The sequence below is a fragment of the Miscanthus floridulus genome, chromosome 7 (assembly GCF_019320115.1).
Source record: "Miscanthus floridulus cultivar M001 chromosome 7, ASM1932011v1, whole genome shotgun sequence".
Classification (NCBI taxonomy): domain Eukaryota; kingdom Viridiplantae; phylum Streptophyta; class Magnoliopsida; order Poales; family Poaceae; genus Miscanthus; species Miscanthus floridulus.
This window is the reverse complement of record NC_089586.1, coordinates 81,524,625-81,585,572: the sequence shown is the minus strand read 5'-3', so window position 1 is coordinate 81,585,572 and position 60,948 is coordinate 81,524,625. Positions and strand designations below refer to the sequence as shown.

At 45.0% G+C, this 60,948-nt stretch overlaps 2 protein-coding genes across 2 annotated transcripts; both read left to right on the top strand.

The window, feature by feature from the left end:
- The first annotated feature begins 9,071 nt into the window (after positions 1-9,071).
- LOC136463577 (uncharacterized) lies at positions 9,072-13,639 on the top strand. Its single transcript, XM_066462567.1, has 6 exons — positions 9,072-9,468; positions 9,653-9,706; positions 10,250-10,323; positions 11,877-11,994; positions 12,090-12,148; positions 13,253-13,639. Exons 1-6 carry the CDS (start codon positions 9,328-9,330, stop codon positions 13,329-13,331), a joined length of 525 nt encoding a protein of 174 aa, XP_066318664.1. The 5' UTR covers positions 9,072-9,327; the 3' UTR covers positions 13,332-13,639.
- Positions 13,640-33,752: 20,113 nt separating this feature from the next.
- Positions 33,753-36,094, top strand: LOC136463576 (uncharacterized). The gene is made up of 2 exons (XM_066462566.1): positions 33,753-33,906; positions 34,615-36,094. The coding sequence occupies exons 1-2, from the start codon at positions 33,818-33,820 to the stop codon at positions 35,846-35,848; spliced, it is 1,323 nt and encodes a 440-aa protein (XP_066318663.1). The 5' UTR covers positions 33,753-33,817; the 3' UTR covers positions 35,849-36,094.
- The last annotated feature ends 24,854 nt before the right edge of the window (positions 36,095-60,948 follow it).

The window sequence follows — 60,948 nt, the reverse complement described above, 5'->3', positions numbered from 1 at the left end:
TTGGGAAAATAATCCTCACTTCACATGGTTTCACCCCAACCTATCTAAACTTTGAGCTCACCTTTTTGTGCTAATTGTTGACAAAGGGGGAGAGAAATTCACAAATATAATAAGATAGGAGGAACAAACAAATGAAATGACATTGTAAGAGGATCAATCAAAATTGTACACAAGTAGGGGGGCAAGCTCATAAACTTGTATGTTGCATTTGAATGTGTATTTCATATATTTGCTTGCATAGCACAAGTTTTAAATTTCAATATCCATGCTTGTGTGGTGTATGCTAGTTATAGGCTTGAATGATGAAATGAAAAACTAGCATGCATATGTTAAGTAACTAGACTTATGTTCATTTTATGGAAACTAGACCCTTGCTTCTAATATTGATCTCATGAGGTATTCTAGTTTTTGTGTATGTCTAGTTACTAATGGTGCTAAGGATGGTATATTGGTGCACTCTGATTGGTATCACGCTTCAAAGGTCCATCTCTTATACCTTAGCATCATTTGGTAGACATTGTCTCATATATTTCCTATCTAAGCATATGTGCAAGCTACAATCCAAACTCTTAGCACATATGTAGGGGGAGCAATTGCTACCATTTAGGGTTTATGAAACTTGTCCATATTCTTTTACACATGGTAAATATGCTTGGGCAAGCAACATTGATTCAATTAAATTTCAATTCATATCTTTGTGAAAGGGTTGTAATCAATTACCAAAAAGGGGATATTAAAAGCTCTAATTTGGTTTTGGTAAATTGATGAAACCCTAAGTACTAACCTAGTTTATCAAAGTGATTATGAGATAGGTAGCACTACTCCAAGTGTTTAAGCAAATGAAGATCATGACATGATGATGATGGTGATGGCATGGTGATGATCAAATGCTTAGACTTGGAAAAGAAGAAAGAAAAACAAAAAGCTCAAAGCAAAGGTGAAATTGATAGGAGCTTTTTATTTTAGTGATCAAGACACTTAGTGAGTGTGATCACATTTAGGATCGATAGCTGTACTATTAAGAGGGGTAAAACTCGTATCGAAATGCGGTTATCAAAGTGTCACTAGATGCTCTAACTCATTGCATATGCATTTTTGATCTAGTGGAGTACTAACACCCTTGAAAACATTTGTGAAAATATGCTAAGACATGTGCACAAGGTGATACACTTGGTGGTTGGCATATTTGAGCAAGGATAAAGAAGATAGAGTTGAAAAGGAGTTGAATGCGCTTGTCATGGGGTGATCGGACGCGTCCAACATGAGGACCGGATGCGTCCGGTATCTTCAAGACGTGACCGGATGCGTCCAATATCCATACCGGACGTGTCCGGTATTCTGGCCAAGCGCGACAGAGTTGATGAGGTGACCGGACTCTGGGTCATAGCAGTGATCGGATGCTGAGCAATCACTATTTAGCATCCGATCAAGGTGACGTGAGACGCAGGTGTTGGTTAAGAGAGGACCAGACGTAGGGGTGCGTCCAGTCGCCACACCGGATGGTGTGAACCTGCAAGACTCGGGTTGTCAGCGCTATAATTGATCGGACGCTGGGAGTGTCCGGTCCGGTGTGACCGGACGCGTTCGGTTGGCCCAGAGCGGCTCTAGGAGCTCTCTGGACTTGACCGGACGCTGCGTCTCCCACGTCCGGTCATTTTTTAATAGCGCATCCGATCACGTGGTATCACTATACGTAGAGATAGCCATTGGGCGCCAATGGCTGAACATTTGAAAAGGGACACGTGGCGGTCTGGCTATGACCGAACGCGTCCGATGCACACGACCTACGCGTCCGATCGTCCTGCAGTCAGCCTAACAATTGAGCCAACAACTCTATTGTTTGGGGTGTCTATAAATATCGTTTGGCCGACTCTAGCTCACTCTCTTGGCTATTTGCATTGACATAGCAACCTTGTGAGCTTAGCCAAAGCCCTCCCACTCATCTCCATCATTGATTCAACATCTTTGTGAGATTGGGAGAGAATCCAAGTGCATTGCTTGAGTGATTGCATTTAGAGACACTTGGTGTTCGTGTTTCGCTGCGGGATTCACTTGTTACTCTTGGTGGTTGCCGCCACCTAGACGGCTTGGAGCAATGAGGATCGTCGAGCGAAGGTCGGTGATTGTGAGGGGTCTTGTGCCTTCCCCAGTAGAGCGCTGAAAGGTAACTCTAGTGGAGTGCTCGTGTCATTGAGTTACCTCACTTATGGGTAGGTTCTTGCGGTGTCCAATTGTGTGGACGAGGTTCGTGCAACACCTCTTAGCCGCCGAACCACCAAGTATTGGTCGACACAACGGGGACTAGCGTGCCGGCAAGCACGTGAACATCAGGAGAAAAATTGGTTGTCTCTTGCCCAGTGGTATTCTCCCGGTGATTGATTTAGTATTCATCTTTTGATTGGTTCACTCCTCTACACAGCGGTATAATCACCTTACTTACTCATTTACATACCCGCAAACTAGTTGTAGTAAGCTCTTTAGTGTAGCTAGCTTAAGTTCATCTAGTGGAGCTCTTTAGTGTAGAAAGTGTGATAGCTCTTAGTGAGTAGTGACTTAGTAAATTGTGTGTCGTAGTGATTATAGTAACTATAATTGTTGGATAGGTGGCTTGCAACCCTTGTAGAGCTAGAACAAGTTTGCATTTCGCTATTTGTCATACTAATCAAATTGCTCTAGTTGGTTTGTAAATTTTTAAATAGGCTATTCACCCCCTCTAGCCATATTAGGACCTTTCACCGTTGGATCCAACAGTGATCTTTAGGCTGCGATAGTTGTTATTGTCACCGGCCCTTAACGACCTATGGTGGATCAACGATCAACAATCTTCGTAACTATTTGGTGTCCCAACTACCAACATCCTTTCATCAGCATTAATTCTATCCGGAGAAGCTGAAGAGGCCTACCCAATGCTCTATATATTCTTCACACCATATGCACTCTGAAACCACCCATGTTCTTTTTTCACCCCCTTCTTCTAACTTCAACCATATCAGACGGTACTTCAAGCTACCTATCAACAACTCCTCCACCGATGAGGACAAAGTCCAGCAATGGTGGCCCTCTAGCAACGAGGCTCCAACGCCGACAGTTCGCCTAATCGGAGTCTGTAACACCGCGGGTGTTAGCCTTGCATAACTTGACTTGCATAACATGAGCATGAGCATCAAGCATTCATAAATCATCATTTACCATTGAAACATTTGATTGAAACATGCAACAATTCTTATTATTTCATGTTTCCATGTGTATATGCATATGATCATGTGCAAATAAATACTAGTGTGTAATGTTGGTCACTATAACACCTTAGCTACACTTAGGTTAACAAAAGGAACCTTGTTCATGAAGACCACATTTCTTGATCAAGCATTTAAGTGTTATTTCATGTGTTGACCTGAATGGCTATATGTGTGACTACTTCATGAAATGCTTGAATGGCCTTGCAAATTACTCAAACATACTTAGGATATCATCATGAACAACTTTGGTATGTAATGCTAGGGCTAGTTTAGTCATTTAGCCATGGTTTGAGTTTGGATCATGTTTTCAAAGTGACATGTTTGACTAAAGTTGAACTAGGTGTTAGGGACCTTGCATGGAGGAGTTCACTAAAGCAAAGTTGTAGTGTATGACATAAGGAACAACTTTTATTTTTATGTCTTGGACTGATTCAGCTCCTAACCTGTTTGAAATTGGATCACAAGAATCATCAAAATCCTGATTTCAACACTTAACAAATTTTCTAAGTGTTTGCTCGACTGACAGCCTGACGAGCCGACTTTGATCATGATTTTACTCGGTGTACGATGAGAATTGGAACACGATCATTGAACAACATTTGTAGCTGGTACCTTGGGCTACAAAACTCATGTTGGGCATTTGCACGAAGGAGCCACGGATCAGCGGATATATCGACTTGGAAACGCGCTGTCAGGCCTCTCCGATCGCGTCTGAACCGACTGAATCGATCGGCACAGTGGCCGACCAGCTTCAGAGCAGAGCCGCCGCGTGGAGGTTCCGTCGGCCGCGCGTCGCCGTTGCCCTGACCGCGCAGGCCACGCCGCGCCCGAGCGCGCCTTCTTCACACCAGCACCCGCCCGCAACGCCCAGCGCCTGCATTTTTGTTTTCCCGGCTCCTTCGCCGTTCGCAGCGCCCGCAAGCACAGCAGCAGCGCCGCCGTCGCCGTTGACGACACAAGCCTCGCCTAGCCGCTTCTCCATCACCGCAACCGCATAGCCGTCTTCCCCGCGACTTCCTGCGCCAGCCAGTGCCCGCCGTTTCAAGCTCGGTGAGCTCTAGCCCCGCACACTGCCACGCCAGAGTTCCGCCGCAAGCCCCGTCGTCGTGGCCATGCCGCCACAGTCCCCTTCTCCAAGCGTTAGCTAGTGCGCTAGGTCCGCCGTAGTACCCTAGTGCTCGTCCGAGCCTTAGGTCGGGCCACCGAGGACGTCGCCGGCGTTTTGCCGTGGTCCAGCCTCGCCGTTCCGCCATGGCCGCCGCCGCTAGCTCTAGGGTCAGCAATAGGGCCGGCCAAGTGGCTCAATAGGTTCGCCAGGTCATGTAGGTCCTACCCTGATGACCTCACCGCCGGCGAAGCTCGCCGTCGTCGAGCCACAGCCGCGCAGTGCCCATCAGCGCCGCTGCTCTGCTCTGTGTCACTGACGCGTGGGGTCCCCTGACCAGCGGGTCCCACCTGTCAGCGACAGCAGTAGTGTAGGCTAAACCATTTTGAATCCAGTTTTTGATTGGTTTTGTTATTTTTGTATCTGCAGATTGGTAGCTCCAAAAATGTTGAAATAAATATGGTTGTGTTCCTTAGGAAGTGTAGTATTTAGGAAAAATATGTTCTTGGCTTCAACAGTAGAAATTTTTGGAGATTTAAATAGGGATTTCAAATGTGCTTTTGACTGCATTTAAATTTGTTTATTTTATATCTAGAGTTCCTGTGCTCCAAAAAATTATGAAATTTTTGTGGTAGGCTATTCTTGTTATACATGAGCTTGGATAAAAATTTGAGGACCAGTGCATGTGTAGATCTATAGTTGTAGATTTTTCTTTTATAAATAGTTAATCCTTGCATGAATTTTTATAAATTAATTATAAGTCCAAAATTCATGAAATTAATTTGAGGTGATACTAGTACCATATGGATGTTAAGAAAAATAAGAAATCTGTTGCTTGACACTTTTCAATAGGATTTTCCATTTATGCTATTTCAAGCCTTGCTTCCTTATCATTTTTGTATAGAATGTTTTACTTAGTAAAATGACCTGAAATTTTTATAGTAGTCATTTGATAGCATTATTAAGGCTCTGTAAATTTCTGAGAATTTATTAAGCACATCTGATATATATTTATTATTTAACCTAGATATCTAAATAAAATAATAAAGGCAATTTGATAAATAGTTTGGGCTTTGCCATTATATTATCCTAACTATGTTTGGTATGCTTAAACTGTTGGTAGGTTCTAGGTTGTCAATTTGTGAATAATTACATGAAGTAGAGGTGTTATTACTTTATATTGCATGTTAAGTCATTTCCGGACTGATTCTAGAAAACGACGAGTTGCATGTTGAAATTGATGTAGACTGTAAAAATGGTTAATAACAAAGTTGTAGAAAATTTGATAAGCTTTCCAGAAAGTCTAGGATCACTAGATTTGGAATTGTAGAACTCCAGTTATGAGTGAAACAAGTAGATACTGTTTATGGCATAGTCGATGCATTGTAGGAGTGGTTAAGTAGTAAGCGAGAAGAGATATGCACCTACTCCAACAACGCGATGCACTTGTTAACATCATGCATTCGTAATACTCATACCATACTCATGCATCTAGGATCGGAGGAAGAGATCACGTTGCTGGAATTCAAAGAAGCAGAGGAAGGGAACCCGCAAGAGGATCCGCAAGCCGCAGCTCCCGAAGGCGTGGAGCAGAACCCTGAAGAGCTTCCGGAGTGCCCTGACCATCGTCCTACTTCCTTTCTGCGAGGCAAGCCCCGGAGCATTATAAGTCTCCCAGTAATTTACAAATGTTTAATTACGTACTTATGATTGATGCATTAGGTTATAAGAGTTGAATGAAACCACTTGATGCATGTACATTCCTTGTCCAGAAATTACACCTTTAACCGGTATAGGTCCAGGATCGAATATATGCTTAGCCATGCTTAGACCGGTAGAAGTCGGGTGATTTCCTGTCACCTGCGAGATATAGGTGGATACCGGAGCACGATTGGTCATAATTGTCATTGTGGAACAGAACCATGGTTAATGTAAATGGAGACCGGGCGGGATATCGATAGAAAAGCAACAAGGCATGGAGGTCTTGGGTGTGGATCTATCCCCGTCTATGTCGATCAAGGACCGTACCATTGTTGGAACTTCTGACAAGATTGAACGCATGTCTCTCACTTAGCTGGCCGGATAACTCGTTCCGACCGCGAAGCCGAGTAATTCAACTCAGGCCGGGAATCGTTCTGTTGTGTGCTCCTTCCGGGGAACGATCAGACTGAGCCCAAGGGCAGGCTTGGCCTGAGCATCCTGGCATCTGGTGTTCCAGATTGTGCGGCGCAGTACGAACCCGCGAAATGTGTACCGGAGTTGTACCAAAGGTGACCTAAGACTATCGTGGCTGGTAGATCTGGGTTTGTGTTAGGAATAAATTCCCAGCTGGTGAAAATCGATTCGAATCGCCGTCTCTCCCGGATAGTGAGAAACTTGGCTAGCTCCAACATCGTAGTAACTGTGTTATGAAACATGATGGTTCAGATGAATATGGAATTACAATACTTGCTATGGTTACTATTGTATGATTCTAAATAATATACCACATGTTTGGCACAGGATAGTTGCTAATCTAGAAATGGATAGTTATAATTAACTTGATAAAGAAATCACAAGTGTACAAAGATTAATTGCCTTTTTCACAAAAATGTTGTCAAGTTACGTCCACTTATACAGCCTTGCATAATCCTTGGAGTCATTTTATTTCTGGTTCATGACGGGTAAGTCTAGCTGAGTACCTTCTTGTACTCAGGGTTTATTTTCCCATTGTTGCAGATGGCACTGTGTATCATGGTTATTGCAAGAGTTGCTTCTATCCCGCTGTGGATGAGGAGTAAGCCTTGGGCAGGCTTCCTTAGTAATTCCTATCTTTGCTTTTGTGGATCATGATCTAGCATGGCACTGTATCAAACTATGTTGGAAAACTTTATCTCAAACTCATTTGCTTCCGCTTTGTTTATCAAACTTGTTTTGTAATAACTTTTATTCGTACTCTGATGATGAAACTTATCTGTGAACTTTATGTAATATGTGGCATATATGTTGAATCCTGTACGATCTTGGTTGTTGTAAATCGTTTATCGAGACCCGTCGTGGTACTCGACGGACTACCGGATTTATATGGATTCAAGTATGACAGTGCGACCGCTTGCGGATTGCCATTATACTTGTATTCTTATAAATTGGTCGGTTCTGCAACAGAGTCCTCCCTGTGACTCTGAGGAGGAGCAATTTTTCGATAGCGACTATGATGCCGGAGAGGACGACGATGGCGACTACGATGAGGAGGAGGAGGAGGGGGAGGAGGAGGACAATGACAAGATGAGGAGGAAGACGACGGGGAGGAGGACGAGAGCCTCCATCCAAGTGGCGGAGGAAGGATGATCCTATCTCTGACAGCGAGGATCATCCTTAGATTTAGTTTAGTTTAATTAGTTAGAATCATATTTATCATAGTTTTTCAACTACAAAGGATGAAACCACTTTAAAACTCACTTGAAATTGGAAAATAAGAATTTAAACGGTTTTGATAATTGAGAAGATCTGATTCGAAAGTTAGAGAAGGAAAATCTTGAGAGAGGTATCATAGTTTTTTTTATTAGGCCAGTCTCAATGTAGGGTTTCACGGTACAATTACTAAGATTGTCACGTCAGTCTTTTGTTGGTAACCGTGACAACGGGATTTATATAAATGAAACTCTACGAAACTCTCTTTATAATTAATTTATCAAATGAACTAATTTGATGATATTTTATAGCAATAAATGAGAGTGAAATTAATTTGAAACTACTCCTTCGGTTCTAAATTATTAGACCTTTTGACATTTCTACATACATAAGTTTTGGTATGTATTTAGATATATACTCTCTTCGTCCAAAAAAGAATGCAATTCTCATGTTTCGAGGAGTCAAACAGTTTGAACTTTGACTAAATTTATATAAAAAAGTACAAATATTTATGATACAAAATAAGTATAATTAGATTAGTTATATAATATATTTTCATAATAAATTTACTTAGAGACATAAATACTAGTATTACTCCATCCGTTTCAGGATAGAAGGCGCAACTCCCTTTGGCACCAAGACCGATAAGTAAATTAACTCCTACATATTAAAGACGTTTTGGTTCTCCATCCAATTTAGTGTGATATCGCATGCGTGCATGCAGAAACGGTCTAGCCAATTAGCTTCCAGCATTCATACATGCATGCTGCACAAATGCATTCCCTAGGGAGCCCAGGAGTCAGATTTGGTCCTGCATTAGTTGTTGCATGCGGGAGCTAAAGTGCAGGCGCCTTGTATCATGGGACTAAGAAAAAAAACAGTTACGCCTTATATCTTAGGACTGAGGGAGTATTTGCTATAAACTTGGTCAAACTTGAACTAGTTTAACCGACACGGATCCTATAATCACATTCTTTCATGAACGGAGGGAGTATAAAATGGTGAAAGCAGTGTATATGTAGTCCCAAAAAAGATAAAATGTGTCGTAATTCGGAGGGCCATTGAAACTGACATTAGCGGTTAAGCCATAGTGCCATGAGAGAAAAGCTCATAAAGCCTAAGGCTATCTTCAACAACAATACTCAAAATATAGACTTATTCGTCCTTTGGGTAGCGTTACAGGCAAAAGGTTCAATACATATTCGATATCTTCTTCGATAACTAGACCTAAAAGAGAATTCTTTCTGCAAATAGATTTTTAGAAAAGAGGATATCTATATTTAGATTATGCCTCTTACACAACCCAAAACATGTATTGTATTGTGTTTTTGGGTCTCTTCCTTCCGTTTTGGGTTTGGGTGGTTCTTGGAGACAGTCTAACAAAAGAAAATAGCGCCCGGCACTAGTAATGTTCGAGCGAGGTGTTCGTGCAGTCGTGCTGCTCCTGCTGCTGCTGGAAGGGATTTTTTTTTTTTATCTTTCCTCTCCTATCGCCGGGATCCCTCGACTATTCATCGCCGGCGCAGGCGCGCAGCGCGGTCTCTTCCCTTCGCTGCAGCAGGGGTAAAGGGGACACGAACGGAGCATAACGCCATGGACACGATGCGGGGCGCGCTGGAGCGGGCCAAGATGCTGGTGGGCATGGAGGTCGACGAGGAGTCGGCGCTGCCGCCGCCCGAGGAGCAGTCCTTCTTCGACGACATCAATCGCCACTGCACCCTCAACACCACCCAGGCAAGCACGGATCCCTCAGCCCACCCTTTGTCTCCGCGCAGATCTGGCGGCGGATCTCGCTTTGCGGCTCTTTTCCTGCTCCGGTATCGGCACCGGAACTTCGGAGCAAGTCGCGGTAGAATCGCTCGGCTCGAGCAATGCGGTCCCGCTGTCTAACCATGTCTTGCTGACCTCTTGTGTGCAGAGGCTCTATGGTTTCGCGATATGCTTAGCTGCCGGACTGACGTGCACCTTCTTGGTGAGTTCACCTGCCCCGCTGCTAGTCTTTGTCGGGATAACAACATTATCTGTGATTAGTCCTAACTGACAACACAAGAAGCATTCTGAGGATTGTTAATAGGTTAGGCAACTAATTCAAGCTGTAACATTGTCCACCCCTTAGATGTTTTTTTGGAAGAGTAGATCATTAATATAATCTGTGCATATGCTAAATCCATAATTGAAGCAGTATTGCTGTCCCTAAGTTCCTTTTATTTAGAAAAACAACTTTTAAAGTCTTCTCATATGACAATGTTTTAAGTTGATTGTTGAAGTAGTTTAATAGTTTAATTTTGAGGCAGCATTCTGCCACTAGCAGCCCTCATTCTTTATCACAGGATATATTCATTGTAATAATCCAGCATAGTATGAAGAACACAGGGAAAACAAAATGCAATTTCTGTTCTTCCTGTGGTTGCACTTGTGCCCATTATTTATACCTACAGTCTTTTGCAATTCCCTTTTATTTTTCCAATTTCAAACACTTATGGATTATTTGATATTTTCATGTTTATTATTGCAGTCAATGCTTGTCTTCTTCAATCCAGTGAAATTTGGGGTAACATTCACCCTTGGCAATTTGATGGCCCTTGGAAGGTCTGTTTTACTAGCTGCCAAAGATCTGTTTAATTTATATATCTTCACCCTTTGTTAGAATCTATTTTTTCTGCTTTAGATTTTGGTTTTGCAGTAAAATTGAATAGATGCACGAACTGTTAGGACTAAAATCATAAAATGAATGAGTAGTATGTTCTTCACTAACCTCATGAATGCAGCACTTATTTATTTTTCTTTTGGGTAGCAGCTGACCATGATTGGTAATTGTGTGAATTTATCCATAGAGCCCCCCCACCCCACCCCACCCACCCACACACACAAATAGAGCTAACTGACCTGGGGCCTGACCATTTTTGCATTTAGCTCCCCCAATCAAAATTAATTCTTAGTGACAATTGTGACTTTGATTGGGAGGTTAAACACATAATGGTTAGGTTTCAGGTAAGTTTGCAACGCATTATGAAGGGGGCAGCCCATCTTTATAATCACTGTCATTAAGGATCGTGGTGATAACTGTTTCACAACCACCTCCAAACCAATCTGGAGAGTGCCCTGTTGGTCTGAAGGATGATTCATGCCACCAGGGACTTGCACAGACTGTGATCAAGCCTCTATAGTTTACACCGACTAGAAGGGGATGATATCGCCGAAGTTTAGGTAATCTAGATTTCGCACTGATCAGTCACTACTTTCATGATACAACTAAGAATCCTTAGTTTAGTTTAATTTCTAAAATTTGAAACTAAACTACTCTTAAGAAATGTGGAATTATCAGTGACCCAATTTTATATCAAAGAACCTGCTCACGTATCATTAGGTCTTCCTCTACGGCTCTACTAAATCATTTGTTGTATTGGGCACTGGAAATATCAGCATGTTAGTTTAATAACTAATGCTGAACTGTTCACTATTACACCTGGATGGATGCTAAATTAGTACATCCCCTCACCCTTAGTATCTGTATCAAGAAGGTCCCAATCTGTTTTTCTGATGGACTGGAAATTTCTTGAACTATCTTGTAACAAAAAGTTGCCATGCTAGATGCTTGTGTAACTTCAGCACAGTACAGCAGTGTATATTGTCTTATAAGCTGTGATGTGGGGGCGCCAATATGAACGGCGCCCCAGGGCTAGGGATGTGGCTAGAAGGGCCAGAGCGGCATCCAAGGAGACCCCAGCTGAAATCAGTAGCAATTAAGTATTATGGGGAAGGGATTAGAGTAATGAGAGAATGATTAATGGGGAGAGAAATGAGGAGACCAGAGCTGGGCGCCTGTGGCTGGGCTGCTCTATATATAGACTGTGTAATCAGCTTATGAGGATGAATCAAGAAACAAGTTATCTCCTAATCTATCTTTGCTGCTCTTAATCTCATCCCCTTCAACATAGGGCGTCCAGGGGATAAACCCCACGCCATTACCAACCCAAGCTACCAGCTTCCTAGTCGAGGGCCTGCTACCTTGAGCACTGACGCCCTTGACATAAGCACTTGTATATCCTGTGTGGTGGGGGCAGGCTAACTTTCTCTATTATTTATTTATCTCTCAAATGCTTTTGTCCTGTCAACTAATACCGGGATCATTTGTTTGGCAGTACAGCATTTCTCATAGGCCCCAAAAGACAGTTTGATATGATGCTTGATTCTGTGCGAATATATGCCACTGCGATATACATTGCAAGCATCATAATTGCTCTATTCTGTGCTCTCTATGTAAGTAAATAATCTAAGCTCTAGCGTAAAAGGTGTATTTTATAAATTATATGTCAATGCAAATTGTACAATCAATGTTTTTCTGCACCAAATAGGTTCACAGCAAGCTGTTGACTCTACTGGCCATCATTTTGGAATTTGGTGCCCTTGTTTGGTAAGTTTAATTATCTGAGTAATTGAATTTAAGCATATTCCCTGGCAGCTATATTTCTTCTCGTTGATTCTATTTGTCTTTTTTTTTTTTTGCGGGGTAATTCTATTTGTCTTGCCACCTTAAGAATAATTGACCAACATTCGTAGCCAGATACCATCCCATGAGATATCACTGTGTATTTATATCCATGATATACTGAGCAAGAAGGGCGGGCCTGGTGCAAGCGGTAGAGTCTTACCGCCTGTGACCAGAAGGTCCCGGGTTCGAGTCGCGGTCTCCTCGTATTGCACAGGCGAGGGTAAGGCTTGCCACTGACACCCTTCCCCAGACCCCGCACAGAGCGGGAGCTCTCTGCACTGGGTACGCCCGATATACTGAGCAAATGAAATTTGAAAGAATTGTTTGACATGTCTCTAGGGAGTAGGAATAAAAGTGAAAAAAATGGAAAATCCCATTTACCAGGGTTGATTTTTTGTAAGGTTCTGCATCTTAGGGTAATATGGAAATGGTAACAGAAAATATGAAAACAAAAATATGGAAAAGAAAACAACTTTAGGTCTTTTCAATCGTTTCCGAGTTTCCCATATTCCTCCAATAATTACTAATGTAAATTCCCTTTTTTCCCCCACCCTTACCCACAAGCCTAAGAGGGTAAAAGGCCTAGCCCAGCCAAACCCAACAAGTCCTCGACTGAAAGCTCCTTCACTTCCTCAAGTACTCCCTTGCGTTGCTGTAATATGTATATCTGATGACTTGTGAATATCAACCATCCATTCATTCCTTAGTCGTTCTTATGTATGGTGTTGTGCGGTTTTGTGTTTTGGCTAAGAATTATCAATTCTCCACCAATATTGATTTGTTTTCAATCATATAATTCCATTTTCGATTTTCCTGCAACACCAATGTCATATCATTTTCTGACAATACATTTTTTTGAGGAAAATATGAAACTGAAAATGATTTACTCCTATTTCGATCATTTGCAACCATTTCCATAATTCCATCCCTTCATGTCACAGAGGGTACTAACATGTCGAAGTGTCGGTTCACAATGCCTGGGGACTGATTTACAAATCTGAAATTTCAATTTGTTGGTTCCTGCAGGTACAGTCTTAGCTACATACCTTTCGCAAGGTCAATTGTATCAAAGGTGATGACATCGTGCTTCGACACTGATTTCTAGATCAACCATCATTGCCTATGTCTTTTCATTGCGGGGCGAGTAGATATTGGTAATCTAGTGACAGATGAAGAGGAAGTGACCTTACCCCTCCAACAGGCTCTTGTAATCATTGTGAATCGAGCTGTGCATTTTATGCTAGACCAGAAGATTGTGCTGATATGTCCTGTTCTCTTGATGCATGTAAACGTGCAATCCACGCTTCAATTTGTGAGGAGTGCCCAGCGCATGCATAGAACAACATTGTTCTGTCTTTTGCTGAATATTGCTGTAAATTCCATGGTACTACATCGGTAGTATGATATGCTTGATCTGCAGAATACCGTTGATATTGTCTCTTTCGCCCCATGATTCAGTCTTTGGTTCCCTTTTCAGTTACACAACTTTACAAGGTGGCGCATAGCTACGTAGACCACGCTCGACACATTAACACATTCCTGCGCGTTATTTTCACATGGTTTAAAGGAATATTAGTAACACAACCGAATTAATTCATAACTGATAAGTGGCAGACTGAGTCAGTCACTGCCGAATTTTTTTTATTTTTTTAGCCTTTTTTTTGAAATTTTTTTCACAAATATGTTCCTGAAGTAAAGATTTCAGAATCTGGCGTCATCGACGCCGAGCTTACACTGCTTGCCGTTAGATTCCCTTACGCCGAGCTCTTGGGCTCGAAGCCAACATTGATGGCAGAGAGCTCGACGTCAGTCGTTCTAGCGCCAAACTCGACGCAGTAGCTCATGGCGCTGAGCTCGGCGCCGTAGCTCATGGCACGGCTGCGGCAACACATTTGGCGGCGCGCATGCAGAAGAGGACATGGGGGTGTGTGGCCAAGCTTTGTCCAGTTAGCAGCCTGTTCGTTTGGCTGTGGCTTGTCGTAAACGATCGTAAATTTCCAGCCGAAACAGTATTTTTCTCTCACATAAACCAGTCAGCAGTACTTTTTCACGAACCAGCAACGATACGAATCAGCCAACCGAACAGGCTGTAGAGTAATAGGCCATGAATGCTGCCTGCCAGACGCTAGGTCAGAGGCTTAAGGCCCAGTTTAGATTCCAAAAATTTTCACCCCAAAGTGTCACATCGAATCTTGCGGCACATGCATGGAGTACTAAATGTAGACAAAAAAACAAAACTAATTGTACAGTTGGGTGAGAAATCGCGAGACGAAACTTTCGAACCTAATTAGTCCATAATTAGACACTAATTGCCAAATACAAACGAAAGTGCTACAGTAGCCAAAACCAAAAATTTTTGCCAACTAAACACGCCCTAAATGAAGTAGTCGTGACGACGCTCGCGCGCGCCTGCCTTGCAGTTGAACGCAGCCCCAAAATTTCAAGATCAAAACGCAGAGATCAGAGAGTGAGATTAGTCAAGATCATCACCTTCATTTGCGTGCGCTTGTTCTGGAACCAGAACTTGACCAGGAGGGGCTCCAGCCCCAGCTCCCGGCTCAGCTCCTTGCGCTGCTTGTCGTCCGGGTGCGGGCATTCCTTGAAGAAACTGGTCATCCACGAATCAATCAATTTCAGAGGAAATGATGAGTATTTTGTGAGTGACGACGAATTAATTAATGCTTCTTGAAAATATGGAATAAACAAGCAAGAGCAAGGAAGTTCAGTGTGAACGCAAAAGTCCTACTTCTCGAATGCTTTTAACTCCATCTCTAAATGTTAGTCGTCATGATTTTCATATTTTCTAGAAGCATTAATTAATTCGTCGTCACTCACAAAATACTCATCTTTTCCTTTGAAATTGATTGATTCGTGGGTGACCAGTTTCTTCAAGGAATGCCCGCACCCGGACGACAAGCAGCGCAAGGAGCTGAGCCGGGAGCTGGGGCAGCTGGAGCCCCTCCAGGTAAGTTCTGCTTCCAGAACAAGCGCACGCAAATGAAGGTGATGATCTTGACTAATCTCACTCTCTGATCTCTGCGTTTTGATCTTGAAATTTTGGGGCTGCGTTCAACTGCAAGGCAGGCGCGCGCGAGCGTCGTCATAACTACTTTCAGCCTGTTCGTTTGGCTGTGGCTTATCGTAAATGATCATAAATTTCTAATCAGAATAGTATTTTTCTCTCACATAAACCAGCCAACAATATTTCTTTACGAACCAGCAACGATATGAATCAGCCAATCGAACAGACTGAACCATTTAAGCCTCTGACCTAGCGTCTGCCGAGCATCATTCATGGCCTATTACTATAACTGGACAAAGCTTGGCCACACACCACCACCATGTCCTCTTCTGCATGCGCGCTGCCAAATGTGCTGCCGCAGCACTGCCATGAGCTACGGCTTCGGCTTGCCACCAGGGTCACTGGCGTCGAGCTCCTTGATATGTCACCGTCACGTTGGCTTCGAGCTTAAGAGCTCGACGCCAGGGAAGTGTAAGCTCGCGCCAGCAACGATGACGCCGAGATAAAGATCCAGATTGTAAAATTTTTCCTCTAAAGGTATATTTATGAAAATTTAAAAAAAAGGCTAAAAAATAAAAAATTCTGCTGTCACTGCCAGGCAGGGGCGGACACATCGGTGGGGCGGGGGGCTCAAGCCCCCCCTACGCGTATCACAGCAGTGGAACCCTCTGTGGAGTCCTTATGAATTTTTAGACAAAGTTCTATAGTGTAGGAGGGGCTAAAATTTAAGATCGAATAGCAGTGTTGTTCAGCCCCCTCTGAAATATTTTCTGGGTCCGCTGCTGCTGTCAGGCATGTGCATGCGTGATGCATTGCAAGTTTGTAACACTGCGTATGCATTCCTAAGCAACCAAGACCAGGTTTGTAACACTGCGTATGCATTCCTAAGCAACCAAGACCACGTAGCTCACCACCAGCATCCAAGAGAAAACCTCCTCAAATATTCTCTCATTATTCTAAATTATAAGAAATTTTGACTTTTCTAGATACATTACTTTCACTATATATCTATGCGTATCTAGATATAGTGTATATCTAAGGCCCTGTTTGGTTGAGCTATGGCTGTGGGAAAAAGCTGCTGTGGGCTGTGAGCTGTGGAAAAGCTGCTGTGGGCTGTGAGCTGTAGAAAAGCTGAAAGCTGTTTGGTTAAACAAGTATAAAATATACCTTTTATCTTTATCTCTCTTGAAACAACTATGGAAGAGCTTTTTATTCCACCAATTTCGAAAAACAGAAAGTCAAAAGCCAATGAACTACGGAAAAGCAGCTGCTTCTGAAAAAGCACCCTCCAAAAGCAGCCCCTTTGGTTGGGCTTTTGGCTTTTAGGGCCAAAAGCCAAAGCCAAAAGCCCAACCAAACAGGGCCTAAGTATATATCAAAAGGTTATGTATCTAACAAGTCAAGATGTCTTATAGTTTGAAATGGAGGGAGGACATTAGTACATTACTAATACTCACTGTCATGGCATCATCAAATGTTTCTATAGTTGAACAAATATTCACATCATATATATCTCCCTCTTTTGTAATGATACAGAACTAGGAGCTGTCCTGCCAGCTTCCCGTTGAAAAATGAAGACAGCATTCACCCTATATTTGTATCAGGTTCGATCAATCAACATATCAAAGGCTTATAGTGCTCATAGCTCCAACCTCTTGGCGTCATCGTCAGACATCCCTCCACCATGTGTGCTTCACGCTTCTTTAATTTGACTAGGGTAGCGAATTTTGAGCAGCCTAGCGAGTTTTCCTATTGTCGGAGTCATAACTCTGGGTGTCTTAAAACATCGATTAGTTAGCAGATCACGCGGCCCGCAATACACCAGCTAGCGAAAGCCCAAACGACTGAGGCCTAGCTAAGCCAAGCGAACCAGGCCGGACACTAAGGCCAGAGTCAGCCACGACCCCTCCTTCATGCCTTAGCCACACGGCGCTGGAAAGGCGCACGACCTCTCCCCCATCACGACCGCTGGAAGGAATAGGGAGAGGTCGAGCCTAGCCAAACGTGCTGTAATAGAACCGACCAATTATACGAAATTAAGTAAGAAAATCATCCGCCAGAGCAGACGATTTAGCAAACTTAAGCCCGTATAACCCGGTAGTCCGTGAAATCACGAAGGATTTCAAACCAACTTCCATTCCAGCCAAGATCGTAATAAGTTTAGCGGTCACCATCACATATTACATAAAAGTTCGCAATCTCAGATACATCAGAGTTTCAACATAGTTATTACAAAACCAGTTCGAATAAAAGTAGCGGAAGCCATTTGTTCAAACCACACACACACTCACGCGGAGTTCAAATATAGTGCCAGCGAATGATCATCTCCAACAAAAGCATCAGACGAGACGTAAGGAATGACCATGCCCATGGTCCTAAGCATCACCCATCGCAGGATACAGGCAGTTGATACAGTAGCCGTAATACATCTGCCCATCTACAACAAGTGGGAATAAAACCCTGAGTACGAGAAGGTACTCAGCTAGACTTACCCGACATAACCAAAAATAAATGACACCAAGGATTATAAAGGGCTTTATAGTAGGGTAGCTGACTCATTTGCAAAAAGAAGCATTTTTAGCATTTCAAGAACCTTTCTAAAAGCATTATTGTCAAGTTAATTATTATTAACCTGTCGACTAGATTTGCACCTATACTAGAGCAAACATATGATTAAGTAGATAATGATAACCAATGATCATTAAACAACTTTCATACTGTCATATTCACTATAACTGTCCAAGTGTTCCATAAATATTTACTACGATGAAGTAACTCAAGTCAAGTGCTCACTATCCAGGAGCGATGGCGATTCGAATCGATTCCTAACCAGCTGGTGATTTATTCCTTACACAAACCTCACTCACCCGCTAAAGTGAGATATTGATCACCGAGTCAACTTTCCAGGTATCTCGAGTTTGCCAGGAACCACATGTACCCGGGGGCCGACCGACTGCACTTTGGTCTTATCATCTCGCCCCCGTGTCCTACCACACCTGCTCCGGCACAGTACGCTGCGGGCAATCTACTCAGCCCGAAAAATCTCCCAGCTTCGCGGTCGGAAGGTACTTTATCCGGCTAGCTAAATGTAAGGCATGCGTTCAACATGACTCGAGGCCCAACAACGGTCGGTCCTTAATCGACACAGACGGAAACACTATAGTCCAAAACTCTATAAGTCTCCGCCCGGTCTCAACTTCATTTAACACTTAGTTATACCATGACTTCATAGTCATCCAAGCATATCCAGGTAACCACCTATAGCTCGCAGGTGACAGGAAATCACCCGACTTCTACCGGTCTAAGCCAGCTAAGCATTGACTCGACTGCGGATACCAGGGTAACAAGGATATAGTATAACAAAGGTAGACAAGGTATAATGCAGCAACGGTTGCAAACAACTCCTGAACATAATGCATCAATTAAAGTAAAGCATTTAATTAAATAATTGCAAACCGGGAGAAAAATGCTCCGGGGCTTGCCTCTTTTGAAGGAGCTCGGACGGTGATCGGGGCACTCCGGAAGTTCCTCAACGTCCTCCTCGTCGGCTTCGGGCACTTCCTGCGGCTGCACCTCGAACTGCTCCTCGAACTCCTCAGGTATGACAACTGGGTTCTCGGTTTGCGATCCTGTATGATGCAATGTGCGTAAGTGCTTATGCAATCGGTGTATCGGATGAGATGAATACACTGGATAATTTTGAATGCAAGGTAGTCAACATCATTCAAGAAAATATACTACAAGCACATGTCATCTACTACATTCTCTTCTACTACTAATATGTTGAGTCAACACATCTTATTAAATGCTTCAAAGATACACCAAAGCTTTACTAATTTCTTAAACACACTTAAAGCAACCCTTAATTAAACCCTAATTAATAATAGGTTTGAATAGCAACCTCTATTTTTATTGCTTAGAAAAATCTTAGAAAATTACCATAGCACATTACTACCCTAAGTAGTCTACTACCAGATTTTCATGGTATTTGAATGAGTGGATTAGCCTACACAAAAATAACAAGCTATGGCATGATTATGAACATGAAAATACTTTGTACTGTGAAAAGTGTCAAACAACAGAGTTAGTATTTTTCCTATGTTCTTCATAGCATACAACTACTGTACAAAAATTATCACATGCATGTTTTATACAAAGTTTGCTCTCTAACTAAAATAACAAAAATCAGCCATTAAAGGTACTTGAACTACACCTCAAAAGTTTCCCACAACACATGCATGAAACATATTTTTCCTAGGAAGTACATTACATAAGAAGATTAACAAACTTAGAAATCATATTTTTCTGAAGCCTATAGATTTTTCTACATATTTTTCAAGTTATCAGCAATATACATGATTAAATAAAATTCTATAGCAAAGTATCTCAAAATGACATGCAATAATTTTCCCAAGTAGATCTGATGATAAGTAACCTAGACAAATTTATTTCAACAGATTTGGAGCAACTTTGAGTATCCAAACATTTTTCAAACAATTTCTATTTTCAAATAATAAAGAATAAATTGAAAACCATTTATCTACGGCTACTGGGCCAGCCCGCTGGAGTCAGCTGGCCCACGGCCACATTTGGCCTGCGCGGCCCGAGCGCAAGGAAGGGGGAGACGGCCCGGCAGGGCGTCGGCCCACGGCCTGGCTCGGCCGAGGCAGAGGCCACGCCGGCCGAGACAGGGCGAGATAGCGGGCGCATGCGATGCGCGAGAAGCTGGCGAATGCGGTAGGGTAGCTAGGCGGGGTTGGAGAAGAGGAGGAAGGGGCCTTCCATGGTGGCCGAGCACGGCGGCGCCATGGCCGACGGTGGCGAGGCTTGAGACGGCTCTACCTGAGCTCAGCAGTCGGCGCAAACACGAGCATGACTTGAAGGAGAGCGAGGCAGAGCTGCGGGCGCGTGATTACTGGCTGAGGTGGAGGAGCCGCGGTGGATTTCACCGGCGGGTGCGGTGGCGCGGCGAGTGGCAGAGCGAGTGCGCGCGGTGCTTGCGGAGGGGAGAAGCAGCGCGGGAGTGAGCGAGCGAGCGCATCGGCTTCGGCAGATGAAGGCGGGCGCGTGGGAGCAGGGTCAGGCCGTGGCTGCCGCACGGCGGGCAACGCCGGCGCATGGTCGCCACGCGGCGAGAGCGCCCTGACGCGGTCGGCGCGTGCGCGAGCGGCGAGCGGGAGCAGGGGAACGGTGCGGGGCTGGGCCGAGGCGAGACACGCGCGCGATGGCGTGACGCGTGGGCCAGCGCGTGAGGTGGGTTGGCGCGCGCAGGCGGGTTTGCTGGCGCGCTGGGCCGGCTTCGGCCGTGGGCCAGAAGCGAGGCGGCGGCCCGCGAAGGAGAAAAACCCGTTTTCATTTGTATTTTCAAGGAATTTTTAAATGCCAACTTTCAAACATTATTTTGAGCAAGAAAATGACATCTTTTGGAAATGTACCAAAAATGAAAGTTGATTAGAATTTAATTCTCTACAACTTTGCTTTTATGACCAAAGCCAAATTCTTTCTAGATTTTGAATTGTAAAATCAAAGTCCATTTTTAACTCAAAACCCTAATTTTTGGGAAATTACTTTGGAAGCAAAATTTTGAATTAATTTGAATACCAACCTTGCTCCAAAAATTGAACTACATAATCCTAGATGATTTATAATAGTAGCCAAACATGTTTTACTAACCTAGCAAGCAAAATCAGGGCAAAACAATTCTAACAAAGGTATGCAACATTCAGGTTCCACAACATGTTTCAAATGTTTCGAAGCAGTGTTTCAATTGTTATTTACATGGTTAGGCATGTATGATTAGGATGTTTGATGATGCATGAGATGTATGATTTGCAGTGCCTAAATGCAGGCATAGCACCGGGGTGTTACAGCCTTCCCCCCTTATAAAAATCTCGTCCCGCGATTTGGGTTACGAACCATTTGTTATAAAAATCTTCATAAGCTTTTTGTAGATACTCTCCTGTTTCCCAAGTTGCATCTCCCTTATCATGATGATCCCACTATATCTTGTATGTTTTCACCACACTATTCTGAGTAGCACGTTCCTTAGTATCTAACACCCGGACTGGTTGCTCACGATACACCAAATCTGATTTGAGTTGGATACCTCGAGGTTCTATTCTTTCCTCCGGAACACGCAAACATTTCTTGAGATGTGATACATGGAAAACTGGGAAAACAGTACTCATTGTCTCAGGTAACTCTAACTTGTAGGCTACCAGACCTCTTTGTTCTAGGATCTTGTATGGTCCTACGAATCTCGCGGTAAGCTTTCTTTGAACTCCGAACCTTTTTCTTCTTCATTGGCGTGACTTTCAGATAAACATAGTCACCAACTTCAAACACAAGGGGTCTCCTTCTTCTGTCTGCATAACTTTTCTGACGTGATTGGGCCGCTTTCATATTCTGCTGAATAATATGAACTTTCTTCTCGGCTTCTTCTACAAAGTCAATGCCATAATACCTTCTATCTCCAGGCTCGACCCAATTCAATGGTGTTCTACATTTTCTGCCATATAAAGCTTCGAAGGGAGCCATCTTGATGCTTTCTTGATAACTATTATTATAAGAAAACTCAGCTAACGGTAACCATGACTCCTATGATCCCTTAGAAGACAATACACAGGCTCTTAACATATCCTCCAAAACAGCATTCACTCGTTCAGTCTAACCATCTGTCTGAGGATGATAAGCGGTACTGCGAATCAAACTAGTTCCTAAGCCTTTGTGTAAATGTTCCCAAAAGTGAGCCGTGAACTGTGAGCCTCTATCAGATACTATGGTCTTTGGTATACCATGCAACCTCACAATTTCTGCGATATACTTCTCGACATATTGAGGTGGTCGATAATCTATTTTGACAGGCAAGAAATGAGCGGTCTTGGTAAGACGGTCTACAATTACCCAAATTGAATTATGTCCTTTTTGAGTAGTGGGAAAACCCGTGATAAAATCCATACTTATATCGTCCCACTTCCAACTAGGGACGGACAAGGGTTGCAACATACCGGTAGGTTTCATGTGGATGGCTTTCACTCGACAACATGTGTCACATCTGACAACATATGCTGTAATTTCTTTCTTCATTTTGGTCCACCAATAACGAGATCTTAGTTCTTGATACATCTTACTACTTTCGGGATGGATAGATAGCTTAGAAAGGTGAGCTTTATCCATGAGTTTATTCCTAAGCTCTCGATCCTTGGGAACCACAAGACGGTCGTCAAACCACAACACGCCCTGTTCATCCACTTTAAAGTGTTGAGATGACTTTTCTTTTATTTTCTCTTTGATGTGGAATATCCCCTTGTTGGTTTTCTAGCCTTCTATTATCTTACTCTCCAAAGAGCAACTAATCTGAATACTATGTAACACAGCAGGATGCATTAGATCGAACCCATCTTCAAGTAATGGCTGCACATTCAAGTAATGTGACTTTCTGCTCAAAGCATCTGCCACTACATTGGCTTTTCCAGGATGATATTGCACATTCAAGTTGTAATCCTTGATCAACTCCAACCATCTGCTCTGTCTCATGTTTAGCTCTGGTTGGGTAAAGATGTACTTAAGACTCTTGTGATCTGTGAAAATGTTGCACACATTACCAAGTAGGTAATGTCTCCAAATTTTTAGGGCGTGCACAACTACAGCAAGTTCAAGATCATGTGTTGGATAGTTGACCTCGTGCTTTCTCAATTGACGTGATGCATAAGCAATGACTCTCCTTTCTTGCATAAGAACACAGCCTAATCCAGTTTTCGATGCGTCGCAAAACATATCAAATGGTTTCTCGATATCTGGTTGTGCTAGAACAGGAGCAGTGGTCAACAGTTTCTGCAAAGTATGGAAAGCTGCTTCACACCCTTCTGTCCACACAAACTTGTGATCCTTCTGTAGGAGACTCGTCATTGGTTTGGCAATTTTCAAAAAGTTTGGTATAAAGCGACGGTAATAACCGGCTAGTCCTAAGAAACTCCTAATCTCAGGAACTGTGGTCGATGCTTTCCAATTCATCACTTCTTGCACCTTACTTGGATCGACTGAAACTCCATTCTCTGACAGAATGTGACCAAGGAAAGGAACTTCCTTCAACCAGAATTCACATTTGCTAAACTTAGCATACAGTTGATGATCCCTAAGTCTGGTCAAGACAGTTCTCAGATGCTCTTTATGATCTTTCTTGTTCTCGGAGTACACCAGAATGTCATCGATGAATACTACCACAAACTTATCCAATTCTGGCATGAAAACTGTATTCATCAAAAACATAAAGTATGCAGGAGCATTTGTCAAGCCAAAGGACATGACAAGATACTCATACAACCCGTATCTGGTGGAAAATACAGTTTTTGGTATATCCTGTGGCCTAATCTTGATCTGATGATAACCGGATCTCAAATCTATTTTTGAGAACACCTTGGCCTTGGATAATTGGTCAAACAGAACATCAATATGAGGTAAGGGATACTTATTCTTGATGGTCACGGCGTTGAGTGGCCTGTAATCTACGCACATTCTCAACGTGCCCTCTTTCTTCTTCTTCACAAACAAGGTGGGACATCCCCATTCAGACTTGCTTGGCCGTATAAACCCCTTTTTTGATAAATCCTCTAACTGCTTCTTCAGCTCAGCTAGTTCATCTGGAGGCATCCGGTAGGGTCTCCTTGAAATCGGAGCTGTTCCGGGGACTAACTCAATTCCAAACTCAATCTCCCTATCCGGAGGAAGACCAGGTAGCTCATCCGGGAATACATCCGGAAATTCACACACTATCGGAATCTGATGAAGAGGAATGACTGCCGTAGCACATGTAACACTTATAAGGTCTGTTCTTCGAGGCAATGGTACTTGGAAAGTACCCTCACCTAGGGGATCCTTAAGGGTAAGTACTCGACTTCTAGTATCTATGACTGCTCCCCAATTCTTCATCCAATTCATCCCTATAATGACATCCAAAACTAATCCAGGCATAACTATTAAGTTCATTCGAAACTTCCTGCTACCTAATTCAAGGGTTGCCCCTCGAACCATCCGGTTGGTCAAAACATCAGCCCCTGCTGAACTTATACGGTACCCATAACCCAATTCTGTGCATAGTTGTCCATGTTTCTGTGCAAATGCTTGACTCATAAAAGAATGCGATGATCCAGAATCAAATAGAACAACTGTAGGGTTTTCGTTGACAGGGAACTTACCAGCAGTGATGGGCTCTCCCTCAGGAATTTCATCCACTGTCGTACTATGCACCCTAGCATTATAAGTCTGCTGCTTCTTCTTGGGCGGATACGGACAAAACCTCAAAAAATGGCCGGGTTGATCACAGTTATAGCAGGGTCCCCTCACTATTTCGGTAGATCCCACAGCTCCCTTGGACCTGCCTTGTACCGCAGTTGCGGCTGCTTTATTGGGCTATACTGCCATCTTGTAAGGCTTCTGGGGTCCACAGAAATTCTGACTTCTTTGCTAAGGTGGCCTGAACCTAGCGCCAGGTGCCGATGGGCGATATGGAGGACGACCTCCCATAGGTGCTCTAGCTTGCGACGGACCACCTTCAAGGGCTCTCTTGCGTGTCTTAGCTATGGTGCTGGCGTTGTTATTCTTCTCCTACTTCAGACAGTCACTGATGAAGTCATTGAATCTGACGCGGTTGTTGGTACCAACATGCTTCATCATTTTTGGATTGAGTCCCCTCTTGAAACTGGCTATTCTTTTAGCATCTGTGTCAACCATGTCGGGAGCATAGCGACACAAGTTGTTGAAGGCATGCAGATATTGCGTCGCGGTCTTGGTGCCCTGGTTCAATGCTAGAAACTCTCCCAACTTCATCTCGATCAGCTCGGGTGGAATATAGACTCCACGGAAGGCCTCAGCAAACTCTCTCCAAGAAATCTGAGCATTTGGAGGGAAGGTGGTGCGATGGTGCTTCCACCACATTCCTGCCGGTCCTTGCAATTGAAGTGCAGCATACTCCGTTTTCAGCACCTCAGTCATCCTCAACACACGGAATTTATCTTTCATCGTGTTGATCAATTCCTCAGCATCGAGTGGCTCTGTTGCTTCCTTGAATACTGGCGGCCTGGTGTCCATGAAATCTTTGAAGCTGCTATATTGGTTCACTCCCATGCCACCACCTTGATTGTTACCACGTTGAACGTTGTTGGCGATGGTGCGCAGAAAATCCTCCTTGTTCTTCTAGGATTGTTCCGCGTTGCGCTGACTCCCGAGCAGCTGTGCGAGGAACATCTCGGGGGTAAATGGGGGAGGAGGTGGCAAATGCGGTTCATGGGGAGGTTCATTGTTGTTGCCGTGGTTTCCACCACCACCACCACCGGTCCCCGCACCGTTAGCACCGGTCTCAGCGGCCTCATACGTGGTTCGGCGAGTGTTTGTCATCTGCATATTTCAGCAACAAGTAATGATTGAGTGAAGCTGTAATAATTGCGAGTGAAGGAAAAATTATGCCGTACTGAATTTACTGGAGAGAATAAATTCATACAATAAAATAGAGGCACAACAATCGCATCCCAATTAAAACAACAGCACTTAATCAAATTACTTCAACGGCAAACATCGCGTCCATACAATCAAATTGCCAGCATACATACACTAGACTTTTTATGCGTTCAGATATCGCATTCGAAATCAAGTTCCATCCACATGCCAAGTCTCATACGTTCGAAGCAACATACAATAGGTTACATGCCAACAAAAGAAAGGTCATCGCAACAGGACCTAGATACTAGCGCAAGGCAACTAGCCTACTCCTCGGGGCCATCGTCGGGATTGGAGACGTCACCATCGCCCCCAGGTGAAACTACATGCTCGTCCTCGTTGTCGTCGTCGATATCCATGCCAGCGGCGTCTGGTGGAGCATATGGGCCAACCCCATTGTAGAGCACGCGAAACTCCTCGTGCAGGTTGCCGTTGTATTCCTCTAGTTCATCGACCCTCTGCAGCAGAAGGTCCCTCTCGTCCCAGGCTTCATTCCTTTCCTGAACCAACTGTCCAATCATGCGGTCTGCATTGTTGTTGGCTTGAGTCAACGTATGCACCCGCTGCATAGCTCTATCACCTCTCTCAACCACCTGGTCTCGCTGTAAGTTCATATCAGCCAACTGCTCCTACAAACTAGCTATAGCACGTGCCTGTCTCTTCTTCTGCTTTCTCCTCTTGAGCTTATCCTGACCACGCAAGCCAGTCAAAGTCCAGTAGGTACTCTCGAGACCCTCATACGCTCTGATGGCGGCGAACATAGCACTCATTGCCTGGTTGTTGCTAGCCTGTCCTTCAGCTGGACCTCTAACCAATGCGCTTCCCTGAGGCTGAACCCAAATGGCATCACGAGGATCATCCCTAGGAAAAGTGCCAGCTAGAGCTGCTGCAAGCTCACTAGGAAATCTGCTCATAATGTCCCTGATGACACGGAAGGCTGCTCCCTCTGCACCCTCAGCTGGAGTGCGACCCTCAAACTCCAAATGCCAACCATCCCAATCTGGAGCATCACCGAGAGCAGGAACCATGATCTCCACCACTGCGAGTCCATCCTCTGCTAACTGGCTCTCATTCCAGGAGTACACCGGCTCTTGACCCTCTGGGTACCCCACATCATGGAGCACTCTCCAAAGCAAAGTTGGCATGCCAAACTCGCTCAAGAAGGTGTCCGTGGTGCGGTGCTCCCTCAGGGCCAACGGACATCGAGGTGCTCTTCCTCCGGTGGACTTACGGGCAGTCTGCTTCGTGCGGGCCATCTGTAGCAAAAGTTCTTTTATTACCTCGGGGAAACATATTTTAGGTGATACAACTTTTATCAAAATGAGATAATCAATTTATAAGGGGAGGAATGCATGACATGAATGAAATGCACAAGTAACATGATGTATGTACGTGTCGTACGTTCTCACAAACTTTAGAAAATAAATAATTTCTAACGACGAATTCGGTGGCATACAAACGATTTCTCAAATACGTAGCTAATACGTTCTACACGATAGCGTTGTTATGTACCTGCAGAAGATTCATTTCAGCCCAATTCCCAATGAACGCATAAAAGCAGTAAATTTTTATCTACACGCTCTACACGAATCCTCAGATACGTGTACAACGGTAGTAACTACCCGAACCATCGTCCTATTGACGGCATCGCCTCCACAGACGAAAGACCCATACATGAGATGCCTTTGTAAAACATGCGTAGAACATGTAATTACTCCAGCATCATATAAGCATTCACCCTAGATCGACGGTGTATCCGATCATGCTCTCACAACTCACACTTACCGAGGCATAGAGGCAATTGATCCATACATTACCACTCAAACAAGTGGCACTCATACAATAGCACGCCGTATGAGCGATGAAAGAGAAATATGATGCAAGAACCCCAGTCAGTACTTAATTAAGCCACCTAAAGTCCTTAACTGGGCATAAAGGATATGATCACTGGCACACTTTATAGTTTGGAAATCACGTTTTTCAAATGCCTTTTTGTTTTAAATACACTTGTGAATAGTAACACGCTAAACCATGCTCTGATACCAGCTGTAACAGAACCGACCAATTATACGAAATTAAGTAAGAAAATCATCCGCCAGAGCAGACGATTTAGCAAACTTAAGCCCGTATAACCCGGTAGTCCGTGAAATCACGAAGGATTTCAAACCAACTTCCATTCCAGCCAAGATCGTAATAAGTTTAGCGGTCACCATCACATATTACATAAAAGTTCGCAATCTCAGATACATCAGAGTTTCAACATAGTTATTACAAAACCAGTTCGAATAAAAGTAGCGGAAGCCATTTGTTCAAACCACACACACACACTCACGCGGAGTTCAAATATAGTGCCAGCGAATGATCATCTCCAACAAAAGCATCAGACGAGACGTAAGGAATGACCATGCCCATGGTCCTAAGCATCACCCATCGCAGGATACAGGCAGTTGATACAGTAGCCGTAATACATCTGCCCATCTGCAACAAGTGGGAATAAAACCCTGAGTACGAGAAGGTACTCAGCTAGACTTACCCAACATAACCAAAAATAAATGACACCAAGGATTATGAAGGGCTTTATAGTAGGGTAGCTGACTCATTTGCAAAAAGAAGTATTTTTAGCATTTCAAGAACCTTTCTAAAAGCATTATTGTCAAGTTAATTATTATTAACCTATCGACTAGATTTGCACCTATACTAGAGCAAACATATGATTAAGTAGATAATGATAACCAATGATCATTAAACAACTTCCATACTGTCATATTCACTATAACTGTCCAAGTGTTCCATAAATATTTACTACGATGAAGTAACTCAAGTCAAGTGCTCACTATCCAGGAGCGATGGCGATTCGAATCGATTCCTAACCAGCTGGTGATTTATTCCTTACACAAACCTCACTCACCCGCTAAAGTGAGATATTGATCACCGAGTCAACTTTCCAGGTATCTCGAGTTTGCCAGGAACCACATGTACCCGGGGGCCGACCGACTGCACTTTGGTCTTATCATCTCGCCCCCGTGTCCTACCACACCTGCTCCGGCACAGTGCGCCGCGGGCAATCTACTCGGCCCGAAAAATCTCCCAGCTTCGCGGTCGGAAGGTACTTTATCCGGCCAGCTAAATGTAAGGCATGCGTTCAACATGACTCGAGGCCCAACAACGGTCGGTCCTTAATCGACACAGACGGAAACACTACAGTCCAAAACTCTACAAGTCTCCGTCCGGTCTCAACTTCATTTAACACTTAGTTATACCATGACTTCATAGTCATCCAAGCAGATCCAGGTAACCACCTATAGCTCATAGGTGATAGGAAATCACCCGACTTCTACCGGTCTAAGCCAACTAAGCATTGACTCGACTGCGGATACCAGGGTAACAAGGATATAGTATAACAAAGGTAGACAAGGTATAATGCAGCAACGGTTGCAAACAACTCCTGAACGTAATGCATCAATTAAAGTAAAGCATTTAATTAAATAATTGCAAACTAGGAGAAAAATGCTCCGGGGCTTGCCTCTTTCGAAGGAGCTCGGACGGTGATCGGGGCACTCCGGAAGTTCCTCAACGTCCTCCTCGTCGGCTTTGGGCACTTCCTGCGGCTGCACCTCGAACTGCTCCTCGGGCTCCTCGGGTATGACAACTGGGTTCTCGGTTTGCGATCCTGTATGATGCAATGTGCGTAAGTGCTTATGCAATCGGTGCATCGGATGAGATGAATACACTGGATAATTTTGAATGCAAGGTAGTCAACATCATTCAAGAAAATATACTACAAGCACATGTCATCTACTACATTCTCTTCTACTACTAATATGTTAAGTCAACACATCTTATTAAATGCTTCAAAGATACACCAAAGCTTTACTAATTTCTTAAACACACTTAAAGCAACCCTTAATTAAACCCTAATTAATAATAGGTTTGAATAGCAACCTCTATTTTTATTGCTTAGAAAAATCTTAGAAAATTACCATAGCACATTACTACCCTAAGTAGTCTACTACCAGATTTTCATGGTGTTTGAATGAGTGGATTAGCCTACACAAAAATAACAAGCTATGGCATGATTATGAACATGAAAATACTTTGTACTGTGAAAAGTGTCAAACAACAGAGTTAGTATTTTTCCTATGTTCTTCATAGCATACAACTACTGTACAAAAATTATCACATGCATGTTTTATACAAAGTTTGCTCTCTAACTAAAATAACAAAAATCAGCCATTAAAGGTACTTGAACTACACCTCAAAATTTTCCCACAACACATGCATGAAACATATTTTTCCTAGGAAGTACATTACATAAGAAGATTAACAAACTTAGAAATCATATTTTTCTGAAGCCTATAGATTTTTCTACATATTTTTCAAGTTATCAGCAATATACATGATTAAATAAAATTCTACAGCAAAGTATCTCAAAAATGACATGCAATAATTTTCCCAAGTAGATCTGATGATAAGTAACCTAGACAAATTTATTTCAATAGATTTGGAGCAACTTTGAGTATCCAATCATTTTTCAAACCATTTCTATTTTCAAATAATAAAGAATAAATTGAAAATCATTTATCTACGGCTACTGGGCCAGCCCGCTGGAGTCAGCTGGCCCACGGCCACATTTGGCCTGCGCGGCCCGAGCGCAAGGAAGGGGGAGACGGCCCGGCAGGGCGTCGGCCCACGGCCTGGCTCGGCCGAGGCAGAGGCCACGCCGGCGCTTGCAACGTCGCGGCGGCGCGGCTTGGCCACGAGGCCGGCGGCCATCTCCGGCCGAGACAGGGCGAGATAGCGGGCGCATGCGATGCGCGAGAAGCTAGCGAATGCGGTAGGGTAGCTAGGCGGGGTTGGAGAAGAGGAGGAAGGGGCCTTCCTTGGCGGCCGAGCACGGCGGCGCCATGGCCGACGGTGGCGGGGCTTGAGACGGCTCTACCTGAGCTCAGCAGTCGGCGCAAACACGAGCACGACTTGAAGGAGGGCGAGGCGGAGCTGCGGGCGCGTGATTACTGGCTGAGGTGGAGGAGCCGCGGCGGATTTTGCCGGCGGGTGCGGTGGCGCGGCGAGTGGCAGAGCGAGTGCGCGCGGTGCTTGCGGAGGGGAGAAGCAGCGCGGGAGTGAGCGAGCGAGCGCACCGGCTTCGGCAGATGAAGGCGGGCGCGTGGGAGCGGGGTCAGGCCATGGCTGCCGCGCGGCGGGCGACGCCGGCGCATGGTCGCCACGCGGCGAGAGCGCCCTGACGCGGTCGGCGCGTGCGCGAGCGGCGAGCGGGAGCAGGGGAACGGTGCGGGGCTGGGCCGAGGCAAGACGCGCGTGCGATGGCATGACGCGTGGGCCGGCGCGCGAGGTGGGCTGGCGCGCGCGGGCGGGTTTGCTGGCGCGCTGGGCCGGCTTCGGCCGTGGGCCAGAAGCGAGGCGGCGGCCCGCGAAGGAGAAAAACCTGTTTTCATTTGTATTTTCAAGGAATTTTTAAATGCCAACTTTCAAACATTATTTTGAGCAAGAAAATGACATCTTTTGGAAATGTACCAAAAAATGAAAGTTGATTAGAATTTAATTCTCTACAACTTTGCTTTTATGACCAAAGCCAAATTCTTTCTAGATTTTGAATTGTAAAATCAAAGTCCATTTTTAACTCAAAACCCTAATTTTTGGGAAATTACTTTGGAAGCAAAATTTTGAATTAATTTGAATACCAACCTTGCTCTAAAAATTGAACTACATAATCCTAGATGATTTACAATAGTAGCTAAACATGTTTTACTAACCTAGTAAGCAAAATCAGGGCAAAACAATTCTAACAAAGGTATGCAACATTCAGGTTCCACAACATGTTTCAAATGTTTCGAAGCAGTGTTTCAATTGTTATTTACATGGTTAGGCATGTATGATTAGAATGCTTGATGATGCATGAGATGTATGATTTGCAGTGCCTAAATGCAGGCATAACACCGGGGTGTTACACGTGCCTACTCTGACAAGAACAGACACGCCGCACTGACTCCGCAAGGACGGAGGGGACAGTAGTCACCTCGGTCCGGTCAGAAGGCATCCCTGTGCCACGCCGCACAGACAAGACAATACGGCGCAAAGCAGTGACGACAGGTACGATGACCACCGGCCAGATACAGTCCGACGAGACGAGAGTACAATCCTGCCCGCGACGGATGGGATCCACGACTAGGGCCTTGACTTAGAGGCCATCCATGCTGGCGGGAACCACGACCCCAACGATAGGGATTGTGGTCCCCCGATCCTTAAGACAACGAGGCGATCGGCGACCTAGGGGCGGCCACCAACTCCCGTACAATGCCCCAGAAAACTAGAAGACGATGACAAAGACCACGGTGGGAACCACGTCGCACAGGACGGCTGGCGAACTACCATCATGCCTACAGTGCCGCCGGGCGATTTGCAAAAATGAGACTCGAAACATCGGTCGTTTGCAGATTTGACACTAGACCCACATTCATAGACACAGATGAACCCACTTGTTATCCACCCGAGTGTCATCATAATCAAGGAGTTAATATTTCGAGTGTCATTTTTGCAATTTTTCAGTGCGGCCACGGCCGGCACAGTAGCACCACGCATACTATGCCGCGATGTGGCCACAAGGCCATGACGATAGCCACGCCCGGACGTACTCTACAAGACAGCGTAGCTTGCAAGCTAAATCAGCTAGGCCCTTTCTCAGGCTCAGACCCTTCGGTCAGGAGAACCTATTGCTTTGTATGCGCCCTGGCCCCGAACTCTATATAAGGGCAGTTATGGCACCCATCTCGAGATGATTCACCTCCTCTACCATTTCATTCATTTCTCTGTCGTAGCAGGGCTCCTGGAGCTTCTCTCCAGGCAGTCCATCGCCTAGCTTAGGTTCTTCTACCTCTTCCACCATTCTTGCACTCCCATTGTAAGAACTTCACAAGCAAGGAATACCCACTCGATCTTCTCTGAGACTGGACGTAGGTCTTCGGCCTAAACCAGTATAAATCCTCATGTCTTTTGGATGTTACCATCGTCTTTCTAGAGCAACGTGACAATCGTATAAATTTACTAGTCTGATTTACAAAACACCGACACCTATTTTTGTTATGCTATTTATATGTAACAGTAGTATGTTTGCTCAAGTACCTTGCACACAGACTTCATTTGCGGCTCGGTATGCAAGAGGACATACACACATTTGTACCGGCTTATATGCTATTAGGCAAGAAAAGGACTACTTATTCCTCCTGCATTTCTAGCCCACGCAACGTGTTGAAATGGAGGGACAATGTTTGAATCATAATTGACTGATATATATATACCGCATTTGCCACTGCATCCAAATCTGTTATACATTGTGTAAATTGTTAGCCTACTGCCCGCGCGAAGCGAGGGGTTACATGCTAGTTTAATTTATATATGGTGACAAGAAACGTCTCTAACTGATCCATATGTATTACCATTTCCTCTGACAATACCAAAAGGTATTATCAATTTACTATTCTATTTGGTGAAACTTCCCATGACTGACTTCTCATTTGGTTCTCATAAGTCACATGACTTATGGGTGTGTTTGGTTGTCTAAGTGAAACTGCATCATATATTCTAGATTAGGAAAAACGGGCCGAGTTGAATTCGTATTTCTAAAAATAAAAGTGTTTGAACACAAATTTAGTTCTATCGTTAGTTAAACTATCTAAAGTTAATTTAAATTTATAAAAAAACTATATCAATATGACATTAAATAGGTGTAGCATGAAAATATATTCTTCAATAAATCGAATGATACATATTCGGTATTATAAATATTAACAATTTTTTATATGAATCATATAGTTAAATTTAAAATTGGCTCGGAACTGTACTAGAACTCAGCTCGGGGTAAATAGTTGTTTTGGGAAAAAAAATAGAAGTATTTTTTTTACTATCTTCGACAATACGTAATAAAATGAACTGGGCCGACTAGACCTTGTTTTAGTTCGGGCGAGTGGGCCTGTTTTTGTTTTACCTTGGTACGTTCTCCTCTCCACGGAGGCAATCAGGAAAGGAGCGTGAGCTCGAGCAACCAACGCCTCCACGCAACCTCCATGGCAGGAAGCCGCCGCCGCCACGGAGCGCGGTCGTCGCAGCAGGGCGCCAAATCCTCGTCGCTGGCGGATGCCACTCTCGGCACCAGGTCTGTAGGCTGACCCCAACCCTAACCACTCATCTCTCTCTTCCCCCACCCTAATTAGGGCGTATCCAAGACAGAAACAGGAGAGAATCCACGAGCTCTTGCCACCCATCAGTCAATCAGTAGTATTGGTTTAGTCAATCGGTAGTCAATAGATGAGCATATCAATCAGTATACTACTGAAATGTAGTCTTGGTGTCAAAAAAAGAAGAAGTGTCAAATCATTTGGTGGACTGGTATGGAAATTTAGTGTATTTTGTTGATGAATTAGTGTGACATTTTGATCAAAATGGCAGTGATATATTTAGGGTATTCTTGGTCAACTAGTAGTGGGGCAGTTAGTGCACTGGCCTCCTTTAATTTGGGTCTCCACCCCCTGTTTGGATGCACTTCAATCCACCCCAATTCACATGGGTTGCGAAGGATTGGGGTGGAAAATTAGTTTAAGTTTCCACTCCAATCCCTCAGAACCCATGTGGATTAGAGTGGATTGGAGTGCATCCAAACAAGTTATGCTATTGTTAAAAACAAACAAACTATTGGTGGTTCTGACATAGCTTGTCCGGATTGAAGTTTAGTATGTCAAGATAGACCACCATGCCTTATTGTTCAGTTACATCCTACTGCATTTCCTACAGTTTCTAACAGTATAACTCTATTATGTTTCGGTTCTTTATTCTGATCCACTGTTATTGAATTTCTATGTGACAGAGAAGTTACCATTGTGGAGAAGCCCTCTAAGAACACCTGCCACACCTCAGGCTCTACTTCATCGACTTTATCTGGACCTTATGTTTATGCAGATCTCGTGGATAGCCTGCTTCATGAAATCATTGTTCTCATCAACTCATTCCAGGACTTCCTTGCTTTTAGTGGCACCTGCCACTCTTGGCGTGCAGCAGTCTCTTCCTTCCCCTCTGTGTATGCTTTCAACTTCCCACCTCTCCACCTTGAACCAGATGATCCTTATGTCCCTCCGTATATTAGAGGTATCAGTATCAAACCCCTCCGTTTGTCTAATTGCAAATGGCAGCTCAGTGACCTTACCAAGAAAAATCTATCCCTTAAATGTTCAGCGCCTCAAAACACTCCAAATGAAATGCACTATCTGGGCTGCTCACATGGGTATCTTATCTTTACATGTGAGGAGCACTGCCTCCTCATTGATGCATACACTGGTGCCAAGGTGAAAGCACCCGAATTACCATGCAACAACAATCTTGGTTACTCTTCTGGCATTGGCGTCCTTACGGCCCCATTCAGTTCACCCAACTCGCACCTCCTCCTTTTCTCTAGGGCCTCCATGTTTGAGTGGCAGGTTGGAACAAACGCCTGGTCAGAGCATCCTCTTCATCTTGACCATGAACGCATCTATCAAGTTGTGTTCTTCAAAGGTCATATCCTTGTCATAGATGCTCTTATGAGGCTTCATACTATCCAATTGACACCTCAATTCAGCATGAAAGAAGTAGCAGTTACGTGGAGGTCCCTGCAGTGCCTGCCTCTTACCCCATGGTTGGTGGTCTGTGGTGACATGCTTCTCATGGTTAAGCTCGCAATTAATCGTAGTTCTCTTCCCTCACTTAGCAGCCACATTAGATTTTTTGAGGTCTTTCGCCTTGACTTCTCAGTGAAGCCAGCCAAGTTGGTACAGATGGAGAAGCTGGAAAACCATGCGCTGTTTCTTAGCCTGGATAGGAGGAACCCTGCATTTTCTTGGGTTAACCCCGAGAGATGGGGAGGGAAGAGTAACTGCGTTTACGTTGCCAGGCTATTTGATGATGCTGATCCTGAAGAGGCTTGGACGGCGCTGGAGGTTGGTCAGTCAGTGCCGCATGGCCACATAGTTGACTCCATGATGTATGGTATTGATTTCTCACCGGACTACAGTCAAATAGGCAGCCTCTGGCTGTTCCCCAGTCTGGTTTATGGCGCTAGCCAGTGACCATGTTGGCCTGCAGGGTTTGGGCTAGCCTTGCACAGGCCCTGGAGATTGCTGTTTTCTTAGTTTCAGTTAGCAAGGTCGATGTGACTCGAACAGTTTCTTGAGTTGGACCAGCGTTATGTGGTCAAAATACTTTTGATGCGTATTGGGCATGCCTGCTTGTATTCTGGTGAAGAACTGAACATCAGAATTGCATTTTGCATCTGTCATTTGAACATAGGTACCTATCTGATGGTTTTCAGGCTTTGTTACCATCTGCAGTTGCTATTCTGCTTATTGTTACTGGAGCAGGAGAAACTGAAAAGGGATTACAAAAAGTTTGTACCGAGTTGTTACTGACGGCGGCTATGTCGTCTCTGCGCTTCCATGCATTTCCCCCGTATTTTAGTTTTCTGCTTTAAGCATGTGTGCCTTACGTATTCCATCACTGTTTTGACCGTGTATTTTCTAAAATATTCAGTACAAGTTGGAGCATTATACTATTACTATGTGTTGGTTATCATAGTAATCAGCTCAAGCTTTTGTCTACGGCATTATACTATTACTATGTGTTGGTTATCATAGTAATCAGCTCAAGCGTATTGTCTACGGCATGAACAACATAGCGACATCAATAGATTATTTTGTTTCATTTTATCTGTTTGGCAAGTGCACACTCTATTGTACAGAGTTGAACGGACCCTATATTATTAAAAATCTTAATTATGTACAATCAGTAAGTAATTTTTATGAAGATTCACTCTATTGCCCAGCAAAACCTGCATAAACACGTTTTATGACTAGGGTAATTACACTGTTTTTTAAGTTTTGGGCATGGGATTCTAATCCAGTGAATGATGAAACAACTCTATGACTTTCTTTTCTAGAAAAAATATATTTCCGCAACTTTCTATTGAAAAGTTACAAAGTTATATTCACAACTTTTGTATATAATATTTTGTAGGGCATAACTTATAACCACAACTTCTATTCATAATTTTTCAATGTATTTTTTTGACATTAATTTACATTCAACTTATCATAACAACTTTTCTATATGCCATTTGAAATCCAAATTTTGTTCATAATTATCAACAGGCAAACTTTTCATAATAATTTCTCAACATAGAATTTCTTGCGCAACTTTTATATAATAAATTTATGAACAACATAACTTATACCTATAAGTTTTTGTTGTTCAATGTCCTTAGAAAATATTTATAAATAACTTATTCAACACGATTTTTTACATAATTTGATCAGGGCAAACTATTATAGAAGAAAAATAGGTAGGTTAATATAAAAAAGAAAGGGAAGACATTATTTGTATAAAGTGGTTGTTTAGCCTAGTTACACACTATTTAAACGACCTAAAGTGGTAGTCGTTTATGTTTACTCGTTCATTTATCCTACTTAAACAGTCATTTTGCATGTTTAAGTGGTTGTGTTAGCCTGAATAATGGCTAAGCGACAGGTGACTGATTATTTACCGTTGATCATTTAGGATAACATCCATGCTAGGTTGGAGATATGGGACAAAGTTGGACTAAATTGGACATATGAAAAAAAAACATATTTGAAAATTACACAGATATTATTACTACTCCATGGCGAAGTTAGAACAAAATTGAGGAGTGTGTGTGTGTGCTGCTTTGCCATAAGTATATATTCCCTCGGTTCTACAAAGAGTATCATTCTTACTTCCTAATAAATCAAATATTTTTAACTTTGACAAGATATATAATAAAAAATTATGATGCATAATTAGTATCATTAAATGAATCGCTAAATATATTTTTATAATAATCTTATTTGGAGATATAAACGTTGCTAATATTTCTATAAACTTAGTCGAATTTAAGAAATTTTGGTCAGCACGAATCCCATAGCAAATTTTTTTGGGACTGAGGAAATATAGTTATGCATATAATTTCATACAATGTTTTCTTAACAAGCATGTATATAGTTTAAATGCAAGCTATTATCTTGTAGCCACGCACAATGAAAATGATGCGAGAGTTTATAAGAAAAAAGAAACACACTTATAATATTATACTATTCTGATGATGGAGTGAAAGAAAAGTTCAACCTAGTAAAAAGGGACCAAATAATTTAGGCCAAGTTTGAATGTTATAGTTAAAAAACAGTATTAAAATGCAACAGTTTTCAAAATCAAATGCGTGTAAACAATGATAATTTCAAACTAAGTAAGTCAAAGCATTGATTATTATAACTAAATTAACAAATAAAATGATTCGAAAAAAATGGAGATAAGGATAGCATGCGATGATGCGATGAGCAGCGGAGTCCACAGTAGATCCATTATCTAAAGGTTATCCCGAGATGATACGATGGCGATTGGGTGAAGGCTTTAATCACACCCTGTACTGGCTATAGGTTTTCACCGGCTAGTGCTCCACCTGCATGCTGTTCTCTGCTTGTCAGCCTGCTGTTATTGAGCTTGGGAGGTGCATGTGTTTCAGCCGAGAGGGGGTGCATTGCCAGAAATTTGTGACAGTTAGCTCTAAAAAAATTGAGCCATGGGTGCATGTGCACCCATTATGATCTAGGTAGCTTTGCCCCTGATGGGAACATAGGCTTTTGGATTGCCATAAAAGAGCTAATGTGGCCTTGACAAGAGCAAAACATGTTAAGTTGTTAACCTTTGTTCCGTTTTCATCTCATTTAAATGCCTCCCCTGCAGGAACTGACTTTGGATCCTTGGACATAAAGAAACTCTCATGAAAAGTAATTCCATATGGCATGGTTTAGTCCAATACACGAAGAACCGTCTTTGTTGTTTTAGTGCTCGTGCTCACGTTGCAATTGAGGAAGCAATAGAGGCGGTTGTTGACGTTACAATCAAGAAAACAACAGAGGCTGCAGTACAGGAAGCAGACATTACAATTGAGGATGAAGACGTTAAAATTAAGGCTCTCGAAGAGTTGAATGGACTTCAACCATAGATGGTGCATATATGGTCAAATTTTAGACTTTATCACTAAATCTGTATTTTGAGAGGGGGGCATATGCACCCACATGTACATATGTAGCTTCGCCCCTACGAGCAAGAGGACCTATACACCAGTGTTTATGAAGAGACTGCTTTTGCAGCAATAAATGGATCAATTGGGAAGAAATAATCAAACATTCTAAAGAGTTAAAAGATGTTGAAAAAAATGTCTTCAGATTGGTCTTCATATATTAATGTCTAAACAACAGGACTGCCATGAAGAGACGATTAGATAGTTCTTCTCCACATTCTATGTATCTCTTACAAGATTTTCAGCATAAATATTGATTAACAAATAAAGAGAAAGATCACACTTTAGAATGAAAATTATAAGCAAAGTCTATTGTTGCTTTTCCATCTACTTTTCGCGAAGATATCCAGAGCGACCACCTCCAAAAATTTGCTCGCCAACCGGATCATCTTCCTAGCGTCCTCATGCTACAGGAACGCTCCAAACCACAACCAATACGTTCCCTAAAGGTAGCATGCAAAAAGGAAGTATATTATTTTTTCTCAAAAACAATGTCATTACGTGAACACCAAATTGCCCAAATAAGAGTTGTACCTCCACGAAAATATTTTTTCTTTCCTTCTCTTGCTATGCCCGTTAGCCAATTCCCCAGCGTATGAGATATGGATCTAGGTGGGTATAACCCGATAGCTATATGAATTATGTTCCAGATTGTCTTGACATGTTGACAAGCAAAAAAACAAATGCTTAATTGTTTCATTGCAATTACAGAAACAACACTTGTGGCTACCCTTCCAATTTCTTTTGGCTAAATTATCCTTTGTTAAAGGTTAAGTTGGAGATATGGGACAAAGTTGGGCTAAATTGGAAATATACTGATATTATTACTACTTGGATAAAGTACAATGTGTTGAACAAATAAAACGTAGAATTTTACACTTGAAAACTTTTGCAATGACGTTGAAGTAAGAGCATGCATCCGTGACTAATAATGGAGGTTCGAAACAAAATTCAAGGGCCTGTTCGGCTGGTATTAAAGCCGACTGATAAGCCGGTTGAAGTTGATTTGTTGTGAGAGAAAAATACTGTAGATTCTAGCTGATAAGTTCAAGCGAATAAGCCCCTAGAGTCTCAGAACGAAAAGCATGTGACCATAGAAACAGAGCTCTCCACACACCTGAAAAAGAAAAAGAGGAGCCATCTGTCGTTCGCTCCAAGCGAAGGACTGACTCTATATTGGATTTGCGCAATCCAACATAACATGCATCCCTATGTTTTATATATTGACTACATAGTCTATGAATAGCAAACACGTGCATAATAGATTCCGAACCTGCTCGGCTATACTATACTCCTCAAAATCTTGCTGCAAATATTAATTTGCCAATATTTTATAGGCGTTAGAGCCGGCCGGGGCCAGCGTGCCCTAGAGGTTTTAGTTAGCAATTTGCACTGGGACAGGAAATGGTTTCAACCTAATCCGAAACAAAATGAATGATTGTTTCTCCCAAAGTTTGGGTCCGGTTTCTCCGCTGGCTGGGTTGGTCCATTTCTGTTCCCACTCTGTGCCGCGGGCACCATCTTCTTCCCCAATTCCACTTCTCTCGGGATACGGCTCAAGGCTTCCTCCAACGCCACGTGTCGGATTCATAAACCCGGGTCCCTCACGGACCGACTTCCCAACAAAGGCTCGGCCCAAGTATCTGAACAACAGGCCAAAAGGGAGATCCAATCACCGACCGGAAGGTCTAGCCGAGGAGGAGCGATGTCCGTTTTCTGACTCCGGCCCATCTTTCTAACCGGAGGGCTCACTTCGGTCTCCAGCCCGCCTCCAGATGGCCTCTCCGACCGGAAGGCCTGGCCAAAGCACTACCTCCGACTCCGACCCCACGTCTCCGACCGGGGTATGCAAAAACCCTGCTCACTGCTCTTCTCCGACTGGCGCAACCAGAGCCGACTGGGACCAACCGACCGGAGACGCCCGCTCGGAAAGGACCAGGGAACGAACGGAGAAAGCAAGGCAAGGCGCACAAGTCAAACCATGATACCAGGGACTGTACCCTGTACACCTGTAGAAACAGTACTCTGCAATCTCCCTGACACAAACAATGTTGCAGGCGCCAACATTTTCCCTACAATATTGTGGGCGCCATTAACCCCCATACGGTAAGGCCCCCCACATGCCTCTAGGCATCGACAGTGTTGTGGGCGCCGGCATTTACCCTATCGAGTGAACATGGTAAAACTCCTCACATGCCTCTGGGCATCAACAGTATAGCAGGTACCGACATCTGCCATACCCGAACAAAACGACGCAGCCTCCCACGTGCATCCGACATCCAACAGTATTGTGGGCGCCTACCATCATCGTGTACCCGCCGGCGTGGGCAACAAGGCTTAGAAGCATACGTACTCTCTCCCTCTCACTTGTAAGACCATCCCCTTCATCTATAAAAGGGGATGCGCCCTCTCCCAAGGATTCAAGTTATTCCAGATTCATTAGATTGATCAAGTTCACTAGTTCACAACCATAGAACCACCAGGTTCGAACCTCAAGCACATGCTTGAACACTTAGCTCATAGCGGAGTTCCTGTCGCTCTCGGCCCTTCCGACCAGAGTCCGACCGGACCTCTTGTACCCCCCATCTTTCTCCTTCTCGTTTGTAATCCCACTGCAAACTTCGAGCACCTGGGCTCAGAAATAAAGTCACCGACCGACTCAAACTAGACGTAGGGCACATTGCCTAAACCAATATAAACCCTATGTCATTGAGTGCTAGGCCACCTCTGATCACAATGTACGGCAAAACTACAAATCTTTACTTGTTGGTCACTTTCTGCACCGATAGTTGGCGCCGTCCGTGGGGAAGACGTTGTACGTTCAACACTTTTTGGTCATCAGATGGCCCACTTTTCCGCCACCTTCGCCATGACGGGCTCAGGCGATACGATTCGCTTAAGCTCACTGGAGTTTTCTGCACCCCCACCTATTGGGATGTGGGTTCCACCCGTCTCCGAGCCATCCCAGGCCTTCCTCCTTGGAAGCCTGGACTTCGTCGCCGACCGGCTCGGCATACTACACCTCTGCGAGGAGGCTCTCGTTCCAGTGCCCATCGGAGGGGAGCCCTCCATCGGCTCTGGGACACACGACGACTTCAACAATGAGGCCTCTGCGCTTCATTCCGAGCAAACTCTCTGCTCAAACCCCGCTGTGAGTAATGTACATGTTGTTATTTACTTGCTACTCTCTATCTTCCGCCGATTACCTAGAGGGACCCCGTTGTCCCCGCCGCGACCGCCATACGACCGGTTCGCCTACGGCCTCACGTCTCCCATGGACGCATACGCCTAGGGGCTCTGAAGGATGTCGGCGTCGCCCCCTCTCATGTCTAAATTCATGGGGATGGCGAGCTATACTCCCACCTGTTTCCTTGACCTGATGGATGACGATGTTGAGAGTGACGGCTCCAGCATCGGCGACGTGGCGCCTAGCCACCGTTCGTCCCATGAGTGTGCTATGGTGGACGCCCCAGGATAGCCACTAGTGGTAACGGAGTCCTTGCAGACTCACGCCCCTCCGAACCCTCGTGCAGAGACCCCCGAGCTCACACGAGAGCACGGCGAGGAACTACAACAACTATGGCTGCACTAGCCACCGACTACGCCAGCGTGCTCGGTGCACCACACTGTGCCCCGTGCGCATAGACCAGCGAGCAGCGCCTGGGGTCACACCCGTCGGGTCCAGCACAACACCATGGACAGGAGGAACGATCCCCCATAGTTCGCTTGGGCCAATCAGAACATCGCCACTACGGCAATGCTTCTGCGCGGCCTTCCCAAGCCGAACGACTCTCAGGAACAGGCGATCCACCGGAACCTCTGGGCACTAGTGGAGACCGCCACCGTTCAACAAGCGGAGAGCTCCGTATCGCGACACCGACTCGCGGCCTCACTCCCCATCAGGGGAATGGGGACGCAGCAAATGGTTGCTCCACCCGCTCACCGCTACAACCGCCGAGCATGGCACAAGAGGCCATATCGGCACCTCATCTTGACTTAGCGACCGCTCCACACCGACTACCTGTATACGCATGGCTCGAGCCAAACTGAGACACACGCAGCAGCGACCGGAGTCCCAGCCCTGATGGCCCGGGACCACGGACCTTTGTCCAACAACTCCAGCAAGCGCCGCTCCCGCCGTGCTCCGACAGAGGCCGAGGCAAAGGCAAGGCCAAGTGCCAGGATCAGGACGAGGGCCCCTCCATGTAGAAGGGGAAAAAGAACAGAAAAGATCACCGCTGACCAGCCAACTCTGCGTTGGTCGCCACGGCTGATCACACGGGCAAGCAGCCCTAGCAGGACCCTCCAGGCCACTTCCACGAGCTCATGGAGAGCCCGTGCACCAACCACGACTATCCCATCAAACACCTCAACAAGGACTGCAAGCTCCTCAAGCGCCTTCTGCGACAGGCCGGATGACTGAAGGTTGAAGTGATCCAATCGGACGCCTACTGACTGAAGGACGACAACGACGACATTCTCACCGAATGCTTGGAACAGCTATGTCGTTTTTCTTCCCCTAAATTTCAGTCTTACCATTGTTTAGTTAGCGTTTGCTCCTATAAGAGCACCCGACCCGAACACTTTTCGGCCCGGGTCGCTCAGGGGCTCCACGAGGGTACACTACTACCTCTCTTTTTCGTTTACTATCATATGGTGAAACTCCTTCCTACCCAAACAAAAGGGTAGTTCGTTCCTTTATTTTGCCTTATGTAGCTTTGCTTTAAAACATTCCGACCGATCGCACCCCGCCTTTTCCTATGGTTACGAGTAGCTGAGCCTCGCGGGCCACACTCCGGGCTCCCAAGGTTGCAGCCTACGGGACGAACGGGCAAGTATGAGAAAGAAAGAATAAAAAACAAAATTATGCTAAGGAAAAACTAAGGAATAAAAGGGACAAGCTTCCCCGAACGGAGTGACTCCATCACAAAAAACGAAACCGACTGTAGTCATTAAGTACACAAGAACATTTACACGGGGGCTCCCCCATGAACTTAAACTTTTTTCATCTACTAAACTACTTATACTTTACAAGCTATTGGGGCGGCTTGGCGGCATCTGCTGTCGGTACGACCGGCGAAGGCGCGGGCTGCTCACTCCCCGGCGGAACGACATTCGGCTTGGTCAACGCCGGGGCGATGTCCACCTCCGACCTAGGCTCTGTGTCATCCACAGGCTGGGCAACGTCCCCCCGATGCATGCTTCTAGCCATGTCTTCACGGCGGACGTCCATCACCCACTGTGCAGAGACTTGCTCTGCCACCAACCTTGCGTGCGGCAGCAAGCTCTCCCTGAGCGATTGGATGTCCTCCTTGCTCAAGCCGTCAGCATACCCACTGCAGATAGTGGTGAAGTCTAGGTTCGGGTGGTACATCGCCACCGAGGTCAACACCCCCGACGCTCCGTAGAACAACCCACTTGTGATAAGGTCCTGAACCGCATCCGGGACCTCCACTAGCTAGACGGTGGGCACGCTAGTACTTGGCGCCGACCCAAAGACCTCCAAGATGACAAGCTGGGCAACATTGTGGATCTGGTCAAGTTCCCCCTCGAGAGCACATCGCTCTTCACAGGACTTGGCTAGCTCCTCTGCATTCCGGCCAAAAGTTGCCTTGACCGTCTCCAGGTCCCGCTCCAACGACTTCACCTTTCTGCCCAGCTCTGGAAGAAGGGCAACAAGCTCAGAAATAGGCTGAGGGAAGAAACCAACGCAACGAAAAACAAAAGAGGTACGTACCAAGGTGGAAGTTCTCAAGGGTGGAGAATTCCTCCGCCTACCGGGCCTCCTGCTCATGGAGCCGGGCGCTCGCCTTCTTCATCCCCATCACCCGACCCCAAAGCACGTGCACTTCCTGGTCTGCCTCCGACCGGGCCTTCCGCTCTGACTCCAGGGCCTTTCATGCTGACTCCAGGGTGCTCCGCTCCGACACCAAGGCACTCCGCTCTGACTCAAGGGTCTCCAAGGATTTTTGGAGCGCTGCCTCAGTGTCCGCCAGGGATTTCCACAACTCTGCCTCGGTCTCCGCCTGGCGGGCCTTCGCCATCATAAGCCCCCACTCAGCGGCGGTCGCCCGCTCCGCTGCATGCTGCTCCTCCGCCCACACCGCGGTCTCCTCAGCCGCCTGGTCCTGTGACTCACGGTGGGTGGACTCTAGTTGACACTCAAGCTCAGCCACCCGGGCATGCTCCATCCGGAGGAAGCGACACTTGTGGGATGACATCTCCTTCAGACCCTACGAAAAGCAAGCATGCTGAGGCAACCAACAAGATATTCAGAGGTCAAGGACAAATATGGGAAACTCACCTCCACGGCGAGTTGTAGGTCGACCTGGACTAATTGCTGGGCGGACTTAACCCGCTCCTGGGCATCCTCGAGCTTCAAGGACAGGTTGGCAAGTTCGGACACCGTGGCAAGTCCTTTCCCCCCAAGGATGTCCTAGAGCTGACACTCCTGGGAATCCTGAAGGACGAACCACACCTTTGCCGGGTCCTCGAGGCGGGGCCACTCCAGGTCACCATCCGGCAGCCCACCGAAGGGCTCAGCCTCCGACCAAACCATCGCCAGCTCCAATGATGACACCGGCAGCTCCACCATGTCATCCACCTCATCGTCGGACGGGATATCCACCACCTCGGTTGCGTGGGCCGCCGCCGGGCGTTCTGACTCCGTCTCGGCCATGTCTCCCCCCGGCTCCTTCAGCTTCGACCACGAGGGTGAGCCGTGCAGCTCTCCACCCGGCGAAGCAGGGAGCTCGGTCTCCCCCTCCTCTTCCGCCTCTACTGGTGGAGGTGGGGCCATGAGAGTTAGCTCCGACACGACCTCCATCGTCAGCACCGGGATCACCGCCAATGTCGACGCCACCGCTGCCACCGTACTAGCAATCGACCCGAGGGGCACCACCCCCGGAAGGGAAGGGTTCGCCGCCACCACCCTGTTCCCCTCACCCCTCACCGCAACATGCTGCAGGGTGGGCCTCCAAACCTCCCGCACGGGAGTTGGGGCAATGCTTAACCCCATCATCGCCCGGCCGCTGACAAAAAATTGCAAGTAAGTCATACTCCAAAAAGACTCAACAGCAAAAGAAACAAAGAAAAACATACTGGGAGGTAAGCGGCATGACTCTGAAGGCAAGACCCGAGGTCGACGGGCCTGCAGGGCAAGGACCGCTCCCAGGCTATGACCCGCGCCCCTCACTTCAGCCGGGGGTGGAGTCGTCCCAACTGGCTCCTACCTGGCCTGCGGGCCACCGCGACCCTTGGCTCGGGACGCCCCGACCGGAGCAGCAGGCGGGGCTTCCTGTAGGATCTACAGGAAGACAAAGAAGGCCTAGAGGGGGGGTGAATAGGCCTATAAAAATTTAACTCAAAACTTTGTTAGAACAGAGGGCGGCACTGCCGGCCTTACAGGGCGGCACTGCCGCTCTATAGAAATTAATCTAACACAGTTGAGATTTAACAGATATGAACCTGACCCCACTAGCTGCTTAATCCTGCAATATAACTTCAAGATCCAGTTCAAAGACTAGATACCACAGAAACTTCACACAAATGTAAATCGAGCAACTAAACCCTAACAACAGCTAGCAACAAAGTAAACAGCAAGTATAATCAAGATGAAGCACGCAAGACATAAGATTTATCCCGTGGTTCAGCTCACCACTAAGGTTTGCCTAAGTCCACGTTGTTGAGGAAGCCACAAAAGGCTTGAGCTTGCCACAAAGGCTCGCCTTATCCTTGTTCTCAAATCAAGAGAGTGAACTCTTGAAGTGAGGGGTGATTTCTTAGCTTTCGAATGAGGTTACAAACCTCCCAAGGCTGCCACACAAGTTGGCAAGCACAAGGGCGATGCCTAGCCGGCTAGGAGCAAGCTCCAAGAGTAACAAACCCTAGAACCGTTGGCCAAATATGAACCAAATGCTCTTAGACTTTGGGAATCAGTGGATCTACTCTCCAATCGAGTTTTGCTGCCTTTTCTCTCAAGTTTTGATGGTTGGAATCAAGGATTTGCTTAAGGGATGGAGGAGCAACAATGGAGGAGAGGGATGAGCTTTGGTTCTGTCTGTTTTCGAGTACAGTGACTCAGTGAGGAAGATGACCGTTGTGGGCCGGGCCTGAGGGGTATAAATACCCCCCGAGTCCAACGGTCAGTTAAGGGTGGCACTGCCGCCCTAGCCAAAATAGGTAACGTGATCTAAAATTTGGTTGGCTGTTTTGACTAGGTGAGATGATGTAGATCTATGAATTTGAGCATCTGGTTCAACAGTTGACCAACTGTCCTAAAATCCCTCTTAATAGTACGGCTTTCCCCTAAACTCAAATTCAAAACATAAATGAATTTAAACCTCTTTGAGCTGGGTCTAGCCACCTTTCGTAATTAGGACACTTGTAACCTATACATCATCCTCATTCTTTGATTCCCTGCTTGTCATCTCGATAAACCTCATTAGTCCTCTAATTTGGTGGTCATCAATGCCAAAACCCACAATAGGGCTTGATTGCACTTATAATCTCCCCCTTTTTAGTAATTGATGACAACCCAATTAGAGCTTACATATGATATGAAATCTAAACTGAGATTTTTGAATCATGGATGTAGGAGCCTTCCCCTAAATCTGTGAATAGAGATTTGAATTCTCAAACTGGCCTAAAAGGCCATGATTCACATTTAGGTGTGATGGGAGCCTCCCCCTACATCCATGCCTGCTGTGGGGTACTGAACAAAGTGTCACAGGAATAAACAAGATGCATATGATAGGTTATATCAGTTCAAGCACACGAGATTCTGGCTGATACAGCAGAGGGCGGCACTGCCGCCCTAACTATATCAGTCAGGTAGCAAACAGATTTCTACAGCAGATCATATATATATATAACAATTTAATCTCAGAATATGACGAGCTAAAAACAGTAACCATGAATACATGTCCATATCCAAAGCAAATAAAGTCACAAAGTAGCATAATATCATAAAATAGAGTTTTGAGCGACTCTCAAACTCACAACCTAACAACTACTCTCATCGGATCAGAACATAAGCGCAGCAGCGAAGAATCATATGGCGTCGAAAAGCTATTGACCCTTCTAATTTTCTCCCCCTTTGGCATCAAGTACCAAAAAGAGAAGAAGAAGAAGAAGAGAGATCACTCATCACTGTCGGAGTCAACGTGGGCACGTCCGGTGACGTGGGTGTGCGAAGTGAAGCATGCTGAATGTTGTAGAGGTACTGCCCCAACTGATGTAGAAGGCCCTGGCTGATCCGTTGAAGGACGTGGTCTCCTAGAATAAGTGCGAAGCAAAGCTGCCTGAACCTGTGGATTAGCCTCTGTAGGATGAATCTCTACACCAAGGTCCTCCTGCCTTGGGGGCTCCTCAAAATGCTACCCCTATGGGTACCCATAGTACTGACTAAATGGCTCATATGAGTGCCCATACTGCTGATCTTCTGGCTGCTCATCATGGTGCTCATCTGCCTGATCCTGCTCCTCATCAGAAGAAGAAAGGCGAGGCAAGTTAGGAAACTAAGGTGGTGGCTGCACTGGTGGAAGTGGTGTCAGCCCTGCCATCTCCCTAGCATGCCTCACTGCTTCTCTGTTCTCCATTCGATCCTCATAAGCAGTCTGTGAAGCATATGTACACTGAGCAAAAATTGCTTTCATCCATGCACTCATCTTTCCCCACTTTGACTTCTTCTTTTGTTCCCTAGCCCTGGACGGTTTAGGAATATCTCTGTGTTTAGCTCTAGAAGGATGAACACCTGCTGCCCCACTATCTCCAAGTCCTCCAGAACCAGTGTGCTGAGTAGCTGAGCTAAGTCCCCCTAAACCACCATGGGTCTTTTTGATCTTATAAACAGTATGCTCACAATCCTTAGGGAACCACATGCCAGTCACTCTCTCAATCATAAATATGAGGTAAGGAGCATAGGGCAAAGATCTCCTCCCATCATCCATGGCATATGCAAGCTCAACCCAAATAAACCTTGGAACATTAAATCTCTCACTGTTGGGAAACCTAGACAACACATTAGTGATATAGCCATTCAAATCTGTTGCATTGTCTTTAGGGTTGAGAGTGATCCTGAAAAGATTGTTCATGATGTAATAAAAACTCTTGAGCTTTGTTCTTGACCAATCAGGAACTGCAAGATTTTGATCCTCCCACATGAAACTTACTTCCATTGGCTCAAAACGACGCTCATTATGTATCCTCTCATATGCCTGTGGATGTGTCCAAAACCAAGAATTCGACAGAAGGTGACAAAATCAATGCGATAATGTCGTCCATCAGTCATCCAATGAAGCTCATCCACTTCCCTGTTCCAATAATAAGTAGCATGGAATTGAGCAAGGATCTCCCTGTTCCAGTCATACCTGAAACTCATGATGTCTGTCATCTCAAAGCGGTCACAGGTCTTGATTGTTGTAGCAAACTGATGATCATCCCTGCTCTCCAAGTCACCAAAGTCAATGTACTGCATCTTGCTAATCTTGCCCTTAGACTTAGATAGAATGGCTGTAGCATAAAAATCAGATTGGAAAGCATTCCAAAATCTATAATCAATACCATTTGATCTATCAGAAGAGTAGGGATCAATCTCTCTGGCTTCACCTGTCTTCTTCCAACTCATGGAATAATCAACAACTCTATGATCATCACTGTTTTGGGGAGGAATGAGATCGAACCTATTGGTGTTATCTCTCATATAGCTGCTATCAAACTCTGAAATGTGCAAAGGAGAATCAGGCCACACACGAATAGTTCTTCCCATCCTCTGAATGTTTTCCTCTTCAGCATGGTCTTCATCAAGATCTCTGTCTCTAGGAGTATAGCTCGCCTGTCCCCTGTCTCTCTTGACCTTTTGCTTGGTTGTCAACACCTTCCTTTTACCTCGGTCCATCTATGCAATATAAATGAGACTTGATAAGAAACTATATAAGATAATGAGTTAGACATAGCTGCAAGTAGGTTTTAACAAAAAAAAGAACTTTGAAGATGACACAGGAAACTATGCTGGATTTGAAATCAACATGGTAGGGCGGCACTGCCGCCCCCTGAGGCTAGCACTGTCGCCCTCAGTAGCTTCACTATTTCATCTTCAATTTTCTCATTCTGGTTAAATCATATTTCCAACAGTGTCTATTCATCATCACAATTTCAGAATCACAGCCTAAACAGAGAACACATGAAACCCTAGCCATGGATTTAAAAGATTGAGTATGAAAAGCTTTTAAAACAATTTTTGATAAGTGAATCCAATCCATTCTGAACTTCATCGGCTATATGAAATTGAGTATAGCAGTTAGAATCTACAAGGGGTGCCATTAATGGTCCCAAGGGCGGCATTGCCGCTCTCCCCAAAATCATCCAATCGGTGAAATCCAAAATCAACTCGATTCAACCATCAAAAACCTTTCTAAATCCTTCATACTCTCCCTAGAAACTAAAATCCATGACCAAAAGCTTCACATTGCATATATCGAGTAGGGGTTAGGGTTTCACCTTGCTTCCAAAACATTGGAGTGGAGGGAGAAGAGAAGAAACGGCTCGGTCAGGAGCCTCCTGCAGTGACCAGCGAAGAAGAGTCTCGGTCGGCTGTAGGGGCGGCACTACCGGAGTGGTAGTCTGCGAAGAATGGCGGCGGCACGTGCTTGTGAGAGAGGAAGAGAGAAGCACAGGCGTCGACGTCGGCTGGGAGAGAAGGAGAGAATTGCGTTGGGGGCCAGAGAAGGAATAAGTAGAAGAAAATGAGCCCCGCGACCTAGCCAAAATTGGCTGAAAATGGCCCAGTTTTCATAGAGTGGCACTGTCGGCCATAATGGGCGGCACTGCCGCCCTGCCAATTTTGCAGGGATTACGCTGAAACTTTATGACCTTCTTAACCTCAGATATGGATATATATTCTCTAAATATCATGACCAGTAAGCAATCAACAATACAGACAATGGTCATGACACTTAGTTGGCCTTTTTAAAGTGATTTTGAAACACAATGTAATATCTTTTTAAAACATTTTCCTATATTGCTAGGTTGTCAAACAGAGGTGTGCCATATTTCAAACCATGTTACGAGAATCAAGTATATTTAGCTCACTATGCAAAGCACAAAACCTTGACTCATCGAGAGGCTTAGTGAAGATATCGGCTAGTTGTTTTTCGGTGCTCACATGACGAATTTCGATATCTCCTTTGGTTTCGTGGTCTCTCAAGAAATGATGTCGGATGTCTATGTGTTTGGTTCTTGAGTGGCTTACGGGATTGTTTGCAAGCTTTTATGGCACTTTCATTGTCACACAAGAGTGGAATTTTGGTAAATTGACATCTGAAATCAAGAAGGGTTTGCTTCATCCAAAGTAGTTGAGCACAACATGCACCGGCTACAACATACTCGGCCTCAGCGGTGGAAAGGGCTACACAATTTTGCTTCTTAGAACTCCAAGACACTAGGGACCGTCCAAGGAATTGACATGTCCTTGAAGTGCTTTTTCTATCTACCTTGCAACCAGCATAATCGAAATCCGAATAGCCAAGTAGATTAAACTTGGAGCCTTTGGGATACCATAAGCCAAGGTTAGGAGTGTGTACTAAATATCTCAAGATTCTCTTAACAGCCACTAAATGGCACTCTTTTGGGTTAGCTTGAAATCTAGCACACATGCACACACTAAGCATTATGTCCGGCCTAGATGCACATAAGTAAAGTAAAGAGCCAATCATGGAATGATATACCTTGATGTCGATGGCTTTCCCTTCTTCATTTAGATCAAGATGTCCATTAGTTGGCATGGGAGTTTTGATAGGCTTGGCATTCACCATGTCAAACTTGTTAAGCATATCATGGGTGTACTTGGTTTGGCTAATGAATGTCCCTTCCTTCATTTGCTTGATTTGAAATCCAAGGAAGAACTTCAGCTCACCCATCATGGACATCTCAAATCTCTTAGTCATAGTCCTACTAAACTCATCACAATACACATGATTAGTACTACCAAATATTATGTCATCGACATATATTTGGCACACAAATATATCATTTCCAACTTTGTGAGTAAAGAGTGTAGGGTCAGCTTTGCCTATTTCAAAGCCTTGTTTGAGCAAGAATTCCTTAAGGCATTCATACCATGCTCTTGGTGCTTGCTTAAGCCCATAGAACGCCTTTTGGAGTTTATAGACATGGTTTGGGAACTTGGGATCTTCAAACCCCGATGGCTACTCCACATACACCAACTCTTGTATTGGGCCATTGAGAAATGCACTCTTGACATCCATTTGGTACAGCTTGAAGTCATGATGGGCAGCAAAGGCTAGAAGCATTCGAATTGCTTCAAGTCTTGCCACCGGTGCATATGTTTCTTCAAAGTCCAAGCCCTCTACTTGAGTGAAGCCTTGGGCCACCAATCTTGCCTTGTTCCTTGTCGCCACGCCATTTTCATCTTGCTTGTTGCGGAAGACCCACTTGGTACCAATGACATTGGTATTGGGCCTTTCCACCAAGTTCCACACTTGGTTTCTCTCAAAGTTGTTGAGCTCTTCTTGCATGGCCATGACCCAATCCGGATCTCTAAGTGCTTGTTCTACCTTGAGGGGTTCCAAAGAGGAAACAAACGAGTAATATTGACAAAAATTTGCTAAATGTGAGCGAGTTGTTACCCCCTTTCGAATGCTCCCAAGAATGTTGTCAACGGGGTGATCCCATTGTATAGTTTGACGTAGCCTTGGATGCTCAACACCTCCTTGTTCTTCTTCTGGACCTTCAGTCTCTTCTTGTCCGAAAATAGGTTCCAGGTTGAGCCCTTGAAGTGGTGGAGTAGGAGTTGAAGCAGCTGTTGCTGTGGTGGATGGGGCGGCACTGCCGCCCTTAGGGGCGGCACTACCGCCCTGCTGATGTTCAGCAGGTGAGTGCTGCCCTTGTCGATGAAGTACGTCAGCGGAAATTTGTGTAGCAACTGCCTGGGGATCCTCATCATCAGTGGCTCGATCTTCTTGTGGCCTAATGTCGCCGATAGCCATTTGCTTGATTGCCTCACATGGTGGATCCTCCTTTCCTACAACACTTGAATCAACTTGCTCCACTTGAGAGCCATTAGATTCATCAAATGTCATATCTACCGTGACTTCAACTCTTCCCATGGTTTTGTTGAAGACACGATAGGTATGCTCATTTGATCCATAGCCAAGAAGAATTCCTTCATCAACTTTAGGTGCAAATTTAGAGGTTTTGGGTCTTTTGTTAAGTATAAAACACTTGCACCCAAACACTCTAAAGTATGACACCTTTGGTTTGTTACCGGTTAGAAGCTCATATGAAGTCTTCTTGAGTTTCTTGTGTAAGCAGAGACGGTTGATGGCATGGCAAGCGGTGTTGACGGCGTCACTCCAAAAGAGGTCCGACGTCTTGTATTCATCTAGCATTGTCCTTGCCATATCAAGAAGTGTACGGTTCTTCCTCTCTACTACACCATTTTATTGAGGGGTGTAAGGAGTTGAAAACTCATGCTTGATGCCCTCATCATCAAGAAACTCTTCAACTAGAGTGTTCTTGAATTCGGTCCCATTGTCACTTCTTATCTTCTTGATAGGAAGACCGAACTCCCTTTGTGACCTTCTCACAAATATTTTGACTTTTTCTTGCACCTGGGACTTATCATAAACAAAGAACACCTAAGTAAAACGGGAATAATCATCAACAATAACTAGACCATATTTGTTACCCCCGATGCTTATGTAGGCGACCGGTCCAAAGAGATCCATGTGAATCAACTCCAGTGGTTGTGTGGTAGTCATGATGCTCTTTGGTGGGTGTAGTACACCTACTTGCTTTCCGGCTTGGCAAGCACTACAAATCCTATCTTTCTCAAATTGAATATTGGTTAGTCCAAGAATGTGGTTGTCTTTTAGGAGTTTGGCCAAGTTCCTCATCCTGACATGAGCCAGTCGGCGATGCCATAGCCAACCCATGCTAGATTTTGCCACTAAACAGGTCTCAAGCTTAGCTTTACTTTTGCTGAAATCAACTAAGTAAAGCTTGTTCTTGAGGTGACCCGTAAAGACAATTGAGGAATCCTCCCTCTTAGAGACTTCCACACCCTTATCCGTGAAGAGACAATTGTAGCCCATCTCACATAATTGAGAGACGGACAACATATTGTACTTCAAGGAATCAACATGTAAGACATTTGTAATTGAATGATCAAGTGTAATAGCTACTTTACCAAGTCCAATCACACCCCCTTTTGAATTATCACCAAATATGATATTTTCATCTGAATTTGTAGTTGGGGAATATGATGAGAACATACTCCTTTCTCCGGTCATATGATTTGTACAGCCACTGTCAAGCACCCAACTTAACCCACCGGAGGAGTATTCCTGCAACACAAGTTTAGTTCCTAGTCTTAGGTCCCCAAATATTCTTAGGGCCTTGCATGTTAGTCACAAGAACTTTAGGAACCCAAATAGAAGCATTATGATAAACATTTCGACCATTGCCAACAAACTTGGCAAACACCTCCCCCTTGCTGTTGTGCTGCAAAACAAAGTTAGAATCCAAACATTGAGGATGTGATTTTGCCTTTGGTTGATAAGCATATCTATTTAGAGTAACCTAGATAGATTTCTTTGGTTTCTAAACAACCTGCTCTAGAAGTGACACCTTCTTCTTGGACTTGTCATGAGCAGAGGAGTAGGAGGTGATCTTCCCTTTTCTGTGGGGAGCGGCACTGCCGCCCATAGGCCGCGGTGCTGCTCTGGGCTAACCTTGTGCCACCTTCTATGCAGACCTATCTGTATCTTCCTACCCTTTGCTCATGAACTGAACACACTCATATCCATTTCTTACTTTTTTCCCATTTGTTTTACCTCCATGAGTATGCCCAAGCCCATCTTTGATGCGTGGATTTCTTCCATCTTTGTATTGTGGCTTCTTTGGTTTTTCGCCTTTGCCACCGGCAGGTTTCTTACCTTTCATGCCCCTTTTTCCTAACATAGCATTGAGCCTAGCAATCTCCTTTTTCATGACCTCCAAGTTTGCAAGGTTAGTGGAATAAACTTTTAAGTCAAGATTATAGCATTTTCCACACCCTTGGCTAGTGGAGGAAATAGAAATGTCATTTGTGTTGGAGGGAAGTGGGGTGCTCTCGCATAGAAGGTTATATTGCTTCCCAAGTTTGTTGTGCTTTTCAACTAAGACACAATACTTGTCATTGAGTGCAATATTTGCCTTCTTTGTGAGAGCATGTTCTCTTTGTTCTTCGGCCAAGGCCTTGTTCAAAGAGTCCACCTCACTTCTCTCTAACTCAAGAGCTTCCTTGCAGCCAATATACATCTTTTTAGTTTCCTCAAGATAATCATCTCTATCGGCTAGCTCAACTTTGACACTTTCTAGTTCCTCCATTAGATTCATGATGAAAAGCTTGGTTTTAGAATCTAACTTTTTGGTCAACTTAACATATTTCTCAACATCACTAGTATCATCATCACTAGAATCACTAAGTTCACTACTAGAGACGTCACTAGGAGGTGGAGGAGATTTAGCTTTTCGATTTACCTTCTCACCCTTTGCCATAAGACAAACGTGAGTGGAGCGGTGGTCATCATCATCGGACATGTTGTTGAAGAGCCTTGATGTAGAGGATGACTTTTGAATAGCCACAGCTGCAATCTTTACATCCTCTTCACTTGACTCTTTAGTTGAGTCCCACTCGTGCCCAATGTGTGCCTCTCCCATTTGCTTGTATCTCTTTTTGTGCTCATGCTTGCCCTCATTGTTGTCCTTCTTATATTTGTTCTCTTTCTTGTCATAAGGACACTTAGCAATGAAGTGCTCCATGCTGCCACAATTGTAGCAAGTCCTCTTCTTCTTGTTTGGGAACCTTCTTTGCACTATTTTGTACCCATTCTTTTTCAACCCCTTGTGATAGCTCTTCATGAACAAGGCCATGTCATCAATCTTCATATAATCAGCCCCATCATCTTCATCTTCACTTGATGATGAACTTGGATCATCATTTTGTGGAGTTGACTTGATTTCCTTGGGTTGACTTGTTGATGCTTGCTTACTGCCCTTTACCTTGTTGGAGATGCCTTGATTGCTTGATTTGTTGGCCTTGAGAGCTACTTCCTTGATCTTCATGCCTTCTAGCTTGGCTTGCAACTCACCAAGTCTTCTCCTCTCATTAGCTTCTTCTCTTTGCATGTCAAATGTCAACAATCTTCCAAGCACATCATTAGGTGTGAAGTGCTCAAACTTCTTCTTATCCCTAATCAAGGTGACTACGGTCTCATTTCTTGGTGAGTAGGCCTCTAACATAACCTTCACAACTTTGTGATCATCAAGCTCATCACACCCATAGCCTCTAATCTTGCCCACCAAGGTCATTAATCTATCAAACATCTCTTGTGGCCCCTCTCCATCTATAATCACAAACCTATTGAGCTTGGCCATCAACAAATCAATCTTTGCTTTCCTCACTTTATCTACACCTTCATGTGCTAGATGCAAAGTGTCCCAAATCTGTTTTGTAACATTGACATTCATCACTCGGTTGTACTCATTTCCTTCCAAGGCACTAAGGAGAATACTTGTGGCTTGGCCATTGAGATGGACAGCAGCTACCTCTTCATTTGTTGGTGCTTCGGGATCTTCTGGTGGCTACAATCCATTCACCACAATCTCCCAAAGACCAGGGTGAAGACCTACAAGATAGGCACTCATCAAGTGTTTCCACTTGGCAAAGTTTGTCCCATCAAAATAAGGCAACTTTCCCGCGGGTACATTGACAAAGGACCTTTTATTATGGTTAGACAAATAAGAATAATTAAAGGATACGGCGGCATATTTATTCTTGTTGTTGTTGCTGCCCTTATCCTTATTATCCTTCTTTTTGTCCTTGCTCTTCACCTCCTTGCTATCTTTTGAAGCATGGTATGACACATCATCATCTCCATCGTCCGAGCTACTAGAGAGCTCACTAGATGATGCATCATACTCATTCTTCTCTTGCTCTTGAGTTCTTGCTGCCCTTCTCTTAGCTCTTGCCTCTCTTGTGATTCTTCTTTCTTCTTTTCTCTTCTTCTTGTCTTTGAGACGCTGCTCTTCCTTCTTCTTTTCTCTAGTTTCTCTTGTCGAGATCTTTGCGGCTTTTCTTTCTTTTCTTGCCTTTCTTCTTTCGGCATCGGTGGTCTTGGGTTCTTTGATGTTGGCATCACTTGCTGTGGACATGGACAGCTCACTGCTGCTGCTGACATCCTCAACGTGTACACCACTTGCGTTCGCAATGCGAACGTTCTTCGAACCTTCTCCTTCTTCCATACTTCACGCGGTGAAGCGTATGCGAAGCAACCTCGCTCTGATACCATTTATAGGATCTATAGGAAGATAAAGAAGGCCTAGAGGGGGGGTGAATAGGCCTATAAAAATTTAACTCAAAACTCTGTTAGAACAGAGGGCGGCACTGTCGGCCTTACAGGGCGGCACTGCCGCTCTACAGAAATTAATCTAACACAGTTGAGATTTAACATATATGAACCTAACCCCACTAGCTGCTTAATCCTGCAATATAACTTCAAGATCCAGTTCGAAGACTGGATACCACAGAAACTTCACACAAATGTAAATCGAGCAACTAAACCCTAACAACAGCTAGCAACAAAGTAAACAGCAAGTATAATCAAGATGAAGCACACAAGACATAAGATTTATCCTGTGGTTCAGCTCACCACTAAGGTTTGCCTAAGTCCACGTTGTTGAGGAAGCCACAAAAGGCTTGAGCTTGCCACAAAGGCTCGCCTTACCCTCGTTCTCAAATCAAGAGAGTGAACTCTTGAAGTGAGGGATGATTTCTTAGCTTTCAAATGAGGTTACAAACCTCCCAAGGCTGCCACACAAGTTGGCAAGCACAAGGGCGACGCCTAGCCGGCTAGGAGCAAGCTCCAAGAGTAACAAACCCTAGAACCGCCGGCCAAACGTGAACCACATGCTCTTAGACTTTGGGAATCAGTGGATCTACTCTCCAATTGAGTTTTGCTGCCTTTTCTCTCAAGTTTTGATGGTTGGAATCAAGGATTTGCTTGAGGGATGGAGGAGCAACAATGGAGGAGAGGGATGAGCTTTGGTTCTATCTGTTTTCGAGCAGAGTGACTCAGTGAGGAAGATGACCGTTGTGGGCCGGGCCTGAGGGGTATAAATACCCCCTGAGTCCAACGGTTAGTTAAGGGCGGCACTGCCGCTCTTAACAGGGTGGCACTGCTGCCCTAGCCAAAATAGGTAACGTGATCTGAAATTTGGTTGGTTGTTTTGACTAGGTGAGATGATGTGGATCTGTGAATTTGAGCATCTGGTTCAACAGTTGACCAACTGTCCTAAAATCCCTCTTAATAGTACGGCTTTCCCCTAAACTCAAATTCAAAACATAAATGAATTTAAACCTCTTTTGAGCTGGGTCTAGCCACCTTTCGTAATTAGGACACTTGTAACCTGTACATCATCCTCAATCTTTGATTCCCTGCTTGTCATCTCGATAAACCTCATTAGTCCTCTAATTTGGTGGTCATCAATGCCAAAACCCACAATAGGGCTTGATTGCACTTACACTTCCTCCGACTACGAGTCACGCATTAGCATCGGTCCCGGTGACGCATGGGTGCTAGCCCGCTCCTCGGACCGCCTGGCTTGCTCAGTCGTGTTGGTTGCAGGCAGGGACGAGACCGGCGATACCACTAAGGAACGTGGTGACCGCGTTTGCTTCACCTCCTATTCACCGACGGCGTCCGCGCTCGCCGCACGCTTCCTCAGCACGGGAACCACCGCGCGCCTCTCCGCCTCCTGATCATCACCAGCGGACATCGCCGTAGGGTCACGATGCTCCACCGAGGTCATAACGACCTCTCGACTTTCCTCCTCAGAGAAAACCATGTCATCCACATCTGTGGGATCCCCTGACTCGAGCTCGAACTCGACGTCGCTCTTATTTTCCCCAGCCTTCACACGCCGAGCAATCTCCTTCTCCTTCTTATACTTCCGGTGAGCCACCTCGGCTTTCTTCTTCTTCCTGGCATCCACCGCCTCCTTCTAGGTGGCCTGCCGCACCGTGCCCTCTGGCCCCTTCAAAAGGTGCGGCCGGGACATGTAGGCATCAAGCCCCTACGCAACAGGCGACTCAAGATCAAAAAAGCAGGAAAGCAAAGGGGGAAAAGAACACGAAGAAAAGAAAGAGGAGCATACTAGTTTAGACACCACCGAGGCATTGAGAGGTATGGGATTTCCCTCGACCTTCTCTTTGGGCTTCAGCTGCAGCACCCGGTCGAGGTGACTCCAGACCTCATCATCTAGCAGCTCCTCCGACGATGCGCGATCAGGGTCCGACGTGTCGTTGTACCTCCACATCAGCCGTGCCCTCTCCGATAACGGAGCAATCCGGTGGCGGTAGAGGGTGTGGAACACCCGCACCCCATCAAGGCCATGCCGCACGAGCTTCTAGAGCTCCTCCTTGATGATCTCCACCTTCTTCTCTCGACGGGAACAACCCCACGACCAACTATCCTGCTTCTCCGGCCTCCTATCGGTGAACACCGGGAACGACACCTCCGCCGAATTCCTAATATAAAACCACTCCCCGTGCCACCCCTGGTTGGAGTTGCAGGGGATCTACGCGGGATACGAGCCTCCCACGCTCGATTTCCTCTACAGGGCGAAACCCCCACCGGCGCGACCTCGAGCGGATTCCCCACCGGCAAAGCTCGCCCAGAGAATAGCCGCTGAAAGAAATCTGCGTGCGGCTCCATCCCGAGGAAGGCCTCGCAAACGGTAATGAAGCCGGCGATGTGTAGCACCCCCGTCGGATTGAGGTGCTGCAGCTCCAGACCCCACTCATTGAGAAGTCCGCGCAGGAACCAATGCGTGGGGTATCCTAACCCGCGCTCATGGAAGGCGAGAAAGGAAACCATCTCGCCGGGCCGAGGTTGTGGAAACTCCTCCCTCCCGGGAGCCCTCCAGTGCGCAACCTCCTTCGGCGGCAGAAACCCCTTCGCGGCGAAGGCCTTCAACACTAACTCCCTCACAGTGGACGATCTCTAGTTCGACATTTCACTCCAGGATCGCAAAAGGATTTATGAGTTTTTCTCTTCTCCCTCGCTCTCTCCCTTTTCTTACCTAGAAACCACCGCGGCTCTCAAGAACGCTCTCGGCAAGAAGGAAAAGGAAAGGAGGCAGCAGATGAGGAATAGGTGAAAGAATAGGGCGAAAACCTTATCCCTTCTCCTACTTAAGGAAAAGGGTACAACAGTTAGGGGAGGGCGCTGAAAGGACCTAGGATGCCGCCTAGAGGGGGGTGAATAGGCGTTTTTGAAAATTAACACCTTTAACTGCGGAAATAATTAGTAAAGGGAGTTTCCAAAATGGAAACTCCAAATAAGAGTAATACCACCCCTCACAAGTTGGCCACAGAGTATACAAGGTATAAATAATATATCTAGAAGCTATAACCCTGCAACACAAAGTTAGAACTAAAAGTAAATATTTTCAGCACAGAGCTCTAATACCGGACGTGTCCGGTATGAATACCGGACGTGTCCGGTATGCACGGTTTCTGCAGAACAGCCCCGAACTTGCTCCTTTCGATTTCTATCTTTGAACCAAACCGCAGGTACCTACTAGAGATATCAGTAAACACAGAGAACCTGCACAAGAGCTAGAGCAACACAAATATCGAATGAAATGCAACTTGAGACACGATATTTGTTTTACCGAAGTTCGGACTCGTTCGAGTCCTACTCTCCGTTGAGGGGGCTGCGGGCGACCCAGCAAAGGTCAGCCCTAGAGGGTACCACGAAGGTCACTCTAGCCAGAGTCTTTTCCAACTCCTTTTCCTCCTTCCACTAAATGATTTCGAGGCGGCGGAATCGACCATTACAAACTTTCCAAAGCAACCACAATCTCTCGGTTGCTCTCCGGCGACGCCTTGCCGTCTAGGACCGAAGAGTCCAAGAGTAACAAATGCGAATCACGAGATTGACAATATGCACAAGTGCTCAAGTGGTGGCTTGCTCTCTTTTTCAAATTCTCTCTCAACCCACAAATTGATTT

What these genes read in the sequence shown, in the direction of transcription:
- LOC136463577 (XM_066462567.1), top strand. Translation starts at nt 9,328, where the DNA reads ATGGACACGATGCGGGGCGCGCTGGAGCGGGCCAAGATGCTGGTGGGC. An exon ending in AATTTGATGGCCCTTGGAAG is followed by an intron (nt 10,324 to 11,876) that starts GTCTGTTTTACT and finishes TTTGTTTGGCAG; the next exon opens with TACAGCATTTCTCATAGGCC. An exon ending in CTCTATTCTGTGCTCTCTAT is followed by an intron (nt 11,995 to 12,089) that starts GTAAGTAAATAA and finishes TGCACCAAATAG; the next exon opens with GTTCACAGCAAGCTGTTGAC.
- LOC136463576 (XM_066462566.1), top strand. Translation starts at nt 33,818, where the DNA reads ATGGCAGGAAGCCGCCGCCGCCACGGAGCGCGGTCGTCGCAGCAGGGC. An exon ending in GATGCCACTCTCGGCACCAG is followed by an intron (nt 33,907 to 34,614) that starts GTCTGTAGGCTG and finishes TCTATGTGACAG; the next exon opens with AGAAGTTACCATTGTGGAGA.